The sequence below is a fragment of the Musa acuminata genome, chromosome BXJ2-1 (genome assembly GCF_036884655.1).
Source record: "Musa acuminata AAA Group cultivar baxijiao chromosome BXJ2-1, Cavendish_Baxijiao_AAA, whole genome shotgun sequence".
In the NCBI taxonomy this organism is placed as follows: Eukaryota; Viridiplantae; Streptophyta; class Magnoliopsida; order Zingiberales; family Musaceae; genus Musa; species Musa acuminata.
Genome location: NC_088338.1, coordinates 36286898 through 36358986, shown reverse-complemented (window position 1 = coordinate 36358986; position 72089 = coordinate 36286898). Strand labels below are relative to the sequence as shown.

The 72089-nt window shown below is 41.0% G+C and overlaps 3 protein-coding genes across 5 annotated transcripts; 1 reads left to right on the top strand and 2 right to left on the bottom strand.

Annotated features, from left to right (window-relative positions):
- Window positions 1-5421: 5421 nt before the first annotated feature.
- Window positions 5422-7180, bottom strand: LOC104000117 (ubiquinol oxidase 1a, mitochondrial). The gene is made up of 4 exons (XM_009422074.3): window positions 6755-7180; window positions 6510-6638; window positions 5816-6304; window positions 5422-5730 (listed from the first exon to the last, which is right to left on the bottom strand). The coding sequence occupies exons 1-4, from the start codon at window positions 7127-7129 to the stop codon at window positions 5671-5673; spliced, it is 1053 nt and encodes a 350-aa protein (XP_009420349.2). The 5' UTR covers window positions 7130-7180; the 3' UTR covers window positions 5422-5670.
- Window positions 7181-34651: 27471 nt separating this feature from the next.
- LOC104000125 (ubiquinol oxidase 1a, mitochondrial-like) lies at window positions 34652-36536 on the bottom strand. 2 transcript variants are annotated; one of them, XM_065093914.1, is made up of 5 exons: window positions 36287-36536; window positions 35875-36212; window positions 35630-35758; window positions 34933-35421; window positions 34652-34847 (listed from the first exon to the last, which is right to left on the bottom strand). In XM_065093914.1, exons 2-5 carry the CDS (start codon window positions 36061-36063, stop codon window positions 34788-34790), a joined length of 867 nt encoding a protein of 288 aa, XP_064949986.1. In that variant the 5' UTR covers window positions 36064-36212; window positions 36287-36536; the 3' UTR covers window positions 34652-34787. The 2 variants fall into 2 exon arrangements, with proteins under 2 accessions (XP_064949986.1, XP_009420361.2); XM_009422086.3 differs by lacking the exon at window positions 36287-36536 and having other exon boundaries at window positions 35875-36273.
- A 419-nt stretch (window positions 36537-36955) lies between these two features.
- Window positions 36956-39041, top strand: LOC104000134 (polyamine transporter PUT1-like). 2 transcript variants are annotated; one of them, XM_018824659.2, is made up of 2 exons: window positions 36956-37138; window positions 37410-39041. In XM_018824659.2, exon 2 carries the CDS (start codon window positions 37446-37448, stop codon window positions 38889-38891), a length of 1446 nt encoding a protein of 481 aa, XP_018680204.2. In that variant the 5' UTR covers window positions 36956-37138; window positions 37410-37445; the 3' UTR covers window positions 38892-39041. The 2 variants fall into 2 exon arrangements, with proteins under 2 accessions (XP_018680204.2, XP_009420373.2); XM_009422098.3 differs by having other exon boundaries at window positions 37287-39041.
- The last annotated feature ends 33048 nt before the right edge of the window (window positions 39042-72089 follow it).

Sequence of the window (72089 nt, the reverse complement as noted above, 5' to 3'; positions counted from 1 at the left end):
ATAGTCTCATTTTAGTTGGGTTGGTGGCCTCTTTAGGCTTGTAAATAAAGGTTGTGTCATGTGGACACGTGCGAGAGATTTTTGGTCTGTAATGGACCATTTTACCCTTTATTGTGCCACTGTTCAGAGCTTGTAAAAGTCTGTTTGTAATTTGCATGGTCTATGAAGTGTTTTTCGGAGATGTTTGCTTGTGGATCCCGATTGAGGCGTTCTCTCTAACCCGTTCTCTCTTTTGGTGGTCCTAAGGGACAATGGGAGGCTTCGGGGAGGCTGACCTTTGCGGACGGACACGCAAGGGTGCCACACGACTTAGGCAAAACCAGCTAAGTCCGTGACAACTCGACAGCGATGCTTACGGGCGCTGCACCCGCGAGCACAATCGCCTACAGGTGCTGCGTGGGGCAACGCCACCTGCAGGGGCGCCCGTAGGTGGGGGCGCTACCCGCGGGGGCATTGCCACCCACAGGGGCGGCCGCCCGAGGGGGCGCTCACCTGCAGGGTCAGCGCTGCCCGTAGGCAGGGGCGGCGCCCCCGTGCCCCCCCGCCGTACAGGGCCACCGCCGGCAGGGTGGCGATGGCCGCAACCAGTAGGGCATGGGGAGTTTTAGGGTTTTGGGCAAAAAGATAGTTTTGCCCTTGTGATTTGAGAAATTTTAGTTATATCCTTTTATCCCAATTATGAAAATACCCCTCAGAAGTAAGAAAATTCTCTACATCTCCTTGATTTCAAAAAATATTAATTAATTAAAATATTTAATTGATTATTAGTTTTATTATTATCTAGTAGTCCTGAATAATAATGATTTATACATGTGATGTATGATATATGGATGGATGATCATCGACCATGTGATGTGTGTACTTGTGATTATTATTATTGGAGCTTGCGAGCCTCCATTTTATTTCTCATTTATTTTCGGGCCTGCGTGCCTATGATTAAGTTATAATCACACGAGGAGGCGTAGCGGGAGCGTGGAAGTGATAGCGGGACCCGCTAGAAGGACGATCGTGATGCATGGAGATGCGTCGAGATGCCGATGGAACCGACGAGGACGAGATGGATGATCACAGGGCATAAAGATGCACCGCTACGCATATAGATCTTGATATGAGTGATTAGGCCCACTGGATCGGACCTGATCACATTAGGTTGTGGTCCATGATCATATGATATGATTACTTATACACCTACTAGATATGTATATATATTTGCATGCGATGTTGATATATATTAAATATGTATATATGTGACATGTCATATTAGGAGACCAAATCATAGACGCCCCTCTCTCGATAATATTAAGTTGGTAAACGCGAGGCAATTAGATTAACCCATGTAGCCTTCCATCATTATAGGTAGGGACTGATTACCGGTATAGGTTGAGTTGGTCGAGTCCCTCGAGTCTCACTTATATCGTGATTCGCTATCTTGTCTATGACATAGAGATGTCCCTGATAACTTGAGGACATGGTATGCTTGGTCGAGTCCCTCGAGGGTATATCATCGAATCAAACTCATCATGTAACGATGGTTTGACTTAACCGAACATCATGGTTGGTCGAGTCCCTCGAGACCATGGTGATTTGGAGGCCGAACAAGATGGGAATCATAAGGAGTTGTGATCGGCAAGAGTTGCCTACGTTTTAGGCTTAGTGTGATTGGTCAAGTCCCTCGAGGTTACACTAAGACGCTGATTGGATCCTAATCCCCACTAGAAGTCTGTCGGAGACTTTCGTTTCACGTGCTGAGGGTGTCGCGTGACTTGCCAGTAAATTAGTGGGAGCATATTAAGATAGAAGTCTATATCTTGATTATTTATTTTTGTAAAATCTGCATGTTATTTATTTCTGCTGCATCTTTATTTTCAGAAAATATCGCTTTCAAATCTCTTGCGTGGCATACTTGATGTCGACTGCCTCATTGGTCTAAATTATACGGATTGGCTCTACAACTTAAGAATTGTTCTCACAGCGGAGAAAATCATGTACGTCCTTGATATAGTGATGCCTACGCCCGAGGAAGGGGCAAGCGAGGATGAGACCGCTCACTACGTGAAGTATATTGATGACTCCACTCTTGCCCAGTATTACATGTTGGGCTCTATGACTCTTGAGTTATAGAGACAACATGAAAAGATGGATGCCAGATCCATTCTCCTACATGTCTGCAAACTATTTGAGGAACAGGAAAGGACTCAGCGATATGAGATATCCAAGAGCCTCTTCCATGCTAGGATGACTAAGGGGGCACCAGTTAAGAACCATGTCCTAAAGATGATTAAGTGGATAGAGAGACTCACAGATCTAGGAATGGTCCTAGAGGATAACTTGTGTGTGGACATTGTGCTTCAGTCCCTACCAGATTCCTTTTCACAGTTCATAATGAATTTTAATATGAACAAGCTTGAGGTGACTCTCCCAAAACTCCTCAATATGTTGAGGGAGGTAGAGAGCACTATCAAAAAGGAGAAGCCAGTTCTCTACATTGGTGAGACTAGAAAGAAAAGGAAAGTAGAAGTCCCTTAAGAATGGCAAGGGCAAGGGCAAGGGCAGACTAGGTAAAGCAAAGGTTGCTAAGAAAGACCCGACAAAGGACAAAGGCCATTGATTCCACTATAGCAAAGATGGGCATTGGAAGAGGAACTGCAAAGAGTACCTTGCAGAGAGGGCAAAACAGAAGCTTGGAGAAGCTTTAAGTACATTCATGATCAGTATCCAATTGTCAGATTTTTGTGATAGTGCATTGGTATTGGATACCGGTATTGCTGATCACATTTGTAATTTATTGTATATTCTGGCAAAGCCGAAAGATTGTCGAGAGAAATATTGCATAATGGTTTGTTTATGCTAGACACTACTCCATGTATCATGAATGTAAGTGTGTCTAAGAGGAAATGAGATGAGGTGAACAGTGCATACTTGTGGCATTGTAGGCTAGGTCACATCAATGAGGGAAGGATTCAAAAGTTGTTAAAGGATGGATATCTAGACCCATTCAATTATGAGTCATATGCAACCTGCAAGCCTTGCCTTCGTGGAAAACTGACCAACTCTTCATTTAGTGGAACTGGAGAAAGAGTCACTGAATTACTGGAACTCATACATAATGATGTATGTGGACCCATGTCAACTCATGCCATTGGTGGTTACTCCTACTTTATTACCTTTACTGATAATTTTTCAAGGTATGGATATGTGTACTTAATGAAGTATAAGTCTGAGGCCTTTGAGAAATTCAGAGAGTATACGAATGAAGTAGAGAACTAGACTAGAAAGAGTATCAAGACTCTTTGATCAGATCGAGGAGGTGAGTACTTAAGTATAGAGTTTACTTAAGTACTCACCTCAAGGACCATGGGATTTTATCCCAATGGACACCTCCTTATACACCTCAACTCAATGGTGTGATAGAAAGGAGGAATCATACGTGTTAGGATCAGGGGTCGGCACTAAGAGGGGGGGTGAATTAGTGTAGCAGTAAAATCACGTCTTCAAAAACATTTCGTTTCGATAAAACCGGTTTTGTAAAGTTAGCTTGAAAGTGTACGGAAAAGAATTGAAGGTAGTAAGTACTTAAAGAGGTTTGCAATAAGGTAATAGCAAGAATAAAATGCAAACCAGAGAACTCGGCAGTTTTAGAGTGGTTCGGTCAACGTGACCTACATCTACTTTCGGCTTCCTCCTTCGACGAGCTCACCGACGTCCACTAGAGGCATTCCTTCAATAGGCGAAGACCAATCACCTTTTACACCCCTCTTCTCCTTTTCACGGGTTTAGGAGATAACCCTTACAAGCACTCACTCTCCTCTCTAAATAGAATTCTAATACTTAGACTAGAGGAGGATTCTCACAAGAGATTTCTACAATGATTCTTTACTTTTAAACTCTCTGTGCTTATATGCTTTAACCAAGGATGAGAGGGGTATTTATAGGCTTCAAGTTAATTCAAACTTTGAGCCTAAAACTTTTCCATCCCAGGTTCCCCGGGAACGGGCGATACCACCGCTCAGGTCTGGCGGTACCACCGCCTAGGGGGTAGTGCTGGGCGGTACCACCACCCAGACTAACGGTACCACCGCCTGGCACCCTTCCAGGGGTGGTACAACCGCCTAGACTAACGGTACCACCGCCTGACATAGTCTCGAAGACTGTGCCATGATTGTGAGACTTCTTGGGGCACTGTTTGAGCCTCTTATTGGGCCCAACACAATTCTTACATGGGCCTAGTTGGCCCTAATTGGGTAGGCCCAAATCCAAGCCTAATTACGTGCTAACTATGAAATCCTAAGACATTTGCTAAGCTAAACAAGTCCCTATGTCTATTCTTCCGGCGAGCTTCCGGTGATCTTCTGGCGATCTTCCGGCGAACTTCCGACAATCTCTCGGCAATATTCCGGCGGACTCCCGGCAAGCTCCTGGACTTCACGACGATCTTCTTGGCGAGTTCTGACGAGCTTCTATGGCAAGCTCTGAGACTTCTCGGCTGGTTCCGCCAGAACTTCTAACGAACGTCCGGACTTCCGATGAACTCTCGAACTCTCAACGAAGTCGTGTCCTTGACTTCGGGACTTCATTTTGCTTCATGCTTTGTTATCGTAGTTAATCCTGCATATGTAAAACACACTTCGATCTAGACAATTAATACTAAGCATTAATCAAGTTGTCCGGCATGTCATTGGTCCCTCGACGTTTCGTCCGATTCTTCGGCGCATCGTCCTTTTTTGCGGCCTATTGCCCAATCAATCAGTTGACTCCGCAACTCCGATATCCTTGGTGCAATATCCGCTCTTCTTAGCCTGATGCCCGAATCCATGGCCCGAAGCCTTCTGTCGATACGTCTACCCTGTTTATTCAGAACCGTTAGGATTTTGCCCACCATTAGGATGATTGCCATTTTCTAAACTGTAAGACCCAAATTTAGTCACGATGTAAGATGCTTATTTTAACCAATGAGGACATGAATGTGATGAATCAGCCTAAGGGAGAAGAGGCACATTGGATCCAACAGTAGCTCATGTGCCGCTCTTGTAATTTCGATTTCTCTATTGAAACTGTTGCATCTTTTTCGAGTGTTAATTGCGTTGCAAGGTTGGGTTTCGTTCTCAAAGATAAGCAGGAAATCTAGTCGCAGCGGGGTGTAAATCAATTACAGCTTGCTCTGTTTTTGTAAGCTGAGTTAGAGGCTATTTTAGAAGCTCTCAATTTTGCTACCAAAGGGCCTACAAGAATGTGTGGGTTGACTTAAACGACAGCGTTGAATATGTGCCGTGTCAAATGTGGGTTTCTTAGCTATATTCTTGCGATTGTTTTTGTAGCTTTTGACAAGGTGGGCCTTGTCAAATGTGATTTCTTAGAAATACTGCAGCGGGCTACACAATTACAGCAAATAGGATTGAAATGAACATCGCAGACTCCAGTATCTAAGATCATAATTATGATCACGATTTAATCCCATGCCTCATAATCCATATAGATCTATGAGAGCAGTCCAAACAAACAAATCTAATCCATGAAATTATCATCGCACAGAATCATAATCATGACTCAGTAAAAGCTGAGGATAGAGAGTGTTTCTGCTGGAAGATAAATCCATGTACACAGTCGGATTTATTTATAAACAGTTTTTCTACTCGTCTGGCAGAACACAGAGACGTAACACCTAGCAGCAGTTCAGTGATAACCTAGCGGTGCAGGTATATCCTTGAGTTCCATCCCCCGGTAATGGATGTCCTGCGATCGCCAACCAGAAGCATCTCAGTAACATTAACCACATATCTATACGCTTCGGAGAGTGGAAGGCAGGACAGAAACATACCGAAGCGAAGTGATTGACGTCACGATGGTGCGCCTCATCAGCACGGACAACCATGACGACGTCCTTCAGCGTGGCATCGGCGGGGAGGCGCCAGTAGTCAATGGCGATAGCGGGGGCGGGGACGTTGTCGATCTCACCCGCCTCCAGGTCCCTGAGGAACTCGGTGTAGGAATGGATGGCCTCCTCCTCCAGGTATCCCGTCACGCGGTGGGCGAACTTGGGCGAGACGAGGTAACCGAGGAAGTATGCATTGAAGAAGACGCCCTGCACGGCGATCACGAGGGCGCGCTCGTACCACCGAGGCTGTGCCACCTCCATGAACGTCATCAGGTGCATCCGCTCGTTCTCCGCCTCCTCCAGCAGCGCGCGGATCCAGCCGCCGCTTTGTTCGAAACGGCGGAGGGAGCGGAGGTGGAGGAACATGCCACCCACCATCCCCGGCACGGCCGCCACCGTCTCCAACATCATCGCGCGGCACCCATACCTCCTCTGTTTTGGGCATGCAGTAAGTTAACCGCAAACTCCTACAAACCTTTTAAAGACTACCAAACCAACGCTGTGATTTGACACCCGAATTAAAGGGAATCTCACCGAATAATAAATTGATTGCTTACTGTAAATACAAGGGAAATCGCATCTTCCTATTTCTTGGGGAAGACGAAAACTCTATCGGAGAAAAAGCGGCGTCACGTACCTGGAAGAAGATGTCGGTCGGGACTCGGAGAGCTTTTACCATCCAGTAAGCGAGCTTGTCGAGGAGCGTCGCGGGGACGTGGTGCTTCTTGAGATCAATCGAGGTATCCGCCTTGTACGTCTCCCACGGCTGCGGGATGTAACATATATTCTCGTTCAGATTACTAGCAATAGCATTAAAGATCATATAGGAAACAGCAACGAGGAGAACGAAAGAACATGGTTGGATGAAAAAGGATCGCTTACCATGAAGCAAGACCACCTCCAGGGGGTGCCGTCCTCCTTGATGATCTTGGATGGCTGGATGCCCCAATAGCTCGCAACGGCCTTGCGCTCGCTCGGCGGGACGGCAGTCGCCTCCCTCGAAGCGGCAGAAGGCTTTGCCTCCCCTTCCTGCTCTCCACCGAAAGCCTGAGCCGCCGTGGTGCTGGTCATACGTACGGGGAAAAGGCGCACTAGCACGGCTGCGGGCGACCGGGCGGGTGCCAAGGAGGCGGATCCGGAGAGGAGCAACGAGCATGCCGGCTCTCCAGCGGTGGGGGTACGGGCTGCGGCAGCGGAGAAGAAGAAGCGAGGACCGAGGTGCCGGAGCAGCGTTGACCCTGCTATGCGGGAACTCATCGTATGAAGACCCGACGAGAAAACAAAGTTGCAAGGCAAAAAAAGAGAGATGATTCCCATGTTGGGGCCTGCCTGGTCTTATATGGCTGCGACACGGTAGACGTGGAGTGGGTCATCGCCGGAAGTTCACGTTCTTCGAATCTGCTGGCTCACAACGGCTCTCGTAGTCGTTGAATTATCGTGGAGTAAGGGGTTTGGTCGCCTATGGCGGTGGTGGGAAGCTTCAAGGAGCCGAGAACGTTCGTTCACGTTCTCCGCAGTCTCCTGGTGCTCCTGATTCGTGTGAACACCACTGGTGTGATGATGATGGTGATGTCATTGTCCGAGCCATCAGACCGTTCGAGTGGTGGGGTTAGTCCTCCATCCATATACTGCGAAATACGATACGTACACGGGGCAGTTCGGTAATTTGAAGGGGTGTAGTTTCTTAGGCCGAAGGGGTGTAGTTTCTTAGGCCCGCTGTAGACCCATCGGGCGGATGACCAACGCTTCAAAAACTTAAAGTATTTGACTATTCATATAAAATAACATCAAATTTTAAACATTATAATTTTACGATCCTTAAACTTAAAAAATTTTTATATCATGCCATATCATTTTTGTGAAGTTTACTTTTTCTTTCCAAAATCATAGGTCTCCAAAATCATAGGTCTCCAATCATATATTACTGGAGTACACCTTAGACTCCATCAAACAAATCTCTTATAACACCATCCAATCCTTCCCATTAGATTTCCTCAATCAAATTTTATCTTCTAATCACTTATCTTCTAATCCACCTCAAATTTCCACTAATAACAGGTTTACAATAAATTTCTCTAGAATAACCAGAGGATTATAATAACATCAAGAACATATATCTTGGCTCAAGAATAACATATCATCATCACACATAGTGGGTATAACAGGAAAGTACCTCGGAGAGGATGAACTACAGAAACACTATTAGGATTGTAAAGCTTATTGTAAGGATTCTCTATATAAAATTTGGGTCAAAACTAACAACGTTTGGCCACTGATCGTCAAGCAGAAAGCTCAAAGTCTTATTCTTTCTCTCTCCGTTCTTTTTTCTCTTGCTGCATGCTCCGCTGCCCTCTTCTTTTACCTTTTAATTAATGATTTGGGCTCAAAAGGTCCAATTATCTAAGCCCACATATGGACTGGACTCAATAATTCTCCCCCTCCAACTCATATGGTGGGCTGCACTAAGCCCGTTCTTTGCTTATATGCTTTAAGCTTCACCTTAGGCAAAGACTTTGTCAATATATCTGATTCATTCTAATTGGTATGCATATTTTTCAATTATAATTCTTTCAACTCAAGCACATCATGAATCTAGTGATATTTCATATCAATATGCTTGGATCTAGAATGGTATGTTGAAATCTTGGAGAGGTGAATGACACTCTGACTGTCACAGTAAATAGTATATCCTTCCTGTTTCAAGCTCAATTCATGTAGAAACTTTTTCATCCATAAAGCTTCCTTGCAAGTTTTAGTAATTGCTATGTATTCTGCTTCTGTGGTTGATAGAGCAACACAATTCTGTAACTTAGATTGCCAAGAGATTGCTCCCCCTGCAAATGTCATCAAGAACCTCGAAACAGACTTCCTAGAATCAGTATCACCTGCCATGGTGACATTTGTGTACCCTTCTAACACAGGTTCATCATTGCCAAAATATAAACACAACCTAGAGTAAGGTACTCTAGACATTTCTCCTTTTTCTTTCTCACTTGTAGGACATTGTTTCGATCTAAACTTGAAATGACCTGCAAGTGGAGAACAAACTATTTTGGCTTTACTCATGTTGAATCTTTCAAGAACCTTTTCAATGTAGGTCTCATGAGATAGCCAAATCTTTCTTTTCTTCCTATCACAAAAAATCTTTATGCCAAGTATTTGTTTCACCGATCTCAAGTCTTTCATAGCAAAAGACTTACTTAGCTTTCTTTTAAGCTTTTCAATTTTTTCAGCATTATGACCAACAATCAGCATATCATTAACATATAACAGTAGAATAATAAAATCATCATCTAAAAATTTCTTTATAAATACACAATGATCAGATGTGGTTCTATTATACCCTTGGCTCATCATAAATGAATCAAACTTCTTGTACCACTGTATAGGTGCTTGTTTGAGTCCATATAAGCTTTTCCTAAGCTTACACACCAGATTTTCTTTTCCCTTGACTTTGAAACCTTCTAGTTGCTCCATATAAATTTCTTCCTCTAAGTCACCATGAAGAAATGTTGTTTTCACATCAAGTTGCTCAACTTCTAAATTCAAACGAGCAGCCAAACCAAGAACAACTCGGATAGAGGATATTTTCACCACAGGAGAAAATATTTCTTCAAAGTCAATATCTTTCTTCTGATTGAACCCTTTCATAACTAGTCGTGCCTTGTATCTTTGTTGTGAGCTATTATTTTTAGTCTTTAATTTGTAAACCCATTTATTCTTAAGAGCTTTCTTCTCTTTATGTAACTTTACTAAGTCATAGGTGTGGTTCTCAAGTAAGGATTGTTAGGATCAAGAGCACTAAGAGGGGGGTGAATTAGTGCAGCGGAAAACCTTCAACGATTAAAACTGCATTCGTACAATAAAATCGTTTCCGACGTAAAACCGTTTTCGGAAACTTAACTTGAAAGCGAGTTCGTAAAGGAGTGCAGCAAAATTAATAAGGAAGTAAAGCATATGTGGAGGCAGTTTGCAGTTAAGATAAATAGCGAGAAGAAAATGCAAACCAGATTTTAGAGTGGTTCGATCAAACGTGACCTACATCCACTTTTGGCTTCCTCCTCCGACGAGGTTACCGACGTCCACTAGAGGCCTTCCTTCAATAGCCGAAGGCCAATCACTCTTTTACAATTTCACTCCTTTTGATGGGCTTAGGAGACAACCCTTACAGAAATTTCTCTCCTCTCTTGAAAGATCAAAACTTGGAAGAAAAGAGGGAGGAGAACTTCTAGCCTTTACAACACTTTTGAGCTCTAAAAATCATAGAGTAAGATTGGATTTTCGGTGCCTTTTGGTTGCCCTTTCATGCAGGAAAGGGTGGGGTTTATATAGGCCCCAAACTGGTTTGAATTTGGAGCTCAAAAATATCTTTTCTCAGATTTTCCGGGTCCTAGCGATACTACCTCCTAACTGGGGTGGTACAACCGCCTGGCAGCTCGGAGACTAAGCCCATGCGGTGCCACCGCCTGACCTGGGGTGGTTGCACCACCCAGCTTTCCTGGGAGACCATCTCCTGGGCGGTGCCACCGCTTGGCAGGAATTCTGGTCCAAATGAGTTGATCCATTCGGCCCAATTTGGGTCTGTCAAGGGCCCAATTGCCCCCAGATTAAGTTAATGGGATCACCTCCCATTCCTAACTTAATCTACATGCCAACTATGATATTTCTTAAGACATTTACTACAACTTGCTCTGGTGCGTCAATCGCTTCTTCCGGCGAGCTTCCGGCGAACATCCGACGAACCTTCGGCGATGCTCCGACGGATTCCAGCAAACTCCTGGACTTGCGATGATCCACTTGGTGAGTTCCGACGAGCTTCTTTGGCAAGCTCCTGGACTTCTCAGATTTGTTCCCGTAGAACCGCCGATGATCGTCCGGACTTTCGTCGAACTCTCGAACTCCTAACGTGATCATAGTCTTGACTCCGGCACAACTCCTACTGCATGTCTTTCTTCCATCATAGTTAATCCTGCACAAGTAAAACAAAACTTCGATCGAGACAATTAATCCTAAGCAATTAACCAAGTTGTCCGGCATGTCATTGGTCCCTTGACACTTCGTCTGATTCTTCGGCACATCGTGCTCTCCTGCGGCCTATTGCCCAATCGGCCAGTTGACTCCGCAACTCCGATATCCTTGGCACAATACCCGCTCTTCTTGGCTCGATGCCCGAGTCCACGGCCCGAAGCCTTCTGTCGATACATCAACCGATCCACCTGCCCGACGTCCAATCTTCTAACATGTTCCTCCGGCACAACATGATTTTTCTTGCTTTAATTATCTCATCCTGATCGAAGCATCCTGCGTCACTCAAAATGCAGATTAAAATATAAACACATATCAAGTGGTTTTATCATCAAAATACGAGATTCAATAAGGATCTCATCTCTTCTTGCATGGCTTTAACCCACTCATTTTTATTCTCATGTAGAATAGCTTCTTGGTAAGTTTCTGGCTCTCCCCTGTCAATAAGCATAACAGACTCATGTGGAGGATATCTGGTAGATGGTTGTCGCTCTCTAGTGGATCTTCTCAATGGAATCTCAACTGGTGGTAGAGGTGCTTGTTCAGTTGGTTCAACATCATCAATTGTAGGAGTATCATCACTGGTATTCTCACCACAATCTTCTTCTTCATCTCCTCCATGATCATCATGAATTACAAGTGAAGGAATTGGACCCAAACTCTAAGGAATATAAACAGAGGTTTCTGGCTTCTCAACATTATCACTATCATCAAACAATTGGTCTTCAAGAAATATAACATCTCTGCTTCTAATAATCTTCTTGTTTACTGGATCCCATAATTTATACCCAAACTCTTCATGACCATATCCCAAGAAGATACATGCTTTTGCCTTATTATCAAGCTTGAACCTTTCATCTTTGGGAATATTAACAAATGTTTTATACCCAAAGACTCTCAAATGATTATAAGATATATCTTTTCCTCTCCATACTCTCTCTAGAACATTACCTTTCAGAGGAAATGATGGAGAAAGATTTATCAGGTCAACTATAGTTCTCATAGTCTCCCCCCAAAATAACTTTGGTAACTTGGCATGGGAAAGCATACACCTAATCCTTTCTTCAATCGTTCTATTCATCCTTTCTACCATATCGTTCTACTAAGGAGTTTTAGGAACTGTTTTCTTAAGTCTGATACTATGGAATCTACAATAATTCTTAAAAGGACCTCTGTACTCACCACCATTATCTGATCGAACGCACTTTAGCTTTTTGCTAGTTTCTCTTTCAACATTGATATGAAACTCTTTGAAAACATTGAGTACTTGGTCTTTATATTTCAAAGCAAAATCTCAAACTTTTCTAGAATGATCATCAATGAAAGTAAAAAAATAAATAGCACCTCCAGGAATTCTAATTTGCATAGTACAAATATCAATATGAACTAAATCAATAACATATGATCTTCTATATGATGGATATGTATGAAATGCAACTCTATGTGTTTTTTCAAATAAGCAATGATCACAAGATTTAAGATATGTATGAACCTTGCAACTCTGGTAAGAATTATTTTCTAACAAAAGTTTGAAGTCCCTTCTCGCTGATATGACCAAGCCTCTTGTGCCAAAGATCTATACTTTCACCATTCTGAATTGCATTAATCTCTTCTTTGTGTAGCTTAATTCCATTAAATAAAAAAGAGTTAAGTTTATTTCCTCTTATCACAATTAGAGAACCTTTAGTGAATTTTCATTTGCTTTCACCAAAATAATGTGTAAATTCCTCATCATCAAGTTTGCCTATAGATAACAAGTTAAGATAAATATCTAGAATATGTCCGACATTTTTTAGTATCAATTTGCTCCAAATACTAGTCTCCAAGCAAATATCTGTAATACCCACAATCTTCGATGTACCATTGTTTCCCAGTCTGACATTACCAGAATCACCGACTGTGTAAGATATGAAGAAATCACCGTGAGAAGTAACATTAAATGAAGCACCAGAGTCAATTACCCAGTTATTGTCTCGAGCTGCAAGACTAACACCACCGTCATCACAAACAATAATGATATCACATTCAGCAGCAACTGTATTGGTCTCTTTCTCATTTTTCATCCTTTCATTCTGTTCTCACTTCCAAAACCTACTCTCTTTCTTCTTGTGACCTGATCTATTATAATGAAAATATTTGATATCTTTTCTAGACTAGGATCTTCCTTTATAACCATGTAGATTTCTACTATGACTTCTTCCACGTCTTTCTTATTTTTTAGTAACAAATACACTAGAAGAAGATTCACTCTGTTTTTTCCTTCTGATATCTTTATTTAGCAAACTGTCTTTAACCATATCTATAATTAGAGTCCCCTCTGGTATGGAGTTACAAATTGTCACTACATATGTTTCCAAACTTTTTGGTAAAGAGCTAAGAAGTAATAATCCTTGCATCTCATCATCTATATTCATTTTCCTAGCAACCAGCTTGTTTGCAAGACTCTGAAATAGGCTTCTGTGCACAACAATATTATCACCATCTTTATATTTTAAATTTATAAGCCTTCTGAGGAGAGAAATTCTATTTCCCATTATCTTTTTCGTAAAGAGATTTTCTAACATTTGCCAAATAACATCAGCTCTGGTTTCATTAGAAATATGCTCATGCAAGTTTATATTCATCCATCTTCTAATGTAGGCAATAAATTTTCTATGCTGAACTTCCTATTCTTCATCGTCCACAGTAGAAGGTTTATCTTTAACCTTAATAGGCTTATACAAATCTTTGCAATAGAGCAAATCTTCCATCATACGTTTCCAAGTGGAATAATTTGATGAGTTCAATTTAATCATACCATCTGACTACTCCATTTCAATCACACAAGAAAAACTAGCACCAAATAACCTGTTGCTCTAATACCACTTGTTGGGAAAAACCTTCTAATAAAGCGGAATAATTCTTTTCCCTCTTTGTGTATCAAAATGGGTTATTTATCAAAATATCAACTTGATATCAAAATACAAATATCAACTAGAATAACATAAACAATAGAGTAATAAATCAATCACACAATGAGACCAAATTTTCAACGTGAAAAACCCAATGCGGGAAAAACCATGGGACCGTAGTCCACCTCAAACTTCCACTATCAATAGTAATGATAACAGGTTTACAATAAATCTTCTCTAGAATAACTAGAGAATCATAATAACATCAAGAACATAGATCTTGGCTCAAGAATAGCATATCATCATCACACAGATCTAATCAGAAGAAAAATTCTAGATCTCACAAAGTGGATATGACAGAAAAGTACCTCAAAGAGGGTAAACTGCAGATCAACACCGTTAAGATTGTAGAGTTTAGTATAAGGATTCTCTGCATAAAATTTGAGCCAAAATTGATAATATTTAGCCACTAATCGTCAAGCATAAAACTTAAAATCCTATTCTTTCTCTCTCTTTTTTCTCTCTTTTTGTTCTTTTCTCTCTCTGTGCTGCCATTGCTCGCTGCCCTCTTCTTTTACTTTTTAATTAATGATTTAAGCTCAAGAAAACCCAATTGTCGAAAGCTCCCTCTTCTTTTACCTTTTAATAAATGATTTGAGCTCAAGAAAACCCAATTGTCGAAAGCTTATATGATAGCATACAAGCTTTGCTATATTATGGATCTTATGAATTTTCTGAATCTCTGTTGGGAAAAACCTATTAAAGCAAAATATTTTTTTCCCTCTTTATGTATCAAAATGGGTTCCTCATCAAACTACCAATTTGATATCAAAATGAAAATATTAACCAACATAGTATAAATAATAGAGCAATAAATCAATCACACAGTGAGACCAAATATTTAATGTGGAAAACCCAAATGCGGAAAAAACTACCGGACCGTAGTCCACCTCAAACTTCCACTATCAATAGTAATGATAACAAGTTTACAATAAATCTTCTCTAGAATAACTAGAGGATCATAATAACATCAAGAACATAGATATTGGCTCAAGAATAGTATATCATCATCACATAGAATGGATCTCCTCGTAAGAGAATTCTAGGTCTCACAAAGTGGGTATTGCAGGAAAGTATCTTAGAGAGGGTAAACTGTAGATCAATACCGTGAGGATTGTAGAGTTTGCTGCAAGGATTCTCCACATAAAATTTAGGCTAAAACTCTCAACGTTTGGCCACTGATCGTCAAGCAGAAAACTCAAAATCCTAATCTTTCTCTCTCTCTTTCCTCTCGTTGTACGCTATCGCTGTTTGCTGCATGCATAAATCACTTCCCTCTCTCCTCTTTTGCCCTATCTCACATCTTTCTCTTTTAATTATTGATTTGGGCTCAATAGGCTCAATTGTCCAAGCCCATATATGGGCTGGATCCAACAATTCTCCCCCTCTAGTTCATATGGTGGGTTGTACCAAGCTCGCTCTTCGTCTACATACTCCAAGCTTCTCCTTAGGCAAAGACTTTGTCAACATATCTGAACCATTCTCATTGGTATGCACTTTTTTCAACTGTAATTCTTTCATCTCAAGCATATCACGAATCCAGTGATATCTTACATCAATATGCTTGGATCTAGAATGATATGTTGAATTCTTGGAGAGGTGAGTGACGCTCTAACTGTCATAGTAAACAGTATATCCTACTTGTTTCAAGCCCAATTTCTGTAAAAACTTTTTCATCCATAAAGCTTCTTTGTAGGCTTCAGTAATTGCTATGTATTCTGCTTCTATGGTTGATAGAGCAACACAATTCTGTAACTTTGATTGCCAAGAGACTGCTCCCCCTGCAAATGTCATCAAGAACCGAAGTGGACTTCTTTGAATCAGTATCACCTACCATGTCTACATCTGTGTAGCCTTCTAATACAGGTTCATCATTGCCAAAACATAAACATAACCTGGAAGTACCTCTTAGATATCTTAATATCCATTTCACTACTACATAATGTTCCTTTCTAGGATTAGAGAGAAATCGTCTGACAACTCTAACTACATGAGCTATATCTGGCCTAGTACAAATCATAGCATACATCAAATTGCCTATTGCATATGAGTAAGGTACTCTGGACATTTCTTGTTTTTCTTTCTCGCTTGTAGGACATTGTTTCGAACTAAGCTTGAAATGACCTACAAGTGGAGAACAAACTGCTTTGGCTTTACTCATGTTGAATCTTTCAAGAATCTTTTGAATGTAAGTCTCCTGAGATAGCCAAATCTTCCTTTTCTTCCTATCACGAAGAATCTTTATATCAAGTATTTGTTTCACCGATCACGTCTTTCATGGCAAAAGACTTACTTAGCTCTCTTTTAAGCTTTTCAATTTTTCCAACATCATGACCAACAATTAGTATATCATCAACATATAGTAGGAGAATAAGGAAATTATCATCTGAAAATTTCTTCATAAACACACAATAATTAGATGTGGTTCAATCATACCCTTGGCTCATCATAAAGGAATCAAACTTCTTGTACCATTGTATAGGTGCCTGTTTGAGTCCATATAAGCTTTTTCTAAGCTTACACACCAGATTTTCTTTTCCCTTGACTTTGAAACATTCTGGTTGCTCCATGTAAATTTCTTCTTCTAAGTCACCATGAAGAAATGCTATTTTCACATCAAGTTGCTCAACTTCTAAATTCAAGCGGGCAGCTAAACCAAGAACAACTCGGATAAAGGACATTTTCACAATTAGAGAAAATATTTCTTCAAAGTCAATACCTTTCTTCTGACTGAATCCTTTTATAACTAGTCGTGCCTTGTATCTTTGTTGTGAGCTATTATTTTCAGAATTTAACTTGTAAATCGACTTATTCTTGAGAGCTTTCTTCTCTTTAGGCAACTTTATCAAGTCATAGGTATGGTTCTCAAACAAGGATCTCATCTCTTCTTGCATGGCTTTAACCCACTCATTCTTATGCTCATGTAGAATAACTTCTTGGTAAGTTTCTGGCTCTCCCCCGTTAGTAAGCATAACATACTCATGTGGAGGATATCTGGTAGATGGTTGTCGCCCTCTAGTAGATCTTCTCAATGGAATCTCAACTGGTTGTGGAGGTGCTTGTTCATTTGGTTCAGCATCATCAACTATAGGAGTATCATCACTTACATTCTCACCATAATCTTGTTCATCTCCCTCATGATCATCATGAACTACAGGTGAAGGAATTGGACCCAAACTCTAAGAAATATAAACAGAGATTTCTGGCTTCTCAACATTATCACCATCGTCAAACAATTGGTCTTCAAGAAACACAACATCTTTGCTTCTAATAATCTTATTGTTTATTGGATCCCATAATATGTACCGAAACTCTTCATGACCATATCCCAAGAAGATACATGCTTTTGTCTTACTATAAAGCTTGGACCTTTCATCTTTGGGAATATGAACAAATGTTTTACACCCAAAAACTCTCAAATGATTATAAGATATATCTTTTCCTTTCTATACTCTCTTTGGAACATCACCTTTCAGAGGAACTAATGGAGAAAGATTTATCAGGTTAATTGTAATTCTCATAGCCTCCCCCCAAAATGACTTTGGTAACTTGGCATGGGAAAACATACATCTAATCCTTTCTTCAATGGTTCTGTTCATCCGTTCTGTCACATTGTTCTGCTGAGGAGTTTTAGGAACTGTTTTCTCAAGCCTGATACTATAGAACCTGTAATAATTCTCAAAATGACCCTTGTACTCGCCACCATTATCTGATCGAACACACTTTAGCTTTCTGCCAGTTTCTTTTTCAACACTGACATGAAACTCCTTGAAAACATCGAGTACTTGGTCTTTAGATTTCAAAGCAAAAGCCCACACTTTTCTAGAATGGTCATTAATAAAAGCAATAAAATAAAAAGCACCTCCAAGAGTTCTAGTTTGTATAGTACAAACATCAATATGAACTAAATCAATAACATCTGATCATATAAATGATAGATATGTATGAAATGCAACTCTATATGTTTTTCCAACTAAGCAATGATCACAAGATTTAAGGGATGTACCTTGCAACTCTAGTAAGAACTGTTTTCTAGCAAGAGTTTGAAGTACTTTCTCACTGATATGACCAATCCTCTTGTGCCAAAGATCGATACTTTCACCTTTTGAATTTCATTAATCTCTCCTTTGTGTAGCTTAGCTTCCATGACATAAAAATAGTTAAGCTTTTTTCCTCTTACCACAATTAGAGAACTTTTAGTTAATTTCCATTTGCTTTCACCAAAATAATGTACAAAACTCTCATCATCAAGTTTGCATGTAGATATCAAGTTAAGACGAATATCTGGAATATGTCTTACATCTTTGAGTATCAATTTGCTCCCAATACTGGTCTCCAATCAAATATCTCTAATGCCCACAATCTTAGATGTACCACTGTTTCCCATTCTAACATTACCAAAATCACCAGCAGTGTAAGATCTAAAGAAATCACCATGAGAAGTAATATGAAATGAAGCACTAGAGTCAATTACCCAATTACTGTCCTAAGCTATAAGACTAACATAACTATCATCACAAACAATAGTGATATTACCTTCAGTAGTAACTATATTAGTCTCTTTCTCATTTTTCTTCATTTCATTCTGTTCTCGCTTCCAAAACCTACACTCTTGTGACCTGATCTGTTATAGTGAAAACATTTGATATCTCTTCTAGACTTGGATCTTCCTCTATAACCATGTGGATTTCTTCTATGACTTCTTCCATGTCTTTCTTATTTTTCAATAATAAATTCCTCGAAAGAAGATTCACCATGTTCTTTCCTTCTAGCGTCTTCATTTAGCAAACTGTCTTTAACCGTATCTAAAGTTAGATTCACCCTGTTCTTTCCTTCTAGCATCTTCATTTAGCAAACTGTCTTTAACCATATCTATAGTTATAGTCCCCTCTGGCATGGAGTTACAAATTGTCCCTACATACGTTTCCCAACTTTCTAGTAAAGAGCTAAGAAGTAATAATCCTTACATCTCATCATCTATATTCATTTTCATAGCACATCATCTATATTCATTTTTATAGCAACCAGCTTGTTTGCAAGACTCTGAAATAGGCTTCTGTGCTCAACAATATTATCACCATCTTTATACTTCAAATTTTCAAGCCTTCTGAGGAGAGAAATTATATTTCCCATTGTCTTTTTCGTAAAGAGATTTTCTAACATTTGCCAAATAATATCAGCTCTGGTTTCATCTGAAATATGCTCATGCAAGTTTATATCTATTCATCTTCTAATATAGGCAATAACTTTTCTATGTTGAGCTTCTCATTCTTTATCGTCTATAGTAGAAGGTTTATCTTTAACCTTGATGGACTTATACAAATCTTTGTAATAAAGCAAATCTTCCATTATACGCCTCTAAGTAGAATAATTTGATGAGTTAAATTTAATCATACCATCTAACTGCTCTATTTCAATCACATAAGGAAAAACTAGCACCAAACAACCTGTTGCTCTGATACCACTTGTTGGGAAAAACCTGTTAAAACGGAATAATTATTTTCCCTCTTTGTGTATCAAAATGGATTTCTCATCAAACTACCAACTTGATATCAAAATGGAAATATCAACCAGCACAGCATAAACAATTGAGCAATAAATCAATCACACAGTGAGACCAAATATTTAACGTGGAAAATTCAAATGTGGAAAAAACCACGGGACCGTAGTCTACCTCAAAATTCCACTATCAATAGTAATGATAACATGTTTATAGTAAATTTTTTCTATAATAACTAGAGGATCACAATAACATTAAGAACATAGATCTTGGCTCAAGAATAGCATATCATTATCACATATGATGGATCTCCTCGTAAGAGAATTCTAGGTCTCACAAAGTAAGTATAGCAAGAAAGTACCTTAGAGAGGATAAATTGTAGATCAACACCGTTAGGATTGTAAAGTTTGCTACGAGGATTCTCCACATAAAATTTGGGCTAAAACTCTCAATATTTAGCCACTGATCGTCAAATAGAAAACTCAAAATCCTAATTTTTCTCCTTTTTTTTTCTTAATCTTTTCTCTCTTCTCTTTTCCTATCTCACATTTTTCTCTTTAATTATTGATTTAAATTTAATAGACTCAATTGTCCAAGCTCACGTATAGACTGGACCAACAATCTCTTCGTTACTTAAACCAAAGTTTGTATTTCTTCTCCACCGTTTTCTTACTTTATTAATGAAGTTCATCAAAAAATTTTGAAGCCTCAAGAGGAATCCGATAAAGGAATCTTATTTCCCCAATTCTTTTTATTGTTGTCTAACAATTACTCTCTTCCATGATATGACTAACAATGATATGATCCTCCCTTTCAATTGTTTGGGTGTCAAAATTTTACATCGAATGTTTGCTGATCATATGATTATTGCTATTAGGTGGAACGACGGATCTTATAGAAACCTTGTTAAGGCTTTTGATCTCTACTCTATCACTAATTTAAATATCAATAGAACTAAATATATTATTTTTTTCCCCAAGTAATGTGACCCCTCTACCAAACACGACATATGTCACCTCTTCAACATGAAAGTGGGGTCTTGGTCCATGAAGTACTCTCTTATAGTTAACTCCTAGAGAGATTCTAGATTATTCCTGCCGATAAAGTCCCTAACGAGATTCAAGGTTGGCAGAAAAATTTTACCAATCAAGCTGGTAAGAGTGTCTTGATCAATGCTATTATTAATTCTATACCTTTTTACTATCAGTATTTTTTTAATAGAATTATACGTAAGATCAATCAAGTCTCAAAAATAATTTTGAGGGTAAAAATAAATCCAACCAGGGCTGTAACGTTATAAATTGGAGTCCCAGGGGGTTTAAGCATTAGAGATCTAAACATTATCAAGAAGGTTATGATGACTAAGATATTACTGAGAAAAATATTATTTTGATTCTCTTAATATTTTGATAATTCTCTTAATATTTTCATACTATGTTATTATGATTCTAAATGATAGAAATGATACTATGTTATCATTTGATGCTTTTTAGCATAACAGACAAGACAGCACTAGGGCCGGTTGGAAGATGATATGAAAAAAAATGTGTAGTTCCCAAAGTTTGAATCTTCCTTTGGAGGTAGTCATGGGAGAGATATCCTACCACTGAATGGTTCTCTAAGTTCTTAAACTAGCACCTATTTGTCTACCCTGTTTACTTAGAACAGTTAGGATTTTGCCCACCACTTCTTTGTTTATCCAGGACAAACTCCTAATCAAATTTTAGTTCTTTTTTGAGTGAAAAATTGGTAAATGGTTAGAGTAGAAGAGAGGTCAATCCCAACTCTCTCTCTCTCTCTCTCTCTACATCCTTTGGAACCATTAGGATGATTGCCATTTTCTAAACTGTAAGACCCAAATTTAGTCATGATGTAAGATGCTTATTTTAACCAATGAGGACATGAATGTGATGAATCAGCCTAAGGGAGATGAGGCAAATTGGATCCAACAGTAGCTCATGTGCCGCTCTTGTAATTTCGATTTCTCTATTGAAACGGTTGCATCTTTTTCGTGTGTTAATGACGTTGTAAGGTTGGGTTTCGTTCTCTAAGCAGTAAATCTAGTCGCAGCGGGGTGTTGGGCTGACAACCCATATTCCATTCAAGATAGGTTTTATATTAAGGGTAGAAAAAGATAACAACTATGTAGTTTTTGACCGTCACGGGATTCTAAAGAAAAGGAGGAGAACAAGACAGAAAAGAAAAAGAAAGAAATGGAAGAAGATAAGAACAACACATAAAACAGAGAGACTGTTCTCAATCATCTAATAGTGTCTTCATCTCAGGTTAGATCAAATCTATAGTAAATTCTTAATGTGATTACTTGGGAAGAATTATAGAGGATTTAGATATTGTGCATAGTGACGTGATCATTGTATCCCAGTTATTCTCTTATGATTGTTGCTAGGGTTTTGTGCAAGAGATTGAGATTTGTATATTCATTATTATTATAGTGGATTATCTCTAGTTTGCCCCATGATTTTTACCCTTCACATTGAAGGGTTTTCCACGTATATCTTAGTGTTCTATTTTATTGTGGTTCCATTTAATTCCACTGTGTGTTATGACCTGCTAGTATTTATTCATATACAAAGTTTATTTCTCTTTATATCCCATCAACTAATATCATAGCATGGTTGTGGTGATTTAATTTTTGTATTTGAACATGAAGGCCAATAATGTTTCTCGCATTATTAGTTTAAATGAAAACAATTGGATAATATGGAAACAAAGAATGAAATATCTCTTGTATTGCAAAGATTTGTATGGACCTTTGCAGGGGATAGTGCAAAACCCACAACTATGACAAATGATGAGTGGAAGAGGTTAGATCGAAAAATAATTAGGTTTATTCGATAGTGGCTTGATGATAATGTCTTTTACCATGTTTCTACTGAAAATTCTGCATATTCTCTTTGAAAAAAATTGGAAGGTCTCTATGAAAGAAAAATAGCTGGTAACAAAGCTTTTTTTATTAGAAAACTTGTGAACCTAAAATATAGAGAGGGTGCTTCTATTGCTGGGCATTTGAATGAAATATAGAGTATTACTAACTAGTTATCCTCTATGAAAATGTCTCTTGAGGATGAGTTGTAGGCATTGTTACTTCTAAGTTCATTACCAGAAAGTTGGGAGACACTAGTGGTTTCCCTTAGTAATTCTGTGCTAGATGGTGTTATTACCATGAGTCAAGTAACAAGCAGTTTGTTGAATGAGGAGTTGAGAAGAAAGAATTCAGCAACATCTCAGAATGATTCAAATGCACTTATCTCAGAAAACAGAGGAAGGTCAAAGTCTAGAAGCAATTCACGCATTGGCAGAAGCAAGTCAAGATCAAGAAAAGATATTGTTTGCTATAATTGTGGTGAGAAAGGACATTTCAAGAATCAATGTAAGCAACCTAAGAAGAACAAAAAAAAGAGAAAAGAAGTGGAGTCTACGGAGTCAAAGGATAATACTACAGCTATAGTGCAGGGTGGTGATTATTTAATTTTGTCTCATTTTGATGATATTTTTTCTTATGTGTGTTAAGATCTTGAGTGGGTGATTGACACAGATGCTTCTTACCATGCTACACCACGGAGGGAGTTTATTACTACATACAGGTCTAGAAATTTTGGTGTTGTCAAGATGGGCAACTATTGTTGAATCTCGGATTTTGATGATGAAGTCAATTGTAATTTGTTATCTAATCCATATGTTAAGATAAGTGTGCAGGATTAACTATGATAGAAGTAAGACATGCAGTAGGAGTTACGTCGGAGTCAAGACCATGATCACGTTGGGGGTTCGAGAGTTCGAAGGAAGTCCGAACGGTCGTCGAAGATTCTACGGGAACAAATCCGAGAAGTCCAGGAGATTGCCAAAGAAGCTCGTCGAAACTCACCAAGTGGATCGTCGCAAGTCCAGGAGTTTGCCGGAAGTCCGCCGGAGCATTGCCGAGGGTTCGTTGGAAGTTCGTCGAAAGAAGCGATTGACGCACCGGAGCAAGATACAATATTAATGTCTTAAATATCATAGTTAGCATGTAGATTAAGTTAGGAATGGGAGGTGATCTCATTAACTTAATCTTGGGGCAATTAGGCCCATGACAAACCCAAATTGGGCCGAATGGATCAGCCCATTCGGACTCAGAATTCCTGGCCGATGGTGGCACCGCCTAGGAGCTCAATCTCCTAGGAATGTTGGGCGGTGGTACCACCCCTGTCAGGCGATGGTACCACCCGAGCTCGGTCTCCGAGCAATGCCAAGCGGTAGTACCACTAGGACCCCAAAAATCTAGGAGATGACATTTTTAAGCTCCAAATTCAAACCAGTTGGGGCATATATAAACCCCACCCTTTCCTACATGAAAGGGCACCGAAAGCTTGCATTTATTCTGAGAATTTGAGAGCTTAAAAGTGTTGTAAAAGGCTAGAAGTTCTTCTCCCTCTTTTCTTCTAAGTTTTGATCATTCAAAAGAGGAGTGAAAATCTGTAAGGGTTGTCACAACCCTAAGCCCGTCAAAAGGAGTAAAGCTGTAAAAGGGTGGTTGGCCTTCACCTATTGAAGGAAGGCCTCTAGTGAACGTCGATGACCTCGTCGGAGGAGGAAGCCAAAAGTGGATGTAGGTCAAGATTGACCAAACTACTCTAAATCTCGGTTTGCATTTACATTCTCCTATTTATATTAACTGCAAACTGCCTCCGTTATTTTATATCAACTATACTTCTATTTCGATCTTATGTTAAAGTTCTTTCTGAAACGGTTTTCATCGAAAACAGATTTCTTCGTACGAAAATCATTTTTGAACTAACGAAAGTTTTCCGCTGCACTAATTCACCCCCCACCCCCCTCTTAGTGCTCTTGATCCTAACAATTTGTCTCAGAGCGGGGTTAACTCTCAATCAGATTAAAACCCAAGAGAGATGGTATACGCCGGAAATCAAGAGGGCTACTCTATTACACGTCCACCCATGTTCAATGGGACGGACTACACCTACTGGAAGACCCGAATGAGGATCTTCCTTATTTCCATGGATTTTGAACTTTAGAATATTGTTGAAAATGGATTTTCAAAGTTTGCTCTTCCAATGATCAATTGGAATGAATTGGAGAAGAAGACTTTTGCTTTTAATGCAAAGCCTATGAATACCTTATTTTATGCACTTGATAAAAACGAGTTCAATCGTGTTTCGATTTGTGAAACTGCATTTGATATTTGGCATACACTCGAAGTGACTCACGAAAGCACAAGTAGAGTGAAAGAGTTAAAAATCAATCTTTTAGTACATTCTTATAAACTTTTTTGAATGAAACCGAGTGAGACCATAAGTGACATGTACACCCATTTCACGGATGTCGTCAATGGTCTAAAAGGACTCGGTAAAAGTTTTTCAGATTTTGAGCTCGTCAATAAAATTCTAAGATCCATTCCAAAGAGTTGGGACCCTAAAGTCACTGCTATTCAAGAGGCTAAAGATTTAAATAACTTCCCTCTTGAAGAATTAATCGGGTCATTAATGACCTACGAAATAACTTATAAAGCTCATGAAAAGCAAGAAGACATCCTTCCAAAGAACAAGAAGGATATGGCACTTAGAACTCTAGAAGACCACTGGAGAGAAAACTCAAGTGATGAGGACTTTGACGATGACTTGACACTTCTAATAAGAAATTTTAAAAAATTCATTAAAAAAATAAATTTAAAAATAACACTAAAAATAAATTTGAACCAAAAAAGGACCAAGTTATTTGCTACGAATATAAGAAGCCGGGACACTACAAAAGAGATTATCCCCAAGCCAAGAAGAGAACACCAAAGAAGAAGACGCTTAAAACAACATGAGATGATTCAAGCACGTCCGAAGAAGAGGAGTCCAACACCGAGCAAGTTGCTAATTACGCCCTAATGACCATCGGAGAAGAGGTAACGAATTTAATTGATACAGATTTATCATTTGATGAATTATTAAATATCTTCCATGACTTATTTGATGAATGCAAAACAATTAGTAGAAAATATAAATTATTAAAAAAAGAGCACGTTAGCCTTATTAGTAATTTTGATAAATTAAAAACTGAATATCATAATAGTTTAGCTCCATGTATAAAATGTCATGATCTAGAAACTCTCTAAAAGGAGAACTTGCTACTTAAAGACACCTTGAAGAAATTCGAGGTTGGTAGCAAGTCTTTAAATATGATCATTACAAAAAAGAGTCACGTTCCTAAAAGAAGTGGAATCGGATTTGTAAGAAGTTCACACCAAAATCCAACCACCTTTATTAAAGGCCCTATCTTACATGTTCGGCACCAAAGCAAATATAACTTTTGTTGCAAACATGGACATTGAACTTATCATTGTTCATTCAAGAAAGTTAGTCCGAACAAACTGATTTGGGTTCCTAAAGGAACCATGATAAATTCTATGCAACATGATAAATAATTTAGATCAGTTTTTGAGGCACTCAAAAGTAAATGGGTACCTAAAAATCATCCTTTCTTGTAGAAACATACACCATCACAAGCTAAGAGCAAGAGATGGTACCTCGATAGTAGATGCTCAAGGCATATGACCGGAGATCCATCTCAATTCTCTAAGCTCACTAGCATAGATAAAGGTTATGTCACCTTTGGAGACAACAACAAGGGTAAAATCATTGGCAAAGGAACCATATGTAACAAATCCAACTTCTTTATTGAAGATGTTTTGTTAGTTGATGGTTTAAAACATAACCTCTTAAGCATTAGTCAACTATGTGATAAAGGATATATTGTCAAATTCGAATCTAATGCTGGTATCATTGAAAAACCACACAAAAACATCTATGATTGCATTAAAACAAAATAACGTATACACCATTGACATCAATGATCTTTGTAATGAAATGTGTTTCTCAGTTTTGAATGAGGATGCTTGGCTTTGGCATAGAAGATTATGTCATGCTAGCATGAAACTAATCACTCAAATTTCATCCAAAGAACTTGTAAGAGGAATTTCTCATATCAAGTTCATCAAAGATAATGTGTGTGATGCTTGTCAATTAGGAAAATAAATTAAGGGTAGCTTCAAATCTAAGAACCAAATAAGCACCTCTAGACGCTTGCAATTGATCCATATGGACTTATTCGGACCAATCTCTACATCAAGCCTAGGAGGTAGCAAATATGCCTTTGTTATTGTAGATGATTACAGTAGATACATATGGACTTATTTCTTGAAACACAAAAATGAATGCTTTAGATATTTCACCAAGTTTTGTAAACTTATTCAAAATGAAAAGGATTCTATGATTTCATCAATTAGAAGTGATCATGGTTGTGAATTTCAAAATCATGATTTCCAAGAATTTTATGAATTTAATGGATACAATCACAACTTCTCTACTCTAAGAAATCCGCAACAAAATAGAGTTGTAGAAAGAAAAAATAAAAATTTACAAGAAATGGCAAGAACCATATTGAATGAACATAGCCTACCCAAATATTTTTGGGTCGAAGCCGTAAACACTACATGCTATATTTTGAATAGAGTTCTAGTAAGACCCTTACTCACCAAAACTCCCTATGAGTTGTGGAACAATAAAAAACCCAATGTTTCATATTTTAAAGTTTTTGGGTGTAAGTGTTTTATCTTGAATGAAAAAGATGCCTTAGAAAAATTTGATGCTAAATCCGATGAAGAAATTTTTCTTGGTTATTCTTCAGTTTCTAAAGCTTTTTGTATCTTCAATAAAAGAACTTTAATTATAGAAGAATCCATTCATGTTGTTTTAAATGAGATTTCTGAAATCAAGAAAAATGATTTTGATGATGATGTTAATTTCGATTCTTTGAATTTAAATGAAAACCATTCTCCAACTAACAACTTGGATGCATCCACTTCCGAAACATCCTTACCCAAGGATTGGAAATATGTAGATGCTCATCCAAGGAGCTAATCTTAGGAGACACATCTAAGGGGGTTCAAACACGTTCTTCTCTTAAAAATTTTTGTGCCAACGCCGCTTTTCTCTCCCAAATTGAATCTAAATGTATTGACGAAGCCATGAAAGATGATTCATGGATTATCGCAATGCAAGATGAGTTAAATCAATTTGAGAGAAATAAGGTGTGGAAGCTTTGTTCCTAGGCCAAATGACCATTTAGTTATTGGTACTAAATGGGTCTTTAAAAACAAGCAAGATGAATATGGTATCGTGGTTAGAAACAAGGCTAAATTAGTGGCCAAAGGTTTCAACCAAGAAGAAGGTATCAATTACAAAGAAACCTTCACTCCTGTGGCTCGATTAGAAGCCATAAGGATGCTCCTTGCCTATGCTAGTAATAATAATTTTAAGTTGTTTCAAATGGATGTCAAAAGTGCTTTTCTTAATGGCTTTATTTCTGAAGAAGTTTATATTGAACAACCTTCCGGATTTGAAAATAATAGCCTCCCTAATCATGTATTTAAATTAACTAAAACTCTCTATGGTTTAAAACAAGCCCCACGGGCTTGGTATGAGAGACTTGGTTCTTTTCTTATTAAAAATAATTTCATAAAAGGTAAGGTCGATACTACATTGTTTATCAAAAAATTTGAAAATAATTTTCTCATTGTTCAGATTTATGTTGATGATATTATCTTCAGTTCTACGAATGAATCTCTTTGTGAATCTTTTACTAAAACTATGAATCTCGAATTTGAAATGAGTTTGATGGGAGAATTAACCTTCTTCTTAGGCTTACAAATTAAGTAACTAAGCAATGTCATCTTTATTAGTCAAACTAAATATGCTTTAGATTTACTAAAAAGATTTAATATGGATAGCTCAAAAGCTATCAACACTCCTATGAGCACCTCCACTAAATTAGAAGTTGATGAAAGTGGAGAAAGCTTCGATTAAAAAACTTATAGGGGTATGATAGGAAGTTTGCTTTACCTCACTGCAACTAGACCAGATATAATGTTCAGTGTAAAATTTTATGCTAGGTTTCAATCGAACCCTAAGATGTCTCATCTCAAAGCAGTTAAAAGAATACTTAGATATCTTAAAGGTACCATAAATCTAGGATTATGATATCCAAAAACCGAGAATTTTGAGTTATTTACTTATATTGATGCGGATTTTGCTGGGTGTAGACTAGATAGAAAAAGCACATCAAGAACATGTCAATTTTTGGGACATGCCCTTGTCTCCTGGTCATCTAAGAAACAAAACTCAGTTGCACTATCAACAATCGAAGCTGAGTATATTGTAGCTAGTGCATGCTGTGCACAAGTTGTATGGATGAAAAACACTTTAGAAAATTATAAAGTTCATCTTAAAAACATTCCCATTAAATCTGATAACATAAGTGTAATATGTTTAACAAAAAATCTCATTCAACACTCAAGAATAAAACATATTGATATAAGACATCACTTTATATGAGATCATGTTACTAATCATGATGTAATTATAGAGTTCATTGATACTAAACATCAACTAGTTGATATTTTTACAAAGCCTCTAAGTGAAGAACAATTTGATTTCATTAAAAGAGAATTAGGAATGTTGATGTGTTTGAATGCATGAACTTATTAAAATTATTTTTCGGACTTTCTTGATTCAATGATCAATCACTTAATACTGTGATGAGGAGTTTACACGATTACATGTCTTAATAACATGTTGGAAATTATGTGTTTTGGATACAAAAATTTTCATGTGTTATTTTCATGAGTGTATTTGAAAAACATATGACAAAAATGTGTCCGAATACATGAACTTATTAAAATCATTTTTTGGACATTCTTAATTTATTCCCTTAATTGTTATAATAAAAATTTTACACTATTACATGCCTGAATAACATGTTGGAAATTATGTGTTTTACAAAAATTTCCATGATCATGAACATGTTTTATCTTCATGATTATGTTTGAAAATCTATAGCAAAACCATGTCCGAATACATGAAAGTGTTAAATTTTATTTTCGGATTTTCTTGATCCTAACATGATTTAGTATTTCTCTTTCGGACTTAATGAAGCTTTCATGAGCCTAAATGATTTTATATCAATATATCAAGTTTATTTCATATCAATGCTCCATGATTTTTGACATATGAAAATGCATCTCTCATAGATTTATCTTGAATCTTTAATCGAGAAAGGGATTTGATGAAATGATTCTTTCATATGAATTCCTTCTTGATGAAGGAAGATTTCCTTCTGAGATAAACACTTGCATGAATTTAATTCACATGCATATCTTGATCCGTGCAAAAATGAAGCGTGATTTAATCTCTTATCGATTTTAACTTCATTCAAGTAAACTCACAAGTGACTTTCCTCCTTCATGCAAAAAGATAATGACAAATAAAAAGGAAGAAGTAATGAAAGCTATCTCCATGTCATGTTTTCCTTGAGATGTTTGTATAATTGGTATCCTATCACTCATTGTTGAAAAATAACCTAAATCATTACCGCACTTATGCTTAAAGTTTGCTTAAATAGTTCTCTTTTTTGTTGATGACAAAGGGGGAGAAATACATGGTAAATTGATGATAGAATTACTATGAGTGTCATATTTGAATTATGTTAAGATATCAAAAACTTGCATCGAAATATATGATAAATTAGTAATAGAATTGCTATGATTGTCATATTTGCATTATGTCATATTTGCACTATGTTAAGATATCAAGAACTTATATCGTAATTTTACATGTTTATATCTTACCATATGATAATTGCTACGATTGTTATCTTTCACATTTGAAATGTAAAACCTGAAAATGGATATCAAGCCTTGACATCATTTTTAGAGAGATACATCATGATAGAAATAATGATGGGAGTATTGATAAGGTTAAACGATCTTAACTTATTAATATGTCTCTTGAATTCAAAGGCTTTGAATTCAAGAATGACTTATCTCAAATATGGCATATAGATAGGGGGAGTTAAGGTTAACTCCGTTATCAATTGATTGTCATCATAAAAAATGGGGAGATTGTTGAATCTCAGATTTTGATGATGAAATCAATTGTCATTTGTTATCTAATTCATATATTGAGATAAGTGTACAGGATTAACTATGATGGAAGTAAGACATGCAGTAGGAGTTACGCCGGAGTCAAGACCATGTTCACGTTGGGGGTTCGAGAGTTCGACAGAAGTCCGGACGGTCGTCAGAGGTTCTACGGGAACAAATCCGAGAAGTCCAGGAGCTTGCCAAAGAAGCTCGTCAGAACTCGCCAAGTGGATCATCGCAAGTCCAGGAGTTTTCCGAAAGTCCGCCGGAGCATCGTCGAGGGTTCGTCGGATGTTCGCCGGAAGTTCGCCGGAAGCTCGTTAGAAGAAGCGATTGATGCACCGGAGTAAGTTGTAGTATTAATGTCTTAAATATCATAGTTAGCATGTAGATTAAGTTAGGAATGGGAGGTGATCTCATTAACTTAATCTGGGGGCAATTGGGCCCTTGATAGACCCAAATTGGGCCAAATGGATCAGCCCATTCGGACCCAAAATTCTTGGCCGGCGGTGGCATCGCATAGGAGCTCAGTCTCCTAGGAATGCTGGGCGGTGGTACCACCCCTATCAAGGGGTGGTACCGCTTGAGCTCGGTCTCCAAGTGAAGTCAGGCAGTGGTACCACCCCTGTCAAGCGATGGTACCGCCTGAGCTCGGTCTCCAAACAATGCCAGGCGGTAGTACCGCTAGGACCCCGAAAATCCGGGAGATGATATTTTTGAGCTCTAAATTCAAACCAGTTGGGGCCTATATAAACCCCACCCTTTCCTGCATGAAAGGACATCGAAAGCTTGCATTTATTCTCAGAATTTGAGAGCTTAAAAGTGTTGTAAAAGGCTAGAAGTTCTTCTCCCTCTTTTCTTCTAAGTTTTGATCATTCAAGAAAGAAGTTTTTCGATGCACTAATTCACCCCCCCCCCTTAGTACTCTTGATCCTAATAACTATGGCACAACAGACATCATTAGCATGGGTGATATCCATTTAAAGACCAACCTTGATAGCAAGTTGGTGCTTAAGGATGTGAGGCATATGGTTGACTTGAGGCTGAATTTAATTTCAGTTGGCAGGCTAAATGACGAAGACTATGATAGTAGATTTCTTAGAGGGCAATGGAAGCTCAGTAAGGATTCTCTTGTTATAGCTAGTGGAAAGAAATGTCACACCTTATATAGGTTGCAGGCTAAAGCTTGTGGTGAGCAGTTAAATGCTACAGAGAAAGACTTCTGCATGGAGTTATGGCATAAGCGATTGAGACACATAAGCGAGAAGGAGCTGCAAGCTCTTTCCAAGAGAGAGGTATTGCCAGACCTCAGAGGTACACATTTGAACCCTTGTATTGATTGTTTGGCTGGTAAACAACATAGAGTTTCATTTACTAGTCCTACTATATCTAGAAAAATGAATGCCTTAGACTGTGTTTATACAAATGTATGTGGTCTTTTGAGGACAAAAACTCCTGATGGATTTGTTGATGTTCTTAGTATAAGTGGTGCACTTTATTTTGTCACTTTTATATATAATTTTTTCAAGAAAGTTTGAGCCTATGTTTTGAAGACTAAAGATCATGTTATTAATGTCTTCAAAGAGTTTCATGCCAGGATTGAAAGGGAGACAAAAAGACAATTGAAATGCATAAGATTAGATAATGGTGGTGAGTACACAAGATTATTGCAGGTCACATGGGATCCAATATGAGATGACAGTTCCTAGTACACCTCAGCATAATGCAATTGCAGAGAGGATGAATCGCACCATCATGGAAAAGATCAGATGTATGCTTTTACAGGCAAAGCTACCCAAAAGATTTTGGGATGAGGCTTTAGGGACTACAGTTGATGTGATCAACTTGTCACCATGCACAGTCCTAGATAGTGATGTTGTAGAGTATGTATGGTCAGGGAAAAATATTTTTTACAAGCATTTGAGAGTGTTTAATTGTCGTGCATTTGCACATATTCCAGACAATGAGAGGTCCAAGCTGGATGGTAAGACTAAAAAATATATTTTTCTTGACTACTCACATGATCAGTTTGGTTACTGGCTTTGGGATCCAAAAAAGCAGAAGTTGTTCAAAAGCAGAGATGTAGTCTTCTTTGAGGATCAAACCTTTGAAGATTTGAAGAAAAAGACACCAGCCAAATCTTGTGCAGAAAGATTGGCAGATTCTAACCCAGTTACTCCTCCAGTATATCAGGGTGATGGGGAGATGTGCAGGAAGATGGTGTAGAGCCTGATGTTGATCTACTTGTAAGACATGTTGAGCAAGAAGAAGTTGGAGAGCAACTTCCTACAGAACCTTAGTTAAGAAGATCTTCTAGATAATGTCAACCTTCCAGAAGATACTCTACAGATGAGTATCTGATACTTACTGATGTAGGTAAACTAGAGAGTTACCAGGAAGCAGTTAAAAGTGAGTAGAAAGAGAAGTAGTTAGTTGCTGTACAGGAAGAGATTGATGCTCTTCAAAAGAACCACACTTATGATTTGGTACTACTATCAAATTGAATGAAGGCCTTGAAGAACAAGTGGGTTTTTAAGTTAAAGACTCAAGAATATTGTTCTCAACCAAAGTACAAAGCTAGATTGGTTGTGAAAGACTTTAGTCAAAAGAAATGTATTGACTTTGAAGAAACTTTTTCTCTATTATTAAAATTTCTTCTATTCGTGTTGCTCTTAGTATTGCTACTAGCCAGGACTTGGAGGTTGAGTAGTTAGAACTGAAGACAACTTTTCTTCATGATGATTTAGAGGAGAAAATTTATATGGAGCAACCAGAAGGCTTCAAACTCAAATGTAAAGAGAATTTTGTCTACAAGTTAAAGAAGAGCTTGTATGGGCTAAAGCAAGCTCCAAGACAGTGGTATAGAAAGTTTGATTCATTTATAACAGAAAATGAATATAAAAGAACGACTTCACATCATTGTGTGTACATCAAATGGTTTGGTGAGAATTTTATTATTCTCTTACTTTATGTTGATGACATATTTATTCTTCGGAAAGATATGTCTAAAATTGACAAGTTGAAGAAGGAATTAAGTGAGTCTTTTGCGATGAAGGACATGAGGCTATCAAAATAAATACTGTGTATACAGATTTCTAATGACAAAAAAAATAAGAAGATTTGATTGTCATAGGAGAAGTACATCGAGAAGGTATTGGAAAGATTCAATATGAGCAATGCAAAACTAGTTGGTTCTCTTGCAGGTCACTTCAAGTTGTGCTCAGAATAGAGTCCGTCAAGTGATGAGGAGAAAGAAAAGATGCAAAAGGTTCCTTATGCATCAGTAGTTAGAAGTTTAATGTACGCGATGGTATGTACGAGGTCGGACATTACATATGCAGTGGGTGTTACTAATAGATTTCTTGCAAATCCAAGAAAAGAGCATTGGGCAGTAGTGAAATAGATTTTGAGATACCTCAAAGGGAGCTCTAAGGTTTGTTTAAGCTTTGGAGGTGGACCACCTGTGTTGACAGGTTACACAGATATAGATATGGCAAGAGATATAGATACGAAGAAGTCCATATCAGGTTATGTACTTACTTTTGGAGGGGGAGTTGTGTCATTGCAATCCAGATTGTAAAGGTGTATTCCTCTCTCCACCACAGAGGCAGAATATATTGCTACTACAGAAGTATGCAAAGAAATGTTATGGATGAAAGAATTCTTATAAGAATTAGTACTGAAATAAAAAAATTATGTGGTGCATTGTGACAACCAGAGTTTCATCCATTTGTGCAAAAACCCAATATTTCATTTCAAGTCAAAGCATATAGATGTCAGATACCACTAGATTTGAAATGTATTTGAAGAGAAGCAATTGCAGCTCTAGAAAATTCACATACATGACAACGGAGCAGATATGTTGATAAAAACCTTACCAATAGAAAGACATGAGATATGCCGACAACTGATCAGTATAACTTCACTTTGAGGAGTCATATGACAACCTCCCTTATGGGCTGAAGGAAAAAATTATTGGACTGACAACCCATATTCAGTCCAAGATGAACTTTATTAACCCACAGCTCACCCCTTTTAACTTAATCATAATTTATATTATAAGAGATGTGATGACTATAAAAAGAGACAGAAAAAGACAACTAAGCAATTTTTGACAACCACGAGATTCTAAAGAAAAGAAGAAGAATGAGACAGAAAAGAAAGAGAAAAAAAAAAGAAAACAAAAACAACATAAAAAGACTATTTTTAATAATCTAACAATGCCTTCATCTTAAGTTAGATTAGATCCATGAGAGATTTTTACTGTGATTACTTGAAGAGAATTAAAAAAAATTTAAATATTATATACAGTGACGTAATCCTTGTATCTCAATTATTCTTTTAATTATGATTCAATAAAAATCGAAAATATTTCTGCTGGAAGATAAATCGAATTTATTTATAAACAGTTTTTCTACTCGTCTGGCAGAGCACAGAGACGTAACACCTAGCAGCAGTTCAGTGATAACCTAACGGTGCAGGTATATCCTTGAGTTCCATCCCCCGGTAATGGATGTCCTGCGATCGCCAACCAGAAGCATCTCAGTAACATTAACCACATATGTATACGCTTCGGAGAGTGGAAGGCAGGACAGAAACATACCGAAGCGAAGTGATTGACGTCACGATGGTGCGCCTCATCAGCACGGACAACCATGACGACGTCCTTCAGCGTGGCATCGGCGGGGAGGCGCCAGTAGTCAATGGCGATGGCGGGGGCGGGGACGTTGTCGATCTCACCGGCCTCCAGGTCCCTGAGGAACTCGGTGTAGGAATGGATGGCCTCCTCCTCCAGGTATCCCGTCACGCGGTGGGCGAACCTGGGCGAGACGAGGTAACCGAGGAAGTATGCATTGAAGAAGACGCCCTGCACGGCGATCACGAGGGCGCGCTCGTACCACCGAGGCTGTGCCACCTCCATGAACGTCATCAGGTGCATCCGCTCGTTCTCCGCCTCCTCCAGCAGCGAGCGGATCCACCCGCCGCTTTGTTCGAAACGGCGGAGGGAGCGGAGGTGGAGGAGCATGCCACCCACCATCCCCGGCACGGCCGCCACAGTTTCCAACATCATCGCGCGGCACCCATACCTCCTCTGTTTTGGGCATGCAGTAAGTTACCCGCAAACTCCTACAAACCTTTTAAAAGACTACCCCAAACCAAAGCTGTGATTTGACACCCGAATTAAAGGGAATCTCACCGAATAGTAAATTGATTGCTTACTGTAAATACAAGGGAAATCGTATCTTCCTATTTCTTGGGGAAGACGAAAACTCTATCGGAGAAAAAGCGGCGTCACGTACCTGGAAGAAGATGTCGGTCGGGACTCGGAGAGCTTTTACCATCCAGTAAGCGAGCTTGTCGAGGAGCGTCGCGGGGACGTGGTGCTTCTTGAGATCAATCGAGGTATCCGCCTTGTACGTCTCCCACGGCTGCGGGATGTAACATATATTCTCGTTCAGATGACTAGCAATAGCATTAAAGATCATATAGGAAACAGCGACGAGGAGAACGAAAGAACATGGTTGGATGAAAAAGGATCGCTTACCATGAAGCAAGACCACCTCCAGGGGGTGCCGTCCTCCTTGATGATCTTGGATGGCTGGATGCCCCAATAGCTCGCAACGGCCTTGCGCTCGCTCGGCGGGACGGCAGTCGGTTCCCTCGAAGCGGCAGAAGGCTTCGCCTCCCCTTCCTGCTCTCCACCGAAAGCCTTAGCCGCCGTGGTGCTGGTCATACGTACGGGGAAAAGGCGCACCAGCACGGCTGCGGGCGACCGGGCGGGCGCCAAGGAGGCGGACCCGGAGAGGAGCAACGAGCATGCCGGCTCTCCAGCGGAGGCGGAGAAGAAGAGGCGAGGACCGAGGTGCCGGAGCAGCGTTGACCCTGCCATGCGCGAACTCATCCTTTGAAGACCCAACGAGAAAACAAAGTGCAAGGCAAAGAAGAGAGATGATTACCATGTTGGAGCCAGCCTGATCTTATATGGCTGCGACACGGTAGACGTGGAGTGCGTCATAGCTGCCGTTGACTATGAAGCTGGCCGCGCGCAGCGCCGTTGCGAGGCGGCCGTGTCTATCTCTAGGAATCAATTGATTGGACACGTGGCACGTGGAGTAAGTGGTCTGGCCGTCTATGGCGGTGGTGGGAAGCTTCAAGGAGTCGAGAACGTTCGTTCACGTTCCCGCAATCTCCTGGTGCTCCTGATTCGTGTGAACACCACTGGTGTGAGGATGATGGTGATGCAAGTGTCCGAACTATCAGACCGTTCGAGTTGTGGGGTTAGTCCTCCATCCACATACTGGGAAATACGATGCGTGCACGGGGCAGTTCGGTAATTTGAAGGGGTGTAGTTTCTTGGGCCGCAAGGCTGCAGACCCATCGCGCGGATGACCAACGCTTCATCGCACGATAAGGTCCGTTGATATTTCCGCCTCGAAATGAAGCTCCTGCTGAGGAGAAATGGCAACCGCCCAAATCGACCACCTCGTGATGATCATCCGAGTACGCGTTCGCTCATGCATGCACTTGGCGAGTCGGAACACGTGTCGTCCACCATCATCAACACTGCCGAAATCTTCCCAGCACCGGGACCCGCAACGCAAAAAAATAAAACCGGCACAGTAGGAGAAGGATTGCAGTCCGTCGGTGAGACACAGAAGAGTGAGTGATCCTCTGGTATGGTCGTTTCCAGCTACACCACTTCTCCTTGTAGCGTCCGTCGCTGCAACTCCTCGGGATGGCAAACAGGCAGCAAAACGAAGGGCATGAAGTCTGAAGAAATCGGGCTTATGTTATAGCCGCTAATTGTGGTTGGTTTACTTACTTTGGATTTCAATTACCTTTTTTTGCTTCTTTTTCGTATTATGACATTAGGGAAGTGAAGAGGACTCATAAATTTAGATGCCTGGTTTCAAATTGAAAACTATAGATCAAACCGATCTTTTCTTTCTCTTGAAGTCGATGGTCACTGCTGAGAATAACCTGAGATGCACAATTACCCTGGAAGAACTTCCATTCCTAGTGCTTTTGTCTAGATGATCCTACGACGTTTGTGAAGCATCACAGCATTGCATGCATCAGATGCAGGTCCCCCTGGGAGAGTGAAGCTAAGGTTCGATGGGCGAATTTGCCTGTCCCCAGTTCCAGAGCCTCGGTGAAAGATATCCAGTATTGGAGAAGCTGCAGAAGGTTTCCATCGGACCTCTTGTGTTTCTGATCTTCTACGAGGTCTCCGGCGGTCCTTTCGGTATAGAGGATAGTGTTCAGGCGGCCGGTCCTCTCCTAGCGATCCTTGGGTTCCTAGTTTTTCCGGTCATATGGAGCATCCCGGAAGCACTGATCACCGCGGAACTGGGCACCATGTTCCCGGAGAACGGTGGCTATGTGGTGTGGGTGTCCTCTGCGCTGGGCCCGTTCTGGGGTTTTCAGCAAGGTTGGATGAAGTGGCTCAGTGGCGTCATAGACAATGCCTTGTACCCGGTTCTGTTCTTGGATTACCTCAAGTCAGGCATTCCGCAAGTCGGCGGCGGCCTGCCGAGAGCTTCCGCGGTGTTAGGCTTGACACTCGTCCTGACCTACATGAACTACAGGGGCTTGACCATCGTCGGATGGCTAGCCGTTCTGCTCGGGGTCTTCTCCATCCTTCCCTTCATCGTCATGGGATTGGTGTCGATGCCGGAGCTGAGGCCGAGCAGATGGCTGGAGGTTGACTTACACGACGTCGATTGGAATCTGTACTTGAATACGCTCTTCTGGAATCTCAACTACTGGGATTCAGTAAGTACCTTGGCAGGGGAGGTTGATGATCCCGCTAAAACACTGCCAAGAGCCCTCTTCTATGCAGTGATTCTGGTCGTTGTCGGCTACTTGTATCCTCTGCTGACGGGAACCGGAGCCATTCCCGTGGATAGGGAATCATGGACAGATGGATACTTCTCCCACATAGCAACAACTCTCGGAGGCGTTTGGTTGACATGGTGGGTGCAGGGTGCCTCTGCATTGTCCAACATGGGGATGTTTGTGGCTGAAATGAGCAGCGACTCATATCAACTTCTTGGCATGGCAGAGAGAGGAATGCTGCCGGAGTTCTTCAGCAGGAGGTCCCGATTCGGGACTCCTCTCATCGGGATCCTGTTCTCTGCATCCGGAGTCCTGCTGCTGTCATGGCTGAGCTTCCAGGAGATAGTTGCTGCAGAGAACTTCCTCTACTGCTTCGGGATGCTGATAGAATTTCTCGCCTTTGTGAGACTAAGGATGAAGTACCCAACAGCATCCCGGCCTTACAAGGTGCCTCTTGGGACCGTCGGTAGCATTCTGATGTTGGTTCCTCCGACGTTGCTGATACTTGGGGTTTTAGCTCTTTCTTCGCTCAAGGTCGCAATGGTGAGCATCGTCGCTCTCCTCATGGGATTTGCGTTGCAACCTTGTCTGAAGTATGTGGAGAAGAAACGGTGGTTAAGGTTCTCCATTAGCCCTCATCTTCCTCATCTTGGAGCTACTACTCAAGATGAGAATGCTGTGGAGGCTCTGATGCCGGTCTTGCTTGCAGATTCTAGAATCTAGCTACCGCCAATCTCTAACAGGAGGATATACCTTTCTTCTTCCAACTCCATATCAAAGCTAAAATGTTGTGCGTTTGCTTTCTCGGTAAATCGAAGTGTTGTGGTCATTGTGAGGATTATACATACTTAATAACTTGAATATTACTGACAAGATCAATGTGTTGCTACTGTTCGAGCATAGAAATGCAGCATTTTTCATGCAGGGATACATTAAAAGCTTTAAGAATACTCAGCAAGTAAGCTGTTGAGAAAAACATGTTAAAACGGAATATTTTTTTCCAGCACAGCATAAACAATAGAACAAATAATCAATCACACAGTGAGATCAAATCTTTTTAACGTGAAAAACCTAATGTAGGAAAAATCACGGGACCGTAGTCTACCTCAAACTTCCACTATCAATAATAATGATAACAGGTTTACAGTAGGTCTTCTCTAGAATAACTAGATGATCAGAATAACATCAAGAACATATATCTTGACTCTAACATACCATAACGATGGATCTCTCAAAAGAGAATTCTAGGTCTCACAAAGTGGATATCGCAGGAAAGTACCTTAGATAGGGTAAACTGCAGATCAACACCGTTAGGATTATAGAGTTTGCTGCAAGAATTCTCTACTTAAAATTTGGGTCGAAACTGACAATGTTTGACCACAGATCGTCAAGCAGAAAACTCAGAAACCTACCTACCTACCTAACTAATGACAATGATCGATTTCCTTGGTAAATATCATTAATCTCTTAAACTCACAATGCTCGTATGATTGACTTTGGAGATCTCATTAGCTATTTCATTTTATAAGAAAGTCTATCATTTAAACATAAGATTAATTTTTAATTATTGTTATGTTTAATAATTTAATTTCTTTCCAAATATTCACAACCAGTCTCATGTACTAAATTCGAAGGAATGATGCATTAATTGTATTATTTTGAAAGGTAAGCTAGTTATAAGATTTATGTTTGGTTCTGACTTAATCAAAAGGAGTTAAGTTCAAGCCTCAGTATTTCTAAACACTTTCATAACATACCTTTTTATCAAATTGACTAGTGCATATATAAATTAAAATGCTACTTAATATGATGATAATTAAATAATATACGGATCAGTAAGTAGTTTCTCCATTTTTCTTATTCTCCCACCTCCGTCTTCTCTCTCTCTTTTTCTTCTCAATTTATTACTTTTAATTTAGGGGTATTAATTTTTTATAAAGGAAATGAAATGTCAATTTATTTCTTTTAATTTAGGGGTATTAATTTCTTATAAAGGAAATGAAATGTCAATTTATTACTTTTAATTTAAGGGTATTAATTTTTTATAAAGGAAATGAAAAGGTGATGAGTAGGATTGTTAACTATTTAGATAGGGTGACAGTGAGGATAGGGATTCTTCATTTGGGATGAAGAACTACAATTCTCTATATTCTCCTGATTAAAAATTATAATTATTATAAAATTAAATAATAATATTAAAATTTATAAATAATATTAATATTAATATTTGTAAAATTTACATGTCATAATGATATTCAAATATAATATAAATATAAATAATAATATTTGTTGATATTATTTCATCTAATTCAATCAAATCGAATGACTCACGATTAACTAGTAATTGGCTCAATTAAAACTTAATTGAACTTGATTTGAATTAGCGAGCATTTGGCCCGCCCAACATGTCACCGGGTGGGTATAGGTATGAGAACAGGGTGGGGAGCACTTTACTTATTATTGTCCCATAATTACTCAAGTAATAAAGAGTAATCTCCATCCTCATTTATTCTCCCATATTTAGTGGTGAGAGGTTAAGAATGTTTTGAAAGGAAAAAGCATTTACAAGTATAAGTTTATATTTTTGTCCATGAAAGATTTTTAGTTACAAATGGCTCTTTGGATTTGATTGAGGTAAGATAGTTGAATTTACATTGGTGTCCACCTGAGGATGAGTATGGAAAGTAAACCATTAGGTATGATTAAACCGTCGATATCGATCCCAAGCCTAAATGAAGATGATGGAGGGTTATGTTAGGTCACTAACAACTAATTGGAGGGTTATGTTAAGTCACTAACAACTAATGTAAAACTATATTAGATCTTATGAATATATATTTTAATCGATTTCAGTATAGAACTAAGCCATCACCTAAAAATAACATGATACACCTTAACCACTTAAATATTTTAAATTACAAATGGTGGGCTAGGAGGTCTCTCAGGAGCGGCTCATCATATTGATGGCCGGATGTTGTGCTAAGTTAGGGTTCTCTTATTGTTTTGGACCAATGAGAGTAAAGAAGTTAGTCCAAAAGTAGTGGGTTAGACTAGTAACTTAGAATATATGAACACTTTCAGGAAAGAGATTAGAATCGGTAGATATTATGATCATAAGAAGAATAAATATGATTTACTTATAAGAAATTAAGTAGGTAGGGAAAAAATTTAGAGAAATTTACTTATTTAGACTGACTAATAAGATTAGGGGTTTAACAAAAGATATTCTTAGTGAAACTAAAGGTAGAGGTATAACCTTATGAGAGAGTTACTGGCGAGGAAGTTTAAAAAGTAATTTTTACTAAATAATCATATTTAAATATTGATAAAATTATAAAAATAAAAATAAAAGATATAAATAATCTAAAAGAGAGGCTAAAAATTATTAGTATAGTAAGATATAAAGTTTATGATAATTTTTATAATAAATTAGATAGGTGAGAAATATATATATATATATATATATATATATTTCTCACCTATCTAATTTATTATAAAAATTATATATATATCAAATTGCTAAAACCATAAAAAGAAAGTATAAAAATTTAGATAATATTAGATATATTAAAGATGAAGATCAAAGAATACTTGTTAATGATAACAAGAAAAGATAAAAATATAAATTTTATCAATTATTAATAAATATTTTATACATGACTTATATTTAATGATAAATAATATTGATAGATTTAATAATCATATATTAGTCTATAAAATTAGATCTAATAAAGTAAAAAAATATATTAAATAAAATAAAAATAACTAAGAGTATAGGGCTTCATTGTATTTCTATTGAGGTTTGAAAAAAATCAAGAGAATAACTTAGTTAACTAACTTATTTAGTAAAATCATGAGATTCATAAGAATACTAAAAAAGAGTTTCTTAGTACCAATTTATAATGATAAGGTGATATATAAAATTATTTAAATTATAAAAAAATAAAAGCATGAGACATACTGTGAAATCATAAGAAAGCGTTATTAAAAATAGAATAAAGCTTCAAATAAATATCTCAAGAAATCAATTTGATTCTATGTCTATATATTTTAATAATAATAAAAATTTATATAATCTACTTCAAATGGTTAAAACTTATGATTTTATTGTTGTTGATGATAGATTTATGATTGCACATAAGTCCTTAGAATTATAAAAATCATATATCTTTCTTACCTTCTTTTAGAATTTGATTCATAAATTTAAGATATTTAATCAATAAACAAGTGGAGATATTTTTCTTCAACTTTTTTTTCTCTCTCTCAAGGTGTCTTGGTAAAGTAACATTATCAGCCAATCTTAACCAAAAGTACTATCTTTCTTCTTAGATTATGTATTTTATTTATAGAGGATAATAAGATAGAAAATGCGAGTGATCTGAAATATATTTTTTAAACATAAATACGTGAAACACAGTACATATGTTTCGATCAATCTTTTCTTTCTTATTTCCATCCTCTCTCTCTCTCTTTTTTTTCTTTTATTCTCTATTTTGCCTTTATAGGGCTAATGGTCCCTTCAAAAAGAGAGACCGTGGAAGACTACGATGGTTCAGTTCGAAAATATTAAAAATATAATTTTATATTTTAATCTCTAAGGGACAAATTCCTTAAAAATGCTTCTAATTTTATCTTTTCCCCGTAGATGATCATTGTTTTTATTTTTCCTGTTGAGAGACTCTAATTTCAAAATTGACGATGGATTCTCAACCCTCCTTTGTCTTTTGTACTCTCTCTCTCTCTCTCTCTCTCTCTCTCCATTTTCAAACTCATTATATTAAACCAATTCAAAATTTAAAACAGTGCAAAATAAATATTAATTAATTAATTAATATTAATATATATTTATATTGAGAAAATTTAATTTTAAATATATAAATATAAATATTTTAAAATAATAAAAATATGATAATATGATGTCGTAATTATAACCTTGTAATTTCAACTTAAATGGATAAAAAAAATAGAACTTTTAAAATTTCAAGTGTTGAGTCAATTGAAAATAGTGTTGAATCTCGGATTTTGATAATGTAATCAATTGATGAGTTTGTCATTTAATGTGTTTCAGTGATGTAGGACTAGTTTCGATCAAAAAAGGTAAATTGATTAAAGCAGGAGGAATCGGATGTTGGGCCAGAGCAAACATGTCATAAGATTGGATATCGGACCGGAGGATCGGTCGACATATCGGTAGAAGGCTTCGGTCCATGAATTCGGGCATCGGGCCAAGAAGATCGGATATTGCACTAAGGAGGTCAGATGTTGTGAGAAGACAACATGCTGATTAGGCAATATGCTAAAGGAGAGGACAATGCGCCAAAGGATTGATCGAAGCGCCGGAATAACCAATGACATGTCGGATAATATAGGATTCGCTTATAATCGATTATGTTTAGATCAAGTTAGTTTAAAGTCAATTGAGTTAGTTTAGAATATAATTAGGCCAACTCAATTATGGGCTAATTGGGCCTAAGTTTGGGCTGTGTTAGGCCAAGTGAAAGGCCCAAATAGTGACCCAAACTGGTAGAACCATCGGTAGCACAGTCTCCGAGACTATGTCAACCAGTGATACCGTGTTAGGACTCTAGCTAGGAGAGTCCTAATAGAGAGGGGCATTCATATAAAAACAACCTAAGCCGACCCCTATTAAAGAGGTGAAGAGGCCGGCTAGGGTTAGGAGGTTGTTTCTTCGAGAAGAATTAGGAGTTGTAAATGAATAGGAGTCTTAAGTAAGAGTCATATTAAGAGTTGGTTAGAAGTATAAGTCTTGAGTAGGAGTCCTATTAGAAGTTAGGGATTAGAAGCCCTATAAATAGCTATATATTTTCTTCTTTTGATAAGCAATAGATGAATATTTTCTGCAGCCTTTGAGCAGCAACTTGGAGGGAGGAAACCTTATAGGGTTCCAAGGAGGCCAATCCCCTAAAGAGATAAACCCCAAGTTTAGAATTTGTAAAGGTTCTAACACTTGGTATCAGAGTAGCATTCTTGGGATCTCGCTGCCCTTCCATAGCCATCCATCAACCCTCCACAGCTGCCCAAAGCAATTCCCACAATTGCTTAAAAGATCGTCGCCAAATTCTGTCATCATCTCCACCACCGCGGATCATTCTTTGATCTCTCCATCAATTGCAACAAGTTCTGGTTTCCTACCTTACTGCTGCTACAATTTAGTTATCTTTATTCAAAAATCTAAAAAAAAAATTATTCCTATATTGCTGCATAAACTTTTCATCGGAAAATTTTCATCTCTATGACGAAAGATACATTGCAGAATTCCAACCGCATAGCACAATCTGTTTGATCTTGGTACTACATTTTTTTTTTTGTCCAAATCTCTACAAAATTTTTATGATAGCTTTGACACTTCCTAAAAGCAGATTTTCTTTTGGTTTTGTTGAAAAATTCTCAATATAAACTATTGATCTTTTACATCCAATCTGCTATACTTGAAATTCTGTGCCGCAGAAAATTACCACCGCATATTGTTGCCTTAACCAATCTATTTGCAATCTTTTTTGAATGAAATTTCTTGTACACTTCCTAGATCATCTTGGCTTCCATCTAAGATTGATCTATTGAGGAATTCATCTCTAAAAACGTTCTTGTGTTGCTACAAATTTTCATTACAAATCATTAAAATTTTTCGATGAGAATTCTGCTATCGCAACTTGCACTAATTTCCTTGCTATTATACTATCGAAATTTTTTTGATTAAATTGGTCATCCTTGCTGTCATATAGACTGAGATTTTGCTATCAATTCTCTCCTCAAATTTCTTGGTGTTTGCTGGAAATTTCGTCGAGAAACCACTGTTTCTTCAACGACAATTCCGCTCTTACAAGACAACACATAACTACACCAACTTCCACTAATTTCTATCAAACCTTTGCTGCCATCTACCATATATCTAAAACTTTTTCCCTAACCTTCATCCACTACCATCACAGCCACAAAAACAAGCCTAAACCATAGCCTACATCCACCAATCCACCAACCTTTTCGACCATCACTTCTCTCAACCTATATATGCCTTTAACCCGACAACAAAAGAGAGATCTTAACATCATAGACTTGGAGGCATATACTATGACATCTGAGGAGGCAATCAATGCTAAATTCGAAGCCTTTGAGACGCGAATAGATGATAAGATTCAGACGCTCTTTACCAAACTCAGATTGGGTCGACCACCAAGCCCGAAGAAATCACATCAAGGAGAGAGCTCTGCCCAATTGTACCAAGCCCAAAGAGATGACTTCTAAGGGAGGGGAGGCTCTATGACTGATCTCAATTATCCACGCATAGGGGTGGACTTTCCTAGATGGGAAAAAGGAGACCCGATTGGTTAGATCTCACGAGCGGAGCGATATTTTCGGTACCACAAAACCACAGACGCATCTATGACGGAAATTACAGCTATACATCTTGAAGGGGATGTCATACAGTGGTTTGACTAGTTTGAACACACTCATGTAGTCCTCTCATGGCAACAATTCAAAGAAGGACTGCTGATTCCCTTTGGACTAATTGATTATGAGAACACTAACGGACAACTAGCAAAGATCCGACAAACCTCCACCATTCAGGAGTACCAAACCAGGTTTGAAAGGTTGTCTAATCAAACTCATGATTGGTCTGAAAAATAGCTATTGGGGATCTTCGTTGAGGGCTTAAAGCCGGAGATCCGGGGAGAAGTTAAAACACGACAACCATACACGTTTATGGTAGCCATTTCTTTCGCACGATTTCAAGATAAGCAATTGAACCATGAAGCCCGAAGGACTAGGGTTGCTCCTCTACCAGCAATACTGCAGCCCTCAGCCCCCCCTACTATCAACCAAGTCCTTGTACCAAAAAGGTTGATAAGAGAAGAGCTTCAGGAGCGATCTGCGAAGGGGTTATGTTGGCACTACGACGAGCCATGGAGCCGCGAGCATCGCTGTAGAAAAGGGAGACTTCTTATGATTGAACCAGTAGAAAAAGAAGTCATTGAACATCCAGAAGAGAGCTTTGAACATGAAGAAGAAGATGCAGAAGAAGAGCCACAACCGATCGACATTACGGTACATGAATTAGCCGGCTACTCAAGCCCGCAAACGATAAAAGTTGGAGGCCTTCTTAAACAACAATCGATCACTATTCTCATCAACACGGGCAACACTAATAACTTCCTAAATAGTAAGCTTGCTGCTTAGATGGCACTCCATATCGAAGGTTGCAGCAAGTTTGATGTAAAGGTCACCGACGAAAGAATCCTAAAGTGCGACCAAAGATGTTCGCAGGTGAAACTATTATTGTAAGACCAAGAAATTATCACCGACTTCTTCCTCCTACCAATTGATGACTATGAGGCTATGCTTGACATAGAATAGCTAACGATGCTAGGTGATGTCTCTTGGAACTTCTTCAAATTAATTATAAAATTCCACTGCAAAGGCAAACAGATCATCCTATGCGGAAAGCGCGGAAGCAACGTAACCACCGTTTCGACCCAACGAATGGAGAAAGTTTTGCACAAGGTAAATGGTGGCTTTTTTATACATATCTAGTAGCAACCAGAGGGGAAGAAAATAAAAATTGAAGATCAAAATATTGCCTAATTGCTTGCTAAATTTACTGACATTTTTGCTGAGCCGCGCGATCTTCCTCCTACGCGACAACATGATCATCGGATTCCAATCCTTTCGAGCAAGCCACTAGCAAACATTCAGTCGTACTAATATCCTCACCTCCAGAAGGATGACATTGAAAAGATCGTAAAGGAGATGCTTAAAATAGGGGTGGTTCGGCCAAGTTACAACCCCTATTCCTCACTGATGCTACTTGTATGCAAGAAGGACGAAACTTGACGAATGTGCATCGACTACTAAGCTTTAAATAACATCACCATCAAGGAAAAATACCCTATTCTAGTAATAGATAAATTTTTAGATGAAAAGGAGCACGAATCTTCACGAAGCTGGACCTTCGGTCTGGGTATCATCAAATACAAGTGTGCGAAGAAGACATACCGAAAACTATCTTTCAAACACACAACGGCCACTACGAATTTTTGCTTTATTCAATAGAAGGTGAAATATCTTGGGCATATCATATCAAAAGAAGGTGTGGCAGTGGATCCCTCCATAATTGAAGCAACGCAGAATTGACCGACCCCGAGGAACATAAAATTGCTACATGGCTTTCTGGGTTTAACAGACTACTACCGCAAGTTCATGAAAAACTATGGAAAGATCAGTGCACCACTTACTTCCTTACAAAAAAAAGATGCTTTCCAATGGTTGGACAAAGCCACCACTGCCTTCAACGAACTTAAAGCCGGAATGACGATAGCGCCCGACTTCGGCAAGACTTTTGTTATTGAAGCTGATGCCTCCGGAATCAGAATTGGTGTTGTACTAATGCAAGATGGCCGCCCCCTCACTTATACCAATAAGGTGTTATCTCTTTCCCATCTCAAGATGCTTATTTACGATAAGGAGATGCTTGCGATTGTGCATGCGGTGGCCAAGTAGAGACCGTACTTGATCGAGCGACGCTTTCAAATCAAAGCCGACCATAAAAGCCTAAAACATTTCTTGGAGCAGAAGATATCTTCCACTGAGTGACAAAAATGGATAACAAAGCTTCTTGGATATGATTATGAAATAACTTACAAAAAAGTGAAAGAGAATGCTATTGCATATACGCTTTCGCGGCTACCCGAGCAAACTGAATTTTTGATCGTTTCACTTCCGACCAGTGACTTCGTTGAGGATATTAAGATGGAATGACAAGAAGATCCAGGACCGGTAAGATCATAAAAAAATTAGAGGAAGCACCAAGCTCCGTGGCTCATTACAGTTGGGACTCAAAAGAATTGTGCTATAAGAGACGCATTGTGCTTGTGCCAAGTTCTACTTGCATCTTCATGAGCAAATTTTAGACAGAGTTATTCTAGATGCAGAGCACTAAATTAAAAAGGAGCACGGTGTATCACCCACAAATCAACGGCTAGACGAAAGTGGTGAATAGGTGCTTGGAGATAGCCTAAAGCCATCCACCAAATATAACTACCCAAGGAGAACTCCAAACCTAGTCAAGTGCCATTATTGATCGATGGATCACGACCCGACGACGATGACCCACTACTGAAGCGCTAATACAGTAGGTGAACTTACCAGTAGAAGGTGCCACTTGGGAGAACTATGACGACTTCAAGATCAAATTCCTAGAGTTCATGAAATCTCGGCCTTGAGGACAAGTCTGATTTAAAGAGGACGGGTTTGTCAGGACTCTAGCTAGGAGAGTCTTAATAGAGAGGGGCATTCATGTAAAACCTACCTAAGTTGACTCCTATTAAAGAGGTAAAAGGCCGGCTAAGGTTAAGAGGTTGTTTCTTAAGAAGAATTAGGAGTTATAAAGGAATAGGAGTCTTGAGTAGGAGTCCTATTATGAGTTGGTTAGAAGTAGGACTTTTGAGTAGGAGTCCTATTAGGAGTTAGGGTTTAGAAGCCCTATAAATAGCCATGTATTTCTCCTCTTTTGATAAGCAATAGATGAATATTTTCTGTAGCCTTTGAGCAGCAACTTATGTTGGGAAATCTTGGGGGCGACATCACATGCTCAGTGGAAGAATAAGAAAACAAAATCCCTAATTTTCCAAAAATATGTTTGTCATCGTGTCAAGATTGGTGAAACAAACTATGTATAGAATATATTATTTTACCTAGGAAGATCGTATATCCCTGTTTCCTTGTAGATCTATAGGAGAGGGTGAAGAAGGTCAAGCGTCCTCGTCACTAGCAATGATCTACGCAGCAGGGCTACGACAACGCTCCTCAAAACTCCAAGCCTACTCTGAGGTGGAGAGGGGAAGGAGAATAGGAGAGGCAAGCAAAGCCTTTAGACTATGAACCACTGAATCCGTCCTATTTATAGAGGTCCCGTATCAAACCCAAATGGATCCTCCCCTATTGGGTATTGGATCTATATCTAATTACCCAAGTCTCTTAGATTAGTAGATCTCTATCCAATAATCTCTTATAAGCTTTTATTGGATCTCATACATAGGATCCAATAATTCAAGGGCTTATTGGATATCCAATAAGATAGGGGCTCCGGCGGATATCTTATATCCGAACCTTTACTCATCGTAATGCCTACCATATGTGTGTGACCCTCTAGGCCCAATATCGAGCTAGTCATGAGTCATACATGTTAGAACTCCTTCTAGCTCAGTGAATTATTATCTCCATAATAATTCACTCGACTCATCGACTACGAACGTACTATGCCACTACGCCGTAGTCCCCAGACGATATAGAGCAATCAAATCCATTGGACCTATCTGTCCTTAGTTACCATGTACCTATAGTCCCTCATCCATCTAATATCCCAGAGACTATATATCGGGCATGGTACTATCAGACCCATACGGTTTCTACTCGAGTCTCGCTCTAATCGGATTCTCCCGGAGAACTCTCTCTCTCTCTCTCAATCCAAATGACCCTGGCTAGGGATTTGTCTGAAAAAGAACATATGAGATATTCCTCTCATGACGCCGAGAGTAGATGATCCTCTATCGACACTCAATAGCCCTCATAAGATCGACTGACATTCCCAATGATCGGTTGTACTAGATCTGGGACATCAAAACCTATAAGTCCAGTATCAAAGAATGGAGCACTCATACAAGATATCCTTGGTGTCTCAAGTCTAAGGATCAAATATACCACTAGGACTACAAAATCGCTATTTAATAATAAGGCATCATCAACCATCCAGCATTCCGTAAGCAGATCAATCAGTGAACTGATTCTCCAATGAGCACCTGTATTATATTCCTAGTATCCACACACGAGCAGCTATAAGACCAATTGTATCCATCATATGGATGAGTATACAGCACGCTAGTCTGTCTAGTTATCTCGATGTCCCTCTCGAGTAATCTATGATCGGGATTATTTAGGATCTATGTTTAAAGGTGAATTTGTCTCATTATTGTGATCTCATCACGATCCGATTCCCATTGCACAGATTCAAGGACATCACAATATATACATGAATATATGTAATAGTCAATATAAAGTGATAAATGTCAAAATATAATAAGCAAAAAGATTTCGTGTCAAGTCACACGTGCCATCACTCACGTGATTGGTTTGTTGGGCACCTATGACTAGCAATCTCCCACTTGACCTAATGCCAATCACCTATGTGTATGATCCCCATCAGACCCTTGTAATGCTTAAAGATAATCTGAAATAACGGCTTTGTCAATGGATCTACAATGTTATCTTCGGATGTAACTCTTTTCACTACTACATCTCCTCAGGTCATGATCTCTCTAATAAGTTGGAACCTCCTCAGAACACTTTTGATGAGACCCGGCTGCCCTTATTTGAGTAATCGCCCCATAGTTGTCACAATATAAGGAATCAGCTCCTCGCTACTTAGCCCGACTCCTAGATCTGTGATGAACTTCTTCATCCAGACTCCCTCCTTTGCTGCCTCTGTTGTAACAATGTACTCTGCCTCTATGGTCGAGTCAGCAGTAGTATCTTGCTTGGAACTCTTCCAGCACACTGCTCCTTCATTCAAGGTATACACATACCCCGAATTCAACTTACTATCATCGATATCAGACTGAAAACTTGAGTCCGTGTAGCCTTTAACCTTGAGGCTACTACCTCCATATACTAGTAAAAGATCCTTAGTCCTTCTCAAGTACTTAAGGATACACTTTACTGCTTTCCAGTACTCGAAGCCTGGATCCGCTTGATACTTGCTCGTGACACTCAAAGCATGCGCTATATCAAGCATAGTACATAGCATGACATACATGATAGACCCTATCACTAAGACATAAGGTATCATATTCATGTTCACTCTTTCTTTAAGAGTCTTTGGGGATATACTCCTAGAAAGTGATATCTCATGTCTCATCGGTATGAGACCTCTCTTGGAATTTTCTATGCCAAACCTTTTGACAATGGTTTCTATGTACCTGGACTGGGATAAGCCAAGCACCCTCTTGGATCTATCTCTATAGATCTGAATCCCCAAGATATAGGATGCTTCCCCTAAGTCCTTCATGGAGAAGTGTCTAAATAACCAAGCATTTATTGTGGATAGCATTCCTACATTATTCCCAATTATTAGGATGTCATTCACATATAATACCAAAAATGTGATAGTGCTCCCACTTATCTTTCTGTACACACAAGGCTCATCTTCGTTCTTAACGAAGTCATAAGATCTGATTGCCTTATAAAATCTTATGTTCCAACTTCGGGAAGCTTGCTTCAGTCCATGGATCTAAGCAACCTGCATACCTTATCTGGGCAGTCCTTAGACATGAATCCCTCGGGTTGTATCATATATACCTCCTTCTCGAGGTTCCCATTGAGGAATGCGGTTTTCACATCCATCTGCTAGATCTCATAATCATAGTGTGATGCAATAGCCAATAGAATTCGGATGGATTTTAGCATTGCTACGGCTAAGAAGGTTTCGTCATAGTCAACACCTTGCCTTTGACGATACACCTTGCCTTTGACGATACCCCTTAGCCACTAGCCTTGTTTTATAGGTCTCTACCTTTTCATCTACTCCGATCTTTTTCTTAAAGATCCACTTGCAACCGATGGGTACAATACCTTCGAGCGCATCAACTAGGTTCCAAACCTTATTGGAGTACATAGAATCCATCTCAGAATTCATAGCTTCTTGCCACTTCCCGGAGCCTATACTCATAATAGCCTCCTCGTAGGTCTGATGATCAATATCCTCAACATCCTCTCCTCTAATATGTCCCACATATCTCTTAGGAGGATGAGATACTCTGCCGGACTTACATAAAGTTGAAACTTATGTATTAGATACTTGAACAGACTCGGGCTGTAGAGTGGTGCTTGAGCTAGGTTCTCCAACCTCGCTCAACTCTATCATGCTCCCACTGTCTCCGCCAAGAATGTATTCCTTCTCAAGGAAAACTGCTCTCTTGGCTAAAAAGACCTTTTGGTCCTCGAGATGATAGAAATAATACCCATAAGTTTCCTTGGGATATCCCACGAACTTGCATCGCTCTGTCCTCGATTTCAACTTATCAGGGTTGTGTCTTTTAACGTGGGCAGGGCAGCCTCAAATCTTAACAACCTTAAGATCAGGCTTCTTCTCTTTCTATATCTCATATGGTATAGACACTACTGACTTAGTTGGAACTCTGTTCAGAAGATAAGCTACGGTCTCTAAGGTATATCCCCAGAATGAGATGGGTAGATCAACAAACTCATCATGGACCGTACAATGTCTAACAGCGTACGATTCCTCCTTTCAAAAACACCATTGAGTTGAGGTGTATAAGGAGGTGTCCATTGGGATTATATCCCATGGTCCTTGAGGAGTTGAGTAAACTCTATACTTAAGTACTCATCTCCTCGATCTAATCGAAGAGTCTTGATACTCTTTCGAGTTTGGTTCTCCACTTCATTTTTATACTCTCTAAATTTCTTAAAGACCTCGAACTTGTACTTCATTAAATAAACATATCTATATCTTGAGAAATCATTAGTAAAGGTAATGAAGTAGGAGTAACTATCAATGGCATGAGTTGACATGGGTCCACATACATCACTATGTATGAGTTTTAACAACTCAGTGGCTCTCTCTCCAATTCCACTAAATGGAGAGTTGGTCAGTTTTCCACGAAGGCAAGGCTCGCAAGTTGCAGAGGGGTTTCTATGATTTGGTCTTCTAATATGACATGTCACACATATACATATTTAATATATATCTACATCGCATGCAAATATATATACATATCTAGTTGGTGTATAAGCAATCACACCATATGATCATGGACCATAGCCTAATGTGATTAGGCCTGAGCTAGTAGGCCTAATCACTTACATCAAGATCTATGTGTGCAGTGGTGCATCTATATGCCCTGTGATCGTCCATCTCGTCCTCGTGGTTCCGTCGACATCTCGACGCATTTTCATGCATCGCGATCGTCCGTCTCGTGAGTCCCGCTATCACTTCCACGCTCCCGCTTCGCCTCCTCGTATGATTATAACTTAATCATAGGCATGTAGGCCTGACAATAATTGAGAAATATAATATAGGCTCGCAGGCCCCAATAATAATAATCACAAGTACACACATCACACGGTCCATGATTATCCGTCCACACATCATACACATGTATAAATCATCATCATATAGGACTACTAGATAATAATAAAAATAATAATCAATTAAACCTTTTAATTAATTAATATTTTTTGAAATCGGGGACATATTAGGAATTTTAGAATTGTGAGAGATATTTTTGTAATTTCAATAAAGGATAGAAACTAGAATTTCCCAAATTCAGAAGGGTAAAACTGTCTTTTGCCTAAGACCGCCCTAATCCCTCTCTTCTCCCTGCTTGTTGTGGGCGTCGCCACCCTTGCCGGTGGCAGCCCTCTGCAGCGGGGAGCGGGGGCGCCGCCCCCCCACCCCCCCCCCACCCCTCCGCGGGCGACTCTGCTCGAGGGAGGATGCCCCTGGGGGCGCCGCCGCACCCGCGGGCGCCTCTGCTAGCGGGGGCTGCTCCCGCAGCCGCCACCCGTGCGGGCGATTGACCCTGCGGGTGGCGCTGCAGGCGGCGGCCGCCCCTGTGGGCCGCTCGCCAGCGAGCGAGCGCCGTTGCGGGCGCTATGCCCGTAGGTAGCGCCTGCGGGTGCCACCGTCTGCGCGCCATAGGCGGCTCTGCCTGCGGGCGGCCGGTAGCCGGGTGCCGCCCTTGCGGCCACCGCTGTAGGCGGCCTGCAAGATGGCAGCAAGCAGGCAGCCATCTTGGAGCGCAGCAAGGGCAGTAAAAGTTGCTGCCCTTTCTCGCCTTTTGCATCTGCGATCTTGACAACAAAATTCTTCCTAAAACACAACACACGCAGTTCAAAACCAATCTTTCGCACAAACAATCTGGCTTTGATACCACTGTTGGAAAATCTTGGGGGCGATATCACATGCGCAGCAGAAGAACAAGAATACAAAATCCTCAATTTTTCAAAAAGATGTTCGTTGTCATGCGAAGATTGGTGCGCAAAAATCCGCAAAACAAACTGCGTATAGAATGGATTGTGTTATATAGGGAGATCGTATATCCATGTTTCCTTACAGATCTTTAGGAGAGGATGAAGGAGGTCAAGCGTCCTCCTCTCTAGCAGTTGTTAGATAACATATATGTCGTGGCTGGTGAGTCAGCACAGCTAGGTCCACGAGCCAATGTCGGGAGCTTTCTGTAGGGTGATTCGGATGATGAGGTACCCGAGCTCTCGGGAAGGAGTGCTGGTTGGCATTGGTCGGGATTGGGGCTGATTAGCGACTCCTTGGTGTCGGGCGGATCGCGCTCCCGTGCCGAGTCCCTCACTGTCGATGAGTGGTCGCCCTCCTGCAAAAATGGCCTCCATCAGGGGGTACCCAGTCGTGGCCCCTCCGACGAGCAAGTTAGTAACGAGAGGGATTACTTTTTTCCTTCTTTTTTCTTTTCTCCCCCTAGCCGCAAGCCAACCAGGGGTTTTATACTACGGCGCGAGGGCTGATGGTGCGTCGATTCGGCGTCACCACTGCTGACCCCCGAGAGATGGGACGGTCCTTCTGATCGGCCGCCGTTCCAGGACGCGCAGAGCAACGTCAGATGGTACCGCCCCGAGCTCCCGGGACGGGACGTGTGGCATATCTTCTTGGTACGAGCTTCTAGGACGGGACGGGTGGCATAGGGCTCTGATTTGGCATGTGATGTCAGTGGCGACGTGTACCGGCCGCCAAAATATACCATATCACTTCTCCGCCCCCGCCCCCCCGTCAAGGGCCTTAACAGGCCAGGAGGCATGCCTGAGTTGGAGGGATATTTCGCCTAGGAGGGGAAACAGAATTGACTCGTTGGGGGGCGATTAGAGGGGCAACGACAAGATTGACTCTGTGGATCGGGCTATCGAGGCCTATCATCCTGGTCGGTTGGATGACCGATTTAGCGCGGGTCGAGTCGGCCAGCAAACCGAGGTGACCAGGTCAGGGCTGCGAGTTGTGGATTGACGAGGAGCAATTTGGGCGTCGGGGAGGGGCATAGGGTCAGCCGCGTGGCATGACTCGGGCATTAGGTTGTTTCGAGATGCGGTACGAGCATCGGATCGGCCGCGAGGTGTGACTCGGGCCTATGGGCCGAGCGGCTATGCTTGTGCTCAGGTTTCGGTGCCGGTGGGTGGCCTATCGAGAGCGAGCTGGGGCGACCCGGGCAGGAGCTGGAATCGCGAGCCCGAGCGACTATGCTCGGGCTCTAGCTTTGGTGCCGATAGGTCTCCTGTCGAGAGCGATCTGGAGTGACCCGGGCAGGAGCTGGAATCGCAAGTCGAGCGATTATGCTCGGGCTCAGGCTTTGGTGTCGGCGGGTCGCTTATCGAGAGCGATCTGGAGTGACCCGGGTAAGAGCCAGACCTGTGGGCCAAGCGATTATGCTCGTGTTCAGGTTTCGGTGCCGGTGGGTCACCTGTCGAGAGCGATCTGGAGCGACCCAGGCAGGAGTTGGAAATACGAGCCGAGCGATTATGCTTAGGCTCGGGCTTTGGTGCTGGCGGGTCGCCTATCGAGAGCGATCTGGAGCGACCCGGGCAAGAGCCAGACCTGCGGGTCGAGCGACTATGCTCGAGCTTAGGTTTTGGTGTCGGCAGGTCGCTTGTAGAGAGCGATCTGGGGCGACCCGAGCAGGAGCTGGAATCACGAATCAAGCGATTATGCTCAAGCTCAGGCTTTGGTGCCGGCGGGTCACCTATCAAGAGCGATCTAGAGCGACCCGGGTAGGAGCCAAACCTGCGAGCCGAGCGACTATGCTCATGCTTAGGTTTCAATGCCGGCGGGTTGCCTGTCGAGAGCGATCTGGGGTGACCCGGGCAGGAGCTGGAATCGCGAGTCGAGAGATTATTCTCGGGCTCGGGCTTTGGTGCCAACGGGTCGCCTATCGAGAGCGATCTGGGGCAACCTGAGCAGGAGCCAGACCTACAAGCCGAGCGACTATGCTCGTGCTCAGGTTTCGGGGTCAATGGGTCGCCTATCGAGAGCGATATGGGGTAACCCAGGCAGGAGTTGGAATCTCAATTCGAGCGATTATGCTCGGGCTCGAGCTTTGGTGCCGGTGGGTCACTTGTCGAGAGCGATCTGGGGCGACCCGGGTAGGAGTTGGAATCGCGAGTTGAGCGATTATGCTCGGGCTTGGGCTTTGGTGCCGGCGGGTCGCCTATCGAGAGCGATCTGGAGCGACCCGGGTAGGAGCCAGACCTGCGGGCCGAGCAGCTATACGCATGCTCGGGTTTCGGTGCTAGCGGGTCGCTTGCTGAGAGCGATCTGGGGCGACCCGGGCAGGAGCTGGAATCACGAGCTGAGCGATTATGCTTGGGCTCGGGCTTTGGTGCCAACGGGTCGCTTGTCGAGAGCGATCTGGGGCGACCCGGGTAGGAGCTGGAATCGCGAGTCAAGCGATTATGCTCGGGTTCGAGCTTTGATGCTGGCGGGTCACCTTTCGAGAGCGATTTGGAGTGACCCGGGCAAGAGCTAGACCTGTGGGCCGAGTGACTATGCTCATGCTCAGGTTTCAGTGCCAGCGGGTCGCCCGTCGAGAGCGATTTGGGGTGACCCGAGCAAGAGCTGGAATCGTAAGCCGAGCGATCATGCTTGGGCCCAGGCTTTGGTGCCGGCGGGTCGCTTGTCAAGAGCGATTTGTAGCGACTCGGGCAAGAGCCAGACCTGCGGGCCGAGCGACTATGCTCGTGCTCAGGATTCGGTGTCGGCGGGTCACCTGTCGAGAGCGATCTGGGGTGACCCGGGCAGGAGCCAGACCTGCGGGCTGAGCAACTCATACCTGGATGCTGGTTCATGCCCAGACGTCGTTGTGCCATGTGGCGGGCCGGGCGAAGCATCACTTCGGTCTGGCGGGAAACTTTTTATTTGAACGGCCTTTGGCGATGGGCCTCGGGCGATGGGACACTTCTGGCGCGGGCTCCAAGGCATGCGAATCTGGTGGATCCGTGGGGTTGTGACGGGTCTTAAATGTGGCGACTGTTTCTCTCCTTGGGAAACCCCAACCGTCGCCCCACTGTGGACAACCCGCCTTTCATAAACCTTACCCGAGCCGGTTGCCATCATTCCCTCGTCCCGCGCCTCGGCTCCCTTCTTGCAACTCCGCCGTCCTCTCTGCTTCAATCCTTCGTCCCGCGCCCCGGCTTTTTGCTTGCAATTTTGAGGTTGGGATGTCTCATTGTCTTCATCTCCTTCCCCGTCTCCTTCTCCTTCTTCTTCTTCTGGGGTTTCTCGGGACAAGGTGGCCTGTGTGTCTTTGTGTAGTGCCTCTTCGGAGGCCTTAGGGAATTCGGCCACGCTTGAGGCTCTCAAGTCGTGGCATGACGTGGACTCGGTGGTGACTGAGGACCTTTTGAGAGTGCTCCGGGAGCGTTATCGCATCCTGGAGTGTTATGGTATGCACATCCCTCGACCTAGGCAACGGTCGTATGATCGGTTTCCTGATGGGTTCAGGCTGACCGTGGGGGCACTTGAGGCAGGGCTGCGGTTCCCGGTGCACCCCGTCATCAGGGACTGTCTTTGCTTTAGGGGGATCTCGCCGTCCCAAGTGTCGCCTAACTCATAGAGGTACCTAGTGGCCTTCATCTAGGAGTTTCGGAGAGCTAGGATCGAGCCATCTCGGGCCCTCTTTCTGACTTGCTTCTACCTGGACAGGGGGCCAGGCGGGTATTATCTGATCGCCCATAGTGGTTTCAAGATCAATGGTGTGCCTTCCAACAACAAGGGTTGGAAGAGGCGCTTCTTCTTTGTTAGCTGCAGCCAAGAGTGGGGCTTCAGCACTGGGTGGGCCTTTTTGGATATCAATAATGCCACCCCGTCGCTCTTCGATGGAGAAACATCGATCGTGGATCGACTGAGGGGGATCCTGTCCTCTTCTCGGGCAATTAAGGAGATGACCGGGGGGGGGGGTGGGGAGATGGTTGAAGCAGAGATGAGCCCCGCCGCTGGGGGTATGGCCATTCGCCCATGATGGCTTGTTTGCTTTTCCTGACTTATCTGACCGACCAGTCTCCTTTTGCAGATATGGTGGATCTTCGTTCCGTGAAGAAGACGACCAACGTCAAGGTTGTCATGCCCCCGTCTCGGGACGGGGAGGGTTCCGGTGGTAAGGAGGGCATTCCTTCCTCTAGCGCCATGCCCCCGTAGGAGAGCACTCCGAAGAGGGTGCCGACATCTCCGGCGGAGGGGCGACCTCCGAAGAGGACGAAAGCGCTGGCTCGAAAGATGCCCACGGGCCCTGCCACCTACTCGAGCGCCGCCCTATGCTACCCGGTGGTCAACCCTTCGGGCTGATAGTCGTGTCTGGGGCGATGGGCCTACTGCCTAGGAGTTCATCCGTGGGGTGCTCCACCCGATCATAGCCAAGGACCTGTACGGCTCTCGCTCCGTGGAGCTGGCCGAGCGAGCGACCAAGTCGCTCATCTGGGTAAGTGGTGGCTTCCTTTCCCTACTTGACCCTCTTTTGCTTAGGTGCTGACGCTGACCTTCGTGCAGAGCCAGCACTATGACATGGCATTGGTCGACCGAGTCCTCGATGCCGGGCGCATGATTGGGTGCCAATTGGAGGTCGACGCCGCCCTCCGGAAGGAGAACCTGGAGGGAAAGGCCCAAGAAGATTAAGTCCTCATTGGGCGAAAGGCCAGGTCGCGTCCATCAGGGTAAGGGGAACCGTCGGCTGGTGTGGTAGTCGGGCATGCCTCTGGCATTGTGGGCACTGTTGCACGTATGACAGGATGTCCCGGCGCATGGTTAGCCAGTAGTATCCTTACCGAAGGGTCTTGAAGGCCAAGGTTCATCCCCCGATGTGTTCCCCACAGATCCCCTCATGGAGCTCGACGAGGACCGTCTCAGCTTCTGATGGCGCGAGGCAGCATAAGAGAGGTTGAGAGAAGGCCCTTCGGTACAGCCTCCCATCGATGATGCAGTACTAGGCTTGGGTTCGCCTCAACTGTCTCGCGGTCGCCGGGTTGTCGGGCTCCCTTCCGTCCGTCTTGAAGCGGAGGATTTCCTCCATCCAATTGGGTAGTAGACCTGTTTCGGCGACCTTGTGAGTCGCCACTATCAGTGCCGTTATGGACTAATCGCTGGGACCGACGCCGGGTCGCGAGCGAAGGCCGACCTGGCTAGTGCGTCGGCCCGAACATTCTGCGCCTGGGGTATTCTAGTGATTGAGAGACGGTTGAAGCGGTGGGAGAGTCGCTTTGCTTCCATGAGGTATAGTGCCATCGTTGGATCGCGAGCTTCGTAGCTCCCGTTGACGTGTCCCGTCACCAACTAGGAGTCACTGAAGACCTGAAGGTTGTCCACATGCATCTCCAGAGCGAGGCGCAGGTCATGGAGTAATGCCTCATACTCAGCCTTGTTGTTGGTAGCTTGGAACTGTAACTGGAGCGACCTCTCGTAGGTTTCCCCTGAGGGGTCCTTGATGATAAGCCCGATACCAACCGCTCTGGTAGTGGACAAGCCATCCACATGCAGGGTCCATGTGTTCTGGTTGTTGTCCTGCCCCACGTCAAGGTCTACAGGGGTTAGCTCAGAAATGAAATCAGCCAATACCTGAGCTTTGATGGCAGTCCTGGGGGAGTACTAAATGTCAAATTCGCTGAGCTCGATCGACCATCCCAGCATATGACCTGTCGCGTCGAAGTTGGAAAGGATCTGTCGCAGCGGTTGGTCAGTGATCACTTTGATCGTGTGGGCTTGGAAGTAGAGCTGCAACTTTCGGGCTGTCTTCATGAGAGCGAGAGCCAGCCTTTCGATCGGGGGGTACCGTGCCTCGGGCCCGATGAGGATATGGCTGATATAATATATGGGTTGCTGAGTTAGCAGTACCTCCCGGACTAACACCAAGCCGACTGCTTGTGGCGAGGCCGCCAAGTAGAGACTAAGGGTTTCGCCCGGTTCGGGCGAGGCGAGTCGGGGCAGGCGGGCGAGGCACACCTTTAGCTTTTTGGAAGGCTTCCTCACACTCCAAGGTCCACGTAAAGTTGTCGGCCTGTCACAGAGCCCGAAAAAAGGGGAGGCACTTGTTGCCTGATCATGACATGAACCTGCTGAGCGCTGCCGTCTTCCCGGTAAGTCATTGTACCTCCTTGACCGAGCGGGGGGAGTGCATCTCGGCTATGGCCCGTACCTTTTCTTAGTTGGCGTCTATCCCCCTTTGGTGAATGATAAAGCCAAGGAACCTCCCCGACTGACTCCGAAGACACACTTCGCGGGATTCAAACGCATGTTGTACCTCAGAAGCATCTGGAATGTCTCCGCCAGATCGGTTAGATGCATACTTGCGGCCTTGCTCTTTACGATCATGTCGTCTACATATACTTCTATATTCCTCCCGAGCTGGTGTTTAAAAAGTTCGTCAACCATCCTTTGGTAAGTTGCGCCAATATTTTTCAGGCCGAAGGGCATTACTTTGTAGCAATACGCTCCTCTGTGGGTAACGAAGGCTGTGTTCTCTTGATCCTGAGTCACCATTCAGATCTGGTTGTAGCCCGAGAATGCATCCATGAATGTAAGGAGCTTGTGGCCTGCGGTGGCGTCGACTAGTTGATCCACCCTAAGGAGTGGATAGCGGTCCTTGGGGCATGCCCGGTTGAGATCGGTGTAATCAACACACATCCTCCAGCTTCCATTAGATTTCTTAACGAGGACTACATTTGACAGCCACCGAGGGTATTTGACCTCAATAATAAATTCGACCTTTTTAAGGTGGTTGACCTCATCACCGATCACCTTCAGTTGATCGGGAGGAAACTTCCTCGGTCTTTGTCTCACCGGCCGAGCCTCGGGGTCGATGTTGACCCGATGTTGGGCCACTTCCAGGCTGATCCCGGGCATCTCCTCGGGGGACCATGCAAACATATAGGCGTTCCTCCTTAGAAAGTCAATGTGGTGGAGCTGGTCAGCCTTGGGGAGTGCAGTTCCGATCTTGATGGTCTGGTCAGGTCGGCTCTTTTTTAAGGGTACCTCGATGAGCCGCTCGAGAGGCTCCAGCAGCATTGGTGTTGCGGGTCCTTTATGGGGGTCGGGGACCTTAGCGGGGTGTGATTTTCTTGGGAGAGTGACTGCCATGAGATAGCATCACCTCGACTCCCTTGGGTCGCTGCAGGCCTCCCCGATCCCCGTCGAAGTCGGAAACTTGATGGCCCGGTGATAGGTGGAGGCCACCGCCTTTAACTTATTCAGCATCGGTCAGCCGAGGATGATGTTGTAAGTCGAGGGGAGGTTTACCACCATAAAGGTGGTTATCATTGTCTTCACTCTTGGTTCCTCCCCGATGGTGATAAGGAGGGTCGTAGTCCTGAGCAGGGATATAGAATCCCCCCATGAATCCTATGAGTGCGGACGCCACAGGGGTGAGGTCTCCCTCGGTCAAGCCAAGCCTCTAGAAGACGTCAAAGTAAAGAATGTTGGTGGAGCTCCCGGTGTCGACCATCACCCTTTTTACTCGAGCGTTGGTGACCTGGATGGAGATTACCATGGTGTCATCATGGTGGGAGCGCTCGACTTCTCTGGCCCCGAAGGTGATTTCAGGCTCGATTTCGGGCCGGGGACATTTCTTGACCATGCTGCGGGCGTAGGCTTTTCTTGCCGCAGAGCTGTTGCCACCGGCTGCAGGCCCCCCAGAGATAACATCGATTTGTCTTTCAACGAGTTCCTTGTGGCCCAGAGTGGCTTCCTCAGGTTCCCTGAGATAGCGTCCAAGGTGGCCTCTACGGATCAGCCCCTCTATTTGATTCTAGAAGTCGTGGCAGTCCTCCGTGTCATAGTCGTAGTCTCGATGGAACCTGCAATATTTAGACCGATCCTTGTGAGTGGTCCTCATAGGACGAGGATGTCGCAAGAGACCTTTTTCCCTAATTTGGAGAAAGATCTTAATACAAGAGGTCTTCAGGGGAAGAGGCGGGGGCCTCGGGAGTAGCTCTTGTCGATCAGGCCCCCGATGGGGTGGCGCTAGGGTTGCTGAGGTTGTTCCCTGGGATTGTTCCACCCTTGGCCTCTTGCCTTCCATACGCTTTCCCGCCACCAACGCTTCGACGGGGACGTATTGGTTGGCGTGTTGGAGCATTTCAGAGACGGTCACTGGCAGCTTCTTGATCAGCGACCAGAAGAACCTCGAAGGCTTCAAACCCATCGAAAATGCCTACATGATTAGAGAGGGGTGAGTGTCCGAGAACCCCTGGATCTTAGTGGCAAAACTTGCCACAAACTGAGAAAGCAGCTCGTCTTCGCGCTGAGATAATGTGAGCAGGGTGGCCATGGAAGGCCTAGGTTGCATGCTGGCAAGGAAGTTTTGCTCGAACTCCTTGGCGAGCTGGTCAAAGGATGAGACCGAGGATTGACATAGCCGGTTGAACCATGCTCGTGCCGGTCCCCTTAGGGTGGTCGGGAATGCCCGACACATTAATGCATCAGAGGTGCCATAGAGGGCCATCTGAGCTCGGAATGCAAAGACGTGCTCCGTGGGATCGGAGCCGCCATCATATGTCTCTAATGCTGGTAGCCTGAAGTTGAGGGGTACTGGCTTGTCTTATACTTCCTGAGTGAAAGGGGACCCGCCTGAGCCGTCTTCGCTGGACTTGCTCCATGATTTTTGGAACTCGCACTGGAAGTCGTCCAGGCGTTGATTGACCCGGGACAGTTGGGCCCTAAGTGAGTCACCGCTGAGTCAGATGATACGGTGTCAGGCTCGAGGTGGGGTAGGGTGGCTCGGCAGGTTGTGGGTATGCTCTGTCCGGGCCGACCTCTCGGGTCTGTCGCTTGCTCTCGGGCTTCTACCGTCCCAACCTGCTCCCCGCTCGGCCTCTGCTAGGTCGGATCAGTCGGGGGAGCATCTGCATCATGCCTGCCATGGCTTGCACTTGCTTGGAGAGGTCGAGGAATGCCTTGGGTGTCATGGTCGAGGGTCCTGTGGCAAATCCAGGGGGCGACAATCCCGGGTCGTTGAATAGGCGCTAGTAGCGATCTGGCGTTGAGGTCAGAATCCTGCCATCTCTGGGAGCAGGAAGGACCTGACTTTCGGGTTCGACGGAAGGGAGGTTGGTAGGTGGTTCTCCCTCGAGGAGAGCTCCAGCCAGATGCTCCTACGATATGGCCCTCTTTTTAGCGCCAAAATATTAGACAACAGATATGCCGTGGCTGGTGAGTCAGCACGGCTAGGTCCACGGACCAATGTTGGGAGCTTTCAGCAAGGTGATTCGGATGATGAGATACCCGAGCTCTCGAGAAGGAGTGCTGGTTGGCATTGGTCGGGATCAGGGCTGATTGGCGACTCCTTGGTGCCGAGCGGATCGCCCTTCCATGCCGAGTCCCTCACCGTCGATGAGTGGTCGCCCTCCTACAAAAATGGCCTCTGCCGGGTGGTACCCGGCCGTGGCCCCTCCGACGAGCAAGTTAGTAATGAGAGGGATTACTTTTTTCCTTCTTTTTTCTTTTCTCCCCTTGGCCGGAGGCCAGCCAGGGGTTTTATACTATGGCACGAGGGCTGATGGTACATCGATTCGGCGTCACCGCTACTGACACCCGAGAGATGGGATGGTCCTTCTGACCAGCCGTCGTTCTGGGACGTGCAGAGTAGCGTTAGACAGCACCGCCCCAAGCTCCCGAGACGGGACGTATGGCATATCTTCTTGGTACGAGCTCCCGGGATGGGACAAGCGGCGTAGGGCTTCGATTTGGTGTGCGGTGTCAGCGGTGATGTGTCAAGGTCACCAAAATATACCATATCAGCGGTGATCCACACAGCAGGGCTGCGACGATGCTTCTCAAAACTCTAGGCCTGCTCTGAGGTGGAGAGGGGGAGGAGAATAGGAGAGGCAAGCAAAGGCTTTAGCCTATGAACCATCGAATCCCTCCTATTTATAGAGGTCCCCTGTCAAACCCTAATTGAGCCTCCCCTATTGGGTATTGGATCTGCATCCAATTACCCAAGAATCTTAGATTAGTGGATCTCTATCCAATAATCTCTTATGAGCTCTTATTGGATCTCATCCATAGGATCCAACAATTCATGGGCTTATTGGATGTCCAATAAGATAGGGGCTCCAACGGATATCTCATATCCGAACCTCTACTCATCGTAATGCCTACCATATGTGTGTGACCCTCTAGGCCTAATATCGAGCTGGCCGTGAGTCATACCTGTCAGAACTCCTTCAGGCTCAGTAAATTATTATCTCCATAATAATTCACGCAACTCATCGACTACGAACGTATTAGGCCACTATGCCGTAGTCCCCAAACGATATAGGGGAATCCAATCCATTGGATCTATCTGTCCTTAGATATCATGTACCTATAATCCCTCATCTATCTAATATCCCAGAGACTATATATTGGGCATGGTACTGTCAAACCCATATGGTTTTTACTCGAGTCTCACTCTAATCAGATTCTCCCGGAGAACTCTTTCTCTCTCAATCCGAATGACCCAAGCCAGGGATTTGTTTAAGCAAGAATACATGGGATATTCCTCTCATGACATCGAGAGTGAATGATCCTCTATCGACACTCAATAACCCTCGTAAGGTCGATTGCCACTCCCAATGACTGATTGTACTAGATCTGGGATATCTAAACCTATAAGTCTGGTATCAAAGAATGAAGCACTCATACAGGACATCCTTGGTGTCTCAAGTCTAAGGACCAGATACACCACTAGGACTACGAAATCACTGTCTGACAATAAGGTATCATCAATCATCCAGCATTCCATAAGCAGATCAATCAGTGAACTCATTCTCCAATGAGCACTTATATTGTATCCCTAGTATCCCCATACAAGCAGCTATAAGACCAGTTGCATCCATCATATGGATGGGTATACAGCACACCAGTCTATCCGGTTATCTCGATGCCCCTCTCGAGTAACATATGACCGAGATTATTTAGGATCTGTGTTTAAAGGTGAATCGGTCTCATTATCGTGATCTCGTCATGATCTGATTCCCATTGCACAGATCCAAGGACATCATAATATATACATGCATATATGCAATAGTCAATATAAAGTGATAAATACCAAAATATAATAAGAAAAAAGATTTCCTGTTAAGTCACACGTGCCATCACTCATGTGATTGGCTTGCTGGACACTTATGACTAGTAAATTGGATGGAGGAACCCCTATAGAGTTCAAGGAGGTCGATCCCCTAAAGAGATCAACCCCAAGTTTAGAATCTACAAGGGTTCTAATATATCGCCAGTCTGAGCGGTGGTACCACTCAGACTTAGTCTCTGAGACTGTCAGGCGGTGATACTGCCAGTCTGGGCGATAGTGCCACCTAGCGTTAGTGCTACATACGGTGGTACTACCCAGCACAAGTGGTGGTATCGCTAGTACCCCGAAAATCGGGGATGAGACTCTTTTAGGCTCCAAGTTTGAATCAATTTGGGGTGTATAAATACTTCTCTTATCCTTGGTTAAAAAACACAAGCACAAAGAACTTAATAGTGGAAAAACACTATAGCAACCACTTGAGAAATCCCCTCCTCTAGCTCTAAGTTTATAATTCTGTTTAGGGAGAAGTGAGTGCTCGTAAAAGGTTATCTCCTAAACCTGTGAAAATAAGAAAAGCGGTATAAAAGGGTAGTTGATCTTCACCCATTGAAAGAAGATCGGTAATGGAAGCTGGTGGCCTCGACGGAAGAAGAATCGGGAGTGGATATAGGTCATGACGACCGAACCACTATAAAAATCTGGTTTGCATTTACTTCTTGCTATTTACCTTTATTGCAAACCGAATTCTTACTTTCAATATGCTTTCATACGCTTTCAAAGTTAAACTCATTCTGATACATTTTTTATCATACGAAGATTTTTGACTCAATGTAATTTTATCGCTGCACTAATTCAACCCCCTTCTTAGGACCGACTCGATCCTAACAAATAGATCTTTTAATTGATAAATATAGAAAAACTTATGGTTAGTGCTTCATTATATATGTTCAAAGCTTCTTAAAACTTTTGTTATTTTTGTATAATAACATATCTGAGCTATATTATTGTTTGTATATAACTCAAAAATAATGTAACCTTATTTAAATATTGTGCCCCACCTATTCTATAATTTTTAAATTTTTAGGACACCTTGCAAATAACTTATAAATACCTATATGACCATTTTTTCCTAATTTTAAATTATTAAAATCAATATTTTTATTTAATTTAATCCTTTACATTTATAAAATTATGAATTATTTATTTTACCCAATTTAAGGTCAATTTGTCACAACCTTAGGACAAAAACCACTTGAATATTATTGTAGAAGTTTTTCAGAGATTTTAAGGACATAATTTTTTTTAAAAGACTTGAGTTATATTATTTTTTAATAAGGTTACGCTATTTTTGGGTTGGTAACTCATATCCCACATTTTCAAAGAATTCATAAAATTTTTAAAAACCATGAAAATAACATATAGGGGTCTAAATGATTATTTTTTATTTTTAAGCAAAAAAAGGTATATTTTATTTATTTCAACGCTTTAGAAGTGTGAAATTATGACTTTTTGTTGGGTAACTTATTGAAAAGGCCATACTATTAGTTTTTTTATCGGATAACATCCCCTATTCATTTTTACCTAGCGCACTTATTTTTTTTCCATTTGAACTAAAATGTCCTTAATGTTTATCTTAAATGAATGCTTGATTCGAATACATGAACTAATTTTTTATTATTGAACCAATCCGACCTAATTCAACTTAACCCTAGTTTACCTTTAATCCTCTCCAAAATTACATTGCATTGTCATTTCCTCCTCCAATGGAAAGGGAGTGTTCTCCATTTGTTGCCATATTTGTCATTATAATTGTTGGTTAGAATCGTTATGCCCACGAGTGAGTAGCTTGGTATGGATATATTGTGTTGTGGAAGGCTATGTGGATAGATTGCATTGCGGAGGACTTTATGGGGAGGTTGTGTTATCAAAAACTTCATCAATAGATTACATCATCAAAATATATCACGATTAAGCAACACATTCACTAAGGTAAATGTGTGTGTGGTGATATGCATCATCGTTTCCGAACCACCAAAGTCATGATTTGAGATGTTATACTTATTTTATCTTTAATCCTCCCTCAAATTATCCCTAGTGTCTTTTCCTCTAATGAAACAGAATAGTTCCCCGGTTGTTACATTGGTCATTGCCCTATTCGACGATCATTTGTTGGAATCCTCATCTCTGAGAGTAAGGAATTCGTACGATGAGAGGCATCATCATTTTCGATCATCGAAGTCATGATTTGAAGTGTTCTTTAGGTGCTTTTTTTTTAAACATGATGCATTGTTTCCCTATTTATTATTCTTATAAAGATTTTTTTAGGTGAGAATTTAATGGTTTTGAAGCACATGACATCCTTAAACTCTTGAATTTCATCAGATTTAAACATGTAATAGTGATACAATTATCATAGAGGACTTTTCTAATAATTTTTTAAAATTTTGTCCGAGTCGCTATATCTTTAATTATATAATTTTAGAAAAATGTTTAGTTCAACTCAAAATGAAAACCTTCAAGATAAAATCTCTTAATTACACTATGTTTTGAAGTAAAAATAGACTCCTCTTCATATTAACTATATTTTTCATCTCTTTGCAATCATATATTTGCAATTCACAATAATACTAGACTATTTTTGACAAGGATGATTCTTTTTCAAATGAATTTTTTAGTTTCTAGATTAGTTAGAGAATTTCAATTAAACACAACCTTTACCTCTCCCGGAATCAGAGCGAGTTTTGGAAAATAATCATAAGATACAAAAGTAAATTGAAAGATATATTTTTGCACAACTTCAAATTTCTAACTTTAGTTTCGAAGGTAGTACACTAAATAATGAATAGTAGAAGATGTCGAGCAAGATATAGTTCATAGCATATATGATGCTTATAATATTGTTGGAAAATATATCGAATTCAACAACTATTTAGAGGAGAGAGTTATAGAAGAAGTTATTCTAATCTTATTGTCTTAGTACCATGTCGAGAAGATGTACTTATCTTATACATGATATAATGGTTGAGTGTCTTTGTCTCATATTTTAAATTTATGTATTTTAATAATCTTCTAGGATACCCACATCGCTTTATTAGCCATCTGATCATTCTAAAAGTTGATTATTGAAAGTAAAAAAGCTTAAATACATTAACAGGTCTCTATCTTCTATCAATCTATGATTACATGCCGATCGCTGGTTGTGTTCATAGATAATCAATCTATCGAGGCTTTCACTTGCATAATTTGTACTGCTTGGTTGCATGTTTCACATATAATTTCCTACCCTAATGCTTGAAATAAATGTTAACTTGATGATTTTATCTGCTTGCTTTCTCCTTAGATTTTCAAGATGATATTGTTTACATGATCTTTTTTTCTCTGCATTTTCCCAGGGACTTGTGACTGTGTTCTTTTCTCAGTGTCACCATGGCCATAGATGATGTGGTTCACTTAGTCTTGCAGCATCTACGACATCTATCATCCTTTGTGGTGGTACCAAGGGATAGCGATTTGCAATGCCCAATACACGGATAATGATTCATCAGCCTTTTTCGCGGAGCTACTGGTCTAAGCTATACATGATGACCATAGAGATTATGTATTACAAGAATAGTGTTACAAGAGATTTTACTAGACGAGAACTTCTATGAGTTCAGAAATATATCTATAGGGACTCTATCATTCTACTTGTACCTGTGCCACAAAAAGTGAGGCTAATATTGGGCTAAGCTATACATATTGAGATTTAAATCGTAGAGACTATGCATTACATGAATAGTGTTACAAGAGATTTTACTGGTCGAGAAGTACGAAGAAAAACTATAATAGCAAAATAGTTATTTTCTCTCTTTATGTATAAAAATCTATTCCTCATCAAATTACCAATTTGTTACCAAAAGTAAATATTAATCAAAGCAACATAAACAGTAGAATAATGAATCAATCACAAAATGAGGCACCGAATTTTTTACATATAAAATCCAATACAGGAAAAACCATGGGACCATAGTTCACTTCAAACCTCTATTATCACCAATAATGATAATATGTTTATAATAAGTCTTCTTTAAATAACTAGATGATCAAAATAATATCAAGAATACAGATCTTGATTCAAGAGTAATATATCATCACCATCGATAGATTTCATCAAAGGAAAGATTTAGGTCTCACCAAGTGAGTATATCAAAAAAGCATCTCAAAGAGGATAAACTATAGATCGGCACTGTTAGGATTGTAAAGCTTATTGTAAAGATTCTCTATATAAAATTTAGACCAAAATTGATGAGGTTTTGTCAGCTTGATCGTCTAGCAAAAATCTTAAAACCTTAACTTTCTCTCTGTTCTTTTTATGCAATGCTACTATTTCCACCGCTCACGTGCTTCTCACCCCACATACATTTCCATTTTTTTTAATAAATTAGATTTAAGCTCAATGCTTAAATTATCTAGTCCAAACTCACCTATGGGTTGAACCTAATAAGAACTTCTAAAAGTCCAAAAGACAACGATAGAGATGGATGTGTATTCAGCAAATAAGATAGTTGAGTATGGAATTATAGACGGTGTTATGGATAGGGACTCTATCATTCCACTTGTACCCTATTCGTCGATCATTTGTTGGAATCCTCGGAGAGCAAGCAATCAATGTGGATAGGTTGTACTGTGAAATCCTTTGTGGATAAGTTGTATCACTGAAACCTTTGGCGACTCAACAACCCATTCACCGAGGTAAATGTTCATCACTGAGCAGTTCGTACGGTGAGAGGTATCATCATTTTCGATCATCGAAGTCATGATTTGAAGTGTTGTTAGGCGCTTTTTTTTTTTGAAGTTGATGCATTGTTTCCCTATTCCTTAAAAGTTGAAGCATTATTCTTATAAGGATTTTTTTAGGTGAGAATTTAATGGTTTTGAAGAGCCATCACATCTTTAAACTCTTGAACTCCATCGGGTTTAAATATGTACTGGTGATACAATTATCATAGGGGACTTTTCTAATAATTTTTTTAAATTTTGTACCAGCCGCTATATCTTTAATTATATAATTTTGGAAAAATATTTAGTTTAACTCAAAATGAAAACCTTCAAGATAAAATATCTTAATTACACTATGTTTTAAAGTAAAAACAAACTCCTCTTCATATTAGCTACATTTTCATCTCATTCATGTGTTTGCTATCATATATTTGCAATGCACACTAATACTAGACTATTTTTTACAAGGATGATTCTTTTTCAAATGAATTTTTTAGTTTCTAGATTAGTTAGAGAATTTCAATTAAACACAACCTTTACCTCTCTCAAAATCATAGCGAGTTTTGGGAAATAGTCATGAGATACAAAAGCAAATTGAAAGATATATTTTTGCACAACTTCAAATTTCTAACTTTAATTTGGAAGGTAGTCATGAGTTGCAAGACCAAACTGAACGATTTGTTCCACACAATTTGAAGATCTAACTTTGATTTAAATGAGATATTTATAATTGATAAAAAAAGATAATTATAAGATATTTAAATAAGGACTAAATAATGAATAGTAGAAGAGGTCGAACGAGATATAGTTCATAGCATATATGATGCTTATAATATTGTTAGGAAATATATTGAATTCAAGAGAATGATAGAAGTTGATTCTAATCTTATTCTCTTAAGACTATGTCCAGAACTTATCTTATAGATTGTTGGGCAGACAGCCCATTAGGTTAGCTCATAACGGGCATTAACAGCCAATAGCCCACTTCTTGTTTTCTTTTAATCTAATCCTAAATCTAAAATGGGGGTAAGTGGTGGTCATGAAAAAGATGAGAAAACTGCAGTAATAGAGGCAGAAAACTATAGCAGTAATGTGATTCAAAAAGAAGAGAAAATGATAGAAAAATAAGAAAAAAGAAAAAGACAACGTAGAGATTATTCTCAATCATTCAGACAGTGTTATTACCTCGAATTATATCAGATCTATAGTAGATTCTTATTGTGATTACTTTGGAAGATTTAGATATTGTGCACAGTGATATAATCCTTGTATCCCGGTTATTCTCTTATGATTGTTGCTTGAGTTTTGGATAAGAGATTCTGAGATTTATATTTTTATTATTCTTATAGTGGATTTTCTTTAGCTTATCCCATGGTTTTTACCCTTCATGTTAGAGGAGTTTTCTATTAAGAACGAGTCGGCACTAAGAGGGGGAGGGGGGTGAATTAGTGCAATAGTAAAAATTACGTCGGTTTGAAAATCTCGTTGCAATTAAACCCGTTTCGAAAGATGTTAACTTAAAGCATATAGAAGAGTGTAGTGGATGTAAAGCAAGTAAACAAGGGAGTTTGCAGTAAATATAAATTGTAAGAAGTAAATGCAAACTGAGTTATAGTGGTTCTGTCGTTGTGACCTACATCCACTCCACCGATTCCTCTTCCGTCAAGGCTACTTGCATCCACTAACGGTCTTCCTTCAATAGGCGAAGACTAACCATCTTTTACAACTCTTTCTCCTTTTATCGGGTTTAGGAGATAACCCTTACACACCCACTTACTCCTCTCTCAAACTATACTAACACTTAGATCTTTTGAGAGGAGTCAACACAAGATTATAGCAGTGTTTCTTTTCTTTTCACTCTGAATGCTTGTGTGTGTTAACCTGTGATGAGAGGGGTATTTATAGGCCTCAAGTTGATTCAAACTTGGAGCCTAAAAATGCCTCATCCCGGGTCTCCTAGGTATGGACGGTACTACTGCCAGTGCTTTCTGACACCGGGCGGTACCACCGCTTGACAGGGGCAGTACCACCGCCTGGCACCTTGACATTGGGCGGTACCACTGTC

Excerpts from the sequence above, each read along its gene's own strand:
- LOC104000117 (XM_009422074.3), bottom strand. The coding sequence starts at position 7,129 with ATGAGTTCCCGCATAGCAGGGTCAACGCTGCTCCGGCACCTCGGTCCT. Across the intron at positions 6,639-6,754 it reads GGAGGTGGTCTTGCTTCATG|CCGTGGGAGACGTACAAGGC; the intron begins GTAAGCGATCCT and ends TACATCCCGCAG. Across the intron at positions 5,731-5,815 it reads ACGTCAATCACTTCGCTTCG|GACATCCATTACCGGGGGAT; the intron begins GTATGTTTCTGT and ends TGGCGATCGCAG.
- LOC104000134 (XM_018824659.2), top strand. The coding sequence starts at position 37,446 with ATGGGCGAATTTGCCTGTCCCCAGTTCCAGAGCCTCGGTGAAAGATAT.
- LOC104000125 (XM_009422086.3), bottom strand. The coding sequence starts at position 36,231 with ATGAGTTCGCGCATGGCAGGGTCAACGCTGCTCCGGCACCTCGGTCCT. Across the intron at positions 35,759-35,874 it reads GGAGGTGGTCTTGCTTCATG|CCGTGGGAGACGTACAAGGC; the intron begins GTAAGCGATCCT and ends TACATCCCGCAG. Across the intron at positions 35,422-35,629 it reads CGACCGACATCTTCTTCCAG|AGGAGGTATGGGTGCCGCGC; the intron begins GTACGTGACGCC and ends TGCCCAAAACAG.